Consider the following 55,999-nt stretch of genomic DNA (forward strand, 5'->3'; position numbering starts at 1 on the left):
TGGTTTTGGGGCTGTGCCGTAGCGCTATACTTAGTCCTATGAACATTTATTGCTAATGAAATTAAAAACAACCCAGCCAGCCCGCTAGCTGCCGCGTCAGCCGATGTGAAGATTGCACAAAGAACACAGGCAATGTAAAGAATGGATTGCTGTGAGGAAGTTTTAATGCAGCAGACTTTTTATTAATAATGCATTTCAGTTTGTGCAATAAGTGGTATGCTCAATCAAACGTAAATGCGTAATTGTTTTGTTTTCCTTCTGTTTTTGTGTTTATTGACGTAACCGGAACTTCTGCTGCTGCAGGTTCGGGTCTTTGGGAACACGCCGCCGCGCCGCCGGCAGCTGCTCCGCACCACGTGACCAACCAGGTGACAGCGTGGCGGCGCCGCCACGCTGAAGGCTTGAAATGCTGCAGTAATGTAGCTATCGCTACAAAAGCCTTGACAGAACTTGAGACCAGCCTCCAATCTACGCCTATCGTTGGTCAGTTCGAAGAGGAAGCCGGCACGCAACTTCACCCAGATGCCAGCAATGTTGGCCCCGCGGCGGTGATTCTGCAGTGGCAAGATGGTGTAAACACGTGATCTGATCGCATACGCAAGTCGCACTTTGGCCCGTTCCAAGTGAATTATTCCACCATGCAAAAGGAGTGTCTCGCTATTGTGTGGGCAGTCACGAAATTTCGTTCGTACCTGTACGGCCACCCGTTTCGAGTTGTCAGCGACTCAGCGATCGTCACTCCTTGAGCTGGCTTGAGAACCTGAAAGATCTATCGGGGCGGCTTGCACGGTGAAGCCTTCAGTTGCAAGAGTTCGACGTCACCATCGTGTATAAGTCAGGTCAGATACATAGCGATGCTGACATTTCACTAGACAAAATTGAATGAAATAATCAGTTATAAGTGCAATCGTCCTTTTCTGTGTCTCGTGTGTACTACATGCATCTGCCTTCCAAGATTAACACCTCTGATAACCATGTGCTATTTCGACACAGTTTTTGTTCCAACATATGTTATCATAAATGACAGATCTGAGTTGTATTACTGTTTTTGCAACCCTTGATCACTATCGATTACATGTTTTTTTCTTTTGTTATATTTTTGTGTTCATGTGCGTTTTTTACACGTACTATAGGCTGTCGCTACTCGAGGGGTGGACGGGGCTTTTCTCAAGCTGTGAAACTTGCAGCTTTTTCTCCGCCCCCCTTTTTCACCACCTGTACACTCTGTTCGTGAAATAAATGCTCATTGATTGATTGATTGATTGATTGATTGATTGATTGATTGATTGATTGATTGATTGATTGATTGATTGATTGATTGATTGATTGATTGATTGGTGTCTCTCCCGAGCTCCTCTTACGTGCGCACGAGATGAGTCCGACGACGATTCTGCTTTCCTCGGCGCTGTCACCACGCCCGACCTTGCCCACCACCAGAGGGCCGACTGTGAACTGCTGCCTCTCATCGAGTAGCTCCAAGGAACCGCTCCGTCTCCTCCCCGACTCTTCTCGCTCCTTTCGTCATTTTGCTTAAGAGATGCAGTCCTCTATAATAAAAACTATTGCCCGACCGAAACTGCTTATCTCCTCGTTGTCCCAACCGCGCTTCTTCAGGAAGTTCCCGCAGCATGATACGACAACCATCCTTCTGGCCACCCCGGTTTTTCCAGAACATTGGGACGCCTCCGCCACAAGTACTACTGGCTTCGGCTTGCTCAGGTTGTCCAACGATACGTTAGAACCTGTCGTGAGTGTCAACGACGGAAGATACCACCGACAAAACCGGCCGGCCTTCTGAAGCCAATTGATCCACCACAAATCCCCTTTCAGAAAATCGGATGGAATGTGCGAAGGAACGGTGGAAACCAGGTGGTCGCAGACGAGCGCGCGGAGTCTCAAATATTCAGTGGAGCACTTAAGTCACTGTATGTGCGCATAGGCGAAAGCCTTTCTGACACCTTTCTGACTCCGTCTTGTGTCGGGAGAAGGTAGTCGTTTGCTTCCACTAGATGCACATGGTTTTTGGTGCTTCACTTTTGCATCACGAGCGCGCTTGCTAGCAGGAGACACAGGAACTAGCTTCCATTAAGCGTCCGTTCAGTCCGGGGACCAAGCGTCGACTGAGGGGAGACGCGCGCGCCGCTCGGGAGCAGTAGCGCCACCTGCGACGTCATCAGTCGCAACGCCGGCGACGTCATTAGTCACCCCACCTGTGACGTCATTTCTCATGTCACACACACACACACACACACATGTACTCATCACGTGATAATCTTGCATTACGACATATTCGCCTTCGCTATATCCAAAATTTCATTATAAACAAACCCTAATTCAGTGTAAACTAATTACTAAATAAGACATAACGAAATGCGTGTTAACTAATTGCTCATTAGGGTATCACTAATGCCATTAATAATTACATCACGTCCAAAATTAACAGCAATTAGCCCTTAAATACGTAATAAATAATTCCTAATTGAGTAGTAACTATTTACATCTTACCTAATTGCTAATTAGGCCACAGCTAATTAAGTCATAGCTAAGTTGCACAGTTGACGCGGACACTTTCTGTGGATGGCCAAATGCTGCGGACACTTAGCTGATCCATGAACTCTAAGGTTTGGCGAAATCTCGCCTAGTTGGGGGAATACTTGTGAAAAATAAAGAAGCGCGGACCACAAAAGGTGTAGTCAAGATGACAGAGACGTTTCGACTTCCACAAGGAAGCCTTGTTCACTTAAGGAAAAATATCAGGCATAAAGCTCAAATACGTTGTACTAATCGTCGCACGCATCGAGCGTACGTGGCCGGTAGATTGCCGATGTTACGGTTTAGCGCGTGATCTGTTCTCTGAATAATCAAGGGCTCCAGATATCGGCGTGACCCCAAGCGATATTGTGCTTCTCGCTTTCCACTGTTCAGCAAGTGCGTTGGAAGCGACCTTCTTTCTTCTGACATCATTCTTGTGGCCTTTCAGCCGTCTTTCAAATGTTTCCGCTTTCCCCTACGTAGAAGTGATCGCAGTCTGAGTAGTGGATTTTATGAACTACGCCGGAAAACTTTTCCCTTTTTTCGCTTGTCTTTTACGGCCACCACCTCGTGACGAAGGTTGCACGCAGGAACACGAGCTATGTGCACATCGTAGGTGCGGAAAACTCGGGCCAATGTCTCACTCACGCCTGGCACATAAGGTATTGCAGCTCAGGAACAGAAAGGAAGGCCAACGGGCTGAGCTGCTCTCGCTGTCTGTCGTATAACAGCGTCCGTGAAGTGCTTTGGATCGCCGCATTTGTTTACCTTGTGGCGCACTTGGCGTAGGTCAGAGGCTTTATCTTCATATGTAGAGCATATCCTTTCCGCACTTCGGACGAGAGTAGAAACGACAGAGCGCTTGTGACACGTAGGATGGACCGAATTAAAATAAGGATACCGGCCGGTGTGCGTGTTCTTTCTGTACGCCTTCAATGATAGGCGGTCATCGCGTCGCTCAACCATGACGTCCAGAAAAGGAAGACGGCCAGACATCTCCTCCTCGATGGTGAATGGTGCGAATAATGATGTGAATAAAAGGTTCCTTCTCTTCTTGCAGCTCTCTGCACCTACAGGAGGAGAACAGGGATGACTAACGTCCCACTGTAATGCGTCTAATCGTTATGCATGTATGCTTTACACGTATGTGCCCTATAGAAAACGAAAGACGGTTTTGTGATTCTGTTCTGGCTTTTGTTCCATTCTCATTTATGGTGCTGCCATTCATTGTACTTGTTTCGTGCAGCACAGTGAGATATGGGACTATCTGCAGAGGCCAACAATTATTTCGATACTGGGCGCTCGCCTTCTTCTCATCTCTGTCTCGTCTATCTTGTCTGTATACAGAATGAACCAAGCAGCCCAGTAGAAGGGGTGCGAGAAACTAGCCGCACCTGCTTTTTTATGACCATTTGAAGTATAAGTTGCAGCAGCGTCATCAGTAGAAGTGCTCATCAAATAATATTTCACTAAACTCTTGGCCATAGGCAAGGCCAAGATACTACATTGGCCAGAAAAGTACTATTACAACAATTTGAACAGATGTATCAATGCCGTGATCCCGGCGCACATGAAAATCTCGGATGTTTTAGGGGTCTACCAGTTTTTACACAAAAATACTTTAGGCATTCTCAAAACGAGTCCCACTAACGACAGAAAATGCAGAAGGCTAAAAATATAACTGAAACAAAAAGCATAAAGGGCGAATTGCATAACTTTAACAAAAAAATTTTTTGCTTACATTGCGATTATGCTCACAGAGACGGTCGCAATGTAAGCAATAAAAACGAAGAAGACGGAGAAGTTGTGAAAATTGCAACACATGTGCTAACTGCAGGCCGTTACTAGACAAATGTTTTTAGTTGGTAAAAGTAAGGACGAGCGCACTCGTGAGATTTTTGAAGCAGAAAAGATGCCCGGATTAGGAAATGCTTGTGTAAGCACTCCTTCTGTCAGACTCTGAAAAAAAAGAAATTGCCTGCCTATAAAATTGCAGTGAGTTTTGCGCATGCATTGTGATGACACGGCAATAATTGCATGTATAAATAGATGTGCTTTTTTCCAATAAAGTTGTTGAAAGCTAGCGCTGTGTGTGTCTACTCATTCTTGGTTCCTTGTCCTGTTGGCGCTATTGCTCCGAAGAAATCTTAAACTCGGGATCTTATTTTAATAAAATCATACCCAACAATTCTGAACAGAAGCATTTTTGAACGGGAAACATTTTATAAATGAAATTTTTTCATATAAGCTAAGATTTCATTACAACAATCAATATACCCTCTAATGCACTCGGTGGCAAACTTACATTTTTTTTCTGTTCACGTTTTTGCTAACGTGAAAAACGTTCCCCGTTTATCTTCTATGGCAATCTTAACTTTGCTGATTCGATCGAAGGAAACACTTTGAAAGATTTTGCAACATATCAGAAGAATGGACAATTAACTTCAATATTTCCATAACAGAATCTTACAACTTTCTCATTTTCAAAACTTTTGTCCGAGAATGTTGGGCATGTGGCTGTACCGAATGAGCAAACTGCATTCTTTTTCCGCGTCCCTTTTCTTGCTCGTTTTCCACCACTGTGCATGCGTGAAGAGCTTGCAGATGAAAGCTTCGAAAAGAAGAGGAAGTGTGCGGAGATCAGAATGATGCCTCTTCGGCTGAACAACCTTATTTTCATGAGCTTAGCTTTCAGACTCTCAGCGTGCTCATCGGATCTCTTCACATCTACGGATGAAATGCAAGAATCGCTGAGCACCGAACGCATCGCCCTCGAAGACGCACGGTTTTTTCTGCTTCTCGAGCAACGCCGTCTAGACGCGGCGATCTTTCAGCATGGCAGACTGCAGGGCACCATACCGCGATGGGCGGGTCACGATGTTATAGGAGCATTCCTCTCGATCAGCCGTCTCGTAACCTTTGGCTGGTTCGTGCCACGGCGTCGTGCGGCCTTCAGCAGCCTTCGCGCTGCCTTCAACTCGCATTCTTCAATGAAGTGGTGGCCGATGGACAGCGACGTCACCGGAGCCGCTGCCGGTGTCTGCAAGCTGCAACGGGTGTACCACATCTCTGCCACCAGCATGGCTGCCATGAAGTCCCCCTTCATACCCGCCGCCTCGGCTGAAGACTTAAAGGACGTGGCCAGGGGATGCTTCTCGACCGGGCCATTCGGCAGCACCGCGGCCTGGTCCCGTGCGGCAATCGAACGGACATCCGTCATCGGCGGCTCTTCGCTCAACCTGCAGCACGGCCTTCGCAGGCTGAAGGACAACGACGAGAGAAGGTCGAAGATGTCCAGGCCCTCGATCCGTTACCCTCCACCGCCTCAGTCGGACGTCCACAGCTACAAGTCCGTGTGCACCGCAGAGGGAGACTTGCGGCCGCCTGGTGGCCACTTATTCTGTACTATGTCGACGAATTTCGGAGACCCGCGCCTCATACTGGCTCCGCACAAGATTGAACTGCTGTCGATGGAACCTCGAATCGTATTCTTCCCCGGTTTTCTAAGCCCGTCGGAAGTCAGTTACATCCGAGCAGCGGCGCGGGGGAAATTTGAACGGGTCGAAATCTACGATGCAAAGACACGTGGAGACACCAAGACCTGGAAACGAATTGGCAAGGTAAGAACGAGTTTCGAGCGTGAAACGCAAACAACAGTGTTACCCATTTCTGTACCGCAGTCGATTTTCTCCGGCTAGTTTTTTTTTTTTTGTAGGCGTGATTTACGACTAAAGGCACCTCACAACGGAGAAGAAGCCTCGCACATCGGGTTCGCTTTTTGGCTTTCCAATTCTCATATATTTATTTATTTATTTATTTATTTATTTATTTATTTATTTATTTATTTATTTATTTATTTATTTATTTATTTATTTATTTCAACACACTGCAGGCCCTTTTCGGGCCCTTGCAGGTGTGTTAAGAAGGCATTAATGTGATCAAACACAAAAATACAGAGATCTTCTGTGATCTAAACACAAAAATAATAGCGAAAATTAAACAGAAAAGTCAATTTTTTCAATATAATAAATAATTTCACGGACGTACACTTCACCGCATTTTCAGGCAGTTTATTCCAATAGGATATAGCATCTGAAAACGGAGTACTTGTGGATATTTACACGACTGACTGGTTGACGGACTGTTTTACTATGGTTAGTTCTAGACGAGTGTTTGAAAGGAGGGTGTAAGTATTGTGAATTTGTTATTTTGAAGTGGCCGTGAAGAAGCTGGAACAGAAACTTTTAATCTTGAAATGTTTCTTCGCTGTGACAGGCTTTGCAAACTTGATTGAATTATTAGACTGGTAGCTGTAGTCTGGCGAGAATACTTTGAGTATACAAACCTTACTGCTAGTTTTTGGATGCGCTCTAATTTGTTGATTAAAATTTTTTGATGGGGGCTCCAGGCTATATCCGCATATTCTAGGGTATGTCTGATGAGAGTTTTATAGGCACTGAGTTTAATATGGGCCGGCGTGTTACGCAGCTTTCTCCTTAAATAATTTAATTTACCTTCAGCAAATTGATTTGATGTAGGGTTCCCAACGCAGGTTGGATGTTAGGATGAGTCCTAGATATTTCACCTGATCATATTTTTTTACCTGTGTGTCGCCAAGTGTGTATGTAAAACTTAGAGGCTACTTCCTATTAGTGAATGTGATGCGTTTGGTCTTATTCGCGTTAAATTTCATTCCCCAGGTCTTACACCAAATGTGGATTGATTCTAAGGAATTGTTAAGGAGAATTTGATCTTCTAATTTTTTTACAGCTATGTATAAGACACAGTCGTCTGCAAAAAGGCGAAACTGGATCGATGAACTAACACAGGGATTAATATCATTTATGTAAATGAGAAACAAAAGAGGCGCAAGAACTGATCCCTGGGGTACACCCGAATACACATCCAGGTTCTGCGAGACGTATTCACCTATTTTAACACATTGTTTTCTGTTCTGTAAATAGCAAGAAATCCATGACACAATGTTACAATCAATTCCAAAAGATAGTAATTTTGTTATAAGGTCATCGTGAGGAACAACATCAAACGCTTTAGAGAAATCTAAGAAAATTGCATCTATCTGGTTGCCTTCATTAACTGTGTTAGCGATGTCATGAGTAATTTCAGCAAGCTGCGTTACTGTTGAAAGCCCTGTTCTGAAACCATGTTGTTTTTCGAAAATTAGATTGGTCAGTTCTTTTTTATATGTGTTGACGATCGCTACGCTTCACTAAACCAACCGTAATGTGTATTAGACAGTTACCACGACCTCGCCGTTGTTACCTTGGCGGCGATGGTCAGAAAATATTTCGAGGCTTCCCAATTGGGCCAGCTAAGAACTGTTTTGCCCGCGACAGCTGAGTCAGCACCTGTTCCGAAGCTTTTTGCTAGCTGAGTCGCGTATCAGTTAAGAGTGCTCGTAGGCAGAACAACCACTCAAAAATGCTACCAAACGGAAGTAACAATGACTGATATTTACCAGGAAATATAAGCACAGTCGCTGTACTGTATGCGGGGTTATTCTTGTCATAACGCTCAAGCTGATTGAAGCTAAGGTCGGCTTCTATGGTGCCAGTCAGACCTGTGCCCCAACTCGCGGTGCAATAAGTCTCAACTACGGTATGTTCGGGCCAAAATAAACAAGTGCGAGTCACCTACTCGAACGAGCGTTTATTGCTCTTGAACAAATTACAAGTAGGAACAAACAAACAACCACCGTAGCGAGGGAGCGTTCGGTTCTCGTACGGGGATGCAAAAACTAGAGAATGTCTGCTACGTTCTAATCATTGCGAAAGCACGGATTTTGGCTAACCATCAGATGACGATGAGCGGGCAGTGCCGCCTGACTGAGCGCTCGCGTTAGGCAAATTGACTATGCGATCAGACAACAGACGATTTCGCTCGGAATTAGTACCCATCGAATTAATACTTACGCAGTAAAACGCAAAAAGGAGAACGTACGTGCCCGTCGTGGTGGCTCAGGGGTTCGGGCGCTCGGCTACTTAGCCGGAGCTCCCGGATTCGAACGCGGCAGCGGCGGCCGCGTTTCGATGGAGGCGAAACGCAGAAGCCACCCGTGTGGTATACTGTGCGATGTCAGTGCTCATTAAGGATTCCCAGCTGTTCGGAATTACACCGCAGACCTCCAGTGCGGCATCTATTTCTTCCTTTCTTCTTTCACTGCCTTCTTTGTCCCTTCCCATAAGGTGCGGTTCTGGTGTCCGCCGATATGTAAGAAATACTGAGCCATTTCATCTCCTCAAAAAGTACAATAATAATAATAATTGGTTTTGGGGGAAAGGAAATGGCGCAGTATCTGTCTCATATATCGTTGGACACCTGAACCGCGCCGTAAGGGAAGGGATAAAGGAGGGAGTGAAAGAAGAAAGGAAGAGAGAGGTGCCGTAGTGGAGTGCTCCGGAATAATTTCGACCACCTGGGGATCTTTAACGTGCACTGACATCGCACAGCACACGCAAAAGTAGTTTTCAATTTTCAATCTACGCGAAACGAGAGAGTAACGTTGGGTTACCTCTCAATGCTCAGTGCTCACAACCGACGGGGATCAGCACGAACGTTGGCCGGTCGGAACGGTGACCGCAGCGGTCTGCTAGTCAGACGTATTCCGTTCGTGAGCACGGCTTCCACCCCCCCCCCCCCCCCAAAATGGCTACTGCTTATGTAGGCTAAGCTCGGTTATGCAAGCCAAAGCTTCGTTGTGTCGTGGCGGAGGCAGAAGCATCAGCGGCTGCCACCAAAGCTCTTCGCTGCCGCCTTTCGGCACCCTTCAACCGCCGTTGAGCCAGTCCATCGACGCCGCTACCTTGGCACGTTCAACTTCCCTACCTCTAGCTAAATGCTTAGTATGGTTGGCAACGCCAGCCGGATGGTCGGACTCAGCCCGTCGTACACGAGACTGTCCTGATGGCGTAGACGGTACCGGCCGACTCGCCTCTTATATAGCGAGAAACTGCGAGGCGGCAGTGTGTATGCAGGTGGTTGCGGCGCCGTCTCCCTTTCAAGTGAACGGCTAGTCACGTGTTTAGTCACGTGGACACAGCTGGCAAGGCGGCGCGCGGCTGCAACTGCGGCGAGTCACATGGTACGTCACGTGGCTGACACTTCTCTCCACTTGAAGGTCAAACGTACCGTGCCGGTGACATTGGTAGTAAAGCTTCCGCTTTAAATAGGCGACAGCCTCGGGAGAAAAGGGCTCCTTCTGGGCTGAGGAGAAGTGGTCTCTCTGTTTTAAGAGTGGAAAGAAGGAAAGCCTCTGCAGCGACACCAGCGTGGGGGCGCCAAAAAAAGCGGGGCTGGCCAGCGTGCCCCTCCCTCACAAGCCTGGCGAATAGGGTCACATAACAACGCGTGGTAATTATCTGTGACGGTTACTATGGGAGAGGATTCATTTCATGGGACAGTGATTAAGACAGCTCGGCATACGCGTGGTGGGTAGCAGGTGCGTTAGAATTTTGTGCAGTGCCACATGCGATACACTCTAGGTTGGCATTCCACCCCTCCATAAGACTGTGACAGTAACTGGACACTGGCTCCCTCGCCAAGTGGTTGAGTGCGGCCCTCCTCTATCTAAAGCAACCATTCATTCTTCAGCGGTTTTTCTTCTAACCTTTTAAGCTCCCGAGTTAAGACTTCCGGCACGTGCCACGGCTCCAAGTTTACAGGTCCGGTTGTGATCACGTGAAAAGGACACGTGAACTAGGGGCCGATGCAACGGACGGGCGGTCACCGCGAGTAATATGTAACGGACGGACACGGTCACGTGACATAGGATGGAATGGACGACACGGTCACGTGACCTAGGATGTAACGGACACGAACACAATCACGGGACCTAGGATGTAACGGACGGACACGGTCACGTGACCTAGGATGTAACGGACGGACGCGAGTATGAGCCATTACAGGCTTTCGCCTTAATATATATGACACCCCCCGCCATCGTGTAGGACAAAGGGAACGGTCCCGTCACAGATTTAATATGAAAATTGGGTTTTGAGGAAAGAAAATGGCACAGCAACTGTCTCGCATCTCAGTGGACACCACTGTAGTGCCTGAAGGGAAAAGTAAAGAGTCTGGGAAGGCATGCAATTGAAGGCGCATGTGTCGTCGGTTGGGATCCCGGTCGTAAACTAGCCTCCAACCTGACTGGCACATATAAGCTATATGCAACGAGAAATCGCATGACACTTCTGAGAACGCTGGATGACAAACGGTTGCTTACAATCTTGGTAGGGATGTAGTCGGGAAAACTGGCCCGATATTGATGTCCGCCAGGGCTGGTGACCAGCTGCTAGGTCACATCTCTGCACCAATTTGCACGCAAAGGCTCATCAAGGAAAGCTCTCCAGTAATAATTGGTTTTTGGGGAAAGGAAATGGCGTAGTATCTGTCTCATATATCGTTGGACAACTGAACCACGCCGTAAGGGAAGGGATAAAGGAGGGAGTGAAAGAAGAAAGGAAGAAGAGGCGCCGTAGTGGAGGGTCCCGGAATAATTTCGACCACCTGGGGATCTTTAACGTGCATTGACATCGCACAGCACACGGGCGTCTTAACATTTTTCCTCCATAAAAACGCAGCCGCCGCGGCCGGGTTCGAACGCGGGAACTCCGGATCAGTAGTCGAGCGCCCTAACCTCTGAGCCACCGCGGCGGGGGAAGCTCTCCAGTAAAAATAGATTTTGATCTCTAAGACGCGACTTTGGACGTTCAAATGGCACTGTTGTCCCGTGGACGCTTTTTTTATTGTGCGAGTTAGGGTTTAAGACCGGTAAAAAAACTACATTAAGTTAACGGTATCTTGGTGAAAACGTTACAGTCAACTGCTTTTCAGTGATCTACAGTTTTTCTGTTGACCCTTTGTTCTTAAAAGGAAAAGTCACAAGAGAAAACTTTCGGAATCCATGCTCTGTTAGATAGAAGAAACTGTTATCCTCCAGAAAATTAACAAGATGTTAAATATAGGTATCGTTATTTTGCATGCTGTTAATCTCAAAGATATATGTCAATGAATTGATGAATTCTGTTTATCTGCGGCTTTATGTACTGGTATGACCACAGCAGTCTTTAGTAGTACACCCTGATGATACGATTGTCATATGTATTTCATGAGAATATAGAACTGTACTCTTTAGTATTCCCTATAAATTTGCTAATTATGGCATCCATTCCACTCGAAAATGTTAGTTCCAAATCGATAATCGGTATGATGCTTTGCAGGTCGAACAGAGTGGGATCCATCGCGAAATGATCGCACAGTTGGAAATCGGGACGTTGGATAACATTGGATGAAGAAGGAAACTACTTAACGAAAGTATCATTTAGTACAGTAGCACAGAGGTGGTCGGGAGCAGTTTCGGCGGTTGGTACAATAACGACACTTTATTAGTGTTTCCAGGTTTTATTATGTTCGAGAAGCGTTTTGGATTAGATTTCACAATGTTCAGGAGGGTTACTTGAAAAAAAGTGGATTTAGTAGGCTTCAGTGCTCGTTAATATGCTGAAACAGCTGCTTTGTATGCTGTCCAATGGGAAAGTTTTAATGAATACTTATCAGTTATTTTCTTTTTGTTAGAAAATCGTTTTAAAGATCTGTTATACCATGGAGCATGGCTATTGGAGCAGACATGCCGAAGACTGATAAGACGAGGAATTAGTTATGATACTTTATTTCGGTACATGCACCAGTTTGTTTCTACTGCGCGCTAAAGAGAACGTAGTAAGAAAATATCCAAAAAGGAGCCCAGTTATTAAGGGCTACAAAATGAGCTTTGTAATAGCCGCTAATGGTCTTGGAGCTTTTTTACTATGGTGCATGCGACAAATCTAACGTGAAATTTAAGATATCATGATTGCCCAGGCCGGGCATATGTATTACTTGTGACATGGTATCTTCAGATGATGTTAGTACAAGATGTAGATAAGCGGATGGGCTATATACTAAATGCCCCGCCTTCTGAAGAACGGGCTTGCGAGCCATGGTACAGCCCGACGAGTGACAAATCCAGTCTTCTAAAAACACCGGTTTGTTCCGGATACACAAAAAGCACTTTGCACGGACACAACAAGGGACTACAAGATTACAGTTTAAATATAAAGATATTTTAAACTCTCCGTCTCTAAGAAACAATGGCGCATACAAACGATCTTACCACAAGCTAACAAATTTGTATTTAAAGAAGGAATATGAATTCTTCCATCTTTAAAAAAAATTTAGGAGGACACTTTGGAAATTCTAAGGTGTGTTCGGCGAAAGCCTGTGGCCACTCCACTGCCTATTTCCATGACATCGTTTGTGCATGGCGACCATAGTAGAATGGTCTCAAGCTTTCGCCGAACACACTATAGAATTTCCCGGGCTTGCCCGAACCGCTTGGTGCGGAATCACTGGGCCGCTTGGGAGCCATCCGACTCACTCACTCGACTGCAACGCAGGGTTTCCAGCTTCAAAAATAGAGAACTCACCAGAGAAACGGGAAAAGTAGCCAGAAAGTAGACAACCAGAGACAGAGAAATGAAAAGTAGCCGAAAAGGAGTCATGGGGCAGTTCAAGAGCGTTTGGTTAAATAGAGCGCTCACACAAAAAGACAACCAAAAACATTTTTCGTTTATTGCTCGTTTTATTCCAACGCTCGTGAACAAAAACGCCAGATACGTCTTGTAACAGCTAAATCATGTAGAAAACGTTTCTGAAAAAAATGCCTGTTTAGCACTGCGATAAATGACTAGATAAACGCACATTTTTATCAGAGACTTCTGTGCGCGGACAACAAAGAGTAAAAAATGCATAAAAATATCTATTAAGAAATGTAAGCATTAAATATTAATAGAGTTGAACGTTGCAGAAAACACCACGGATCTGAAACCACTCAGGCAACTCATGTGCGATGTTCAGGCCTGCCGTAAATAGTTGAGTTGGCCTTGTCAATCATTTCTTGTGGATTAGGGAACCCCGAACTTATCACATTCCTCAACTGTAGGCCAAACTTTATCCTCAAAATGAATACAAGAACGTCATCAGACATTCTGTTTCTCAGTTCGGTCTTGGTCAATTGCTCACTCCGTGTCGGCGTTCGATATAGGCAAAATAAGCACCTTCAAGGCTCCATTTTCAAGATATTCCATGGGGTTGGCGCAGATGGATCTCTGTACTTGTAAACTTTGGTCCAGAAATCAAGGGTGGTTGCTTCAGGGCTAATGCTTTCCACTTGCTTCAAGTGCCTCAACTCTCGTTCAAGCTGGCTTTCGGAACAACCAAATGTTTTAAGTGATAATCTTTTCAGCGCTTTTATGCCATACGGCCCTAGAACGGACTGCGGTTTGCAATTATGGTAGCAGAGAGGTAGCTTTTGCCAGGCGATTTTTGGGGTCACATATGCACAATCAGAGAAAAGAAGAGCACCGGTGCTTCACAGCATCTTTCTCCTCGGCATTCAAGTTTGATTCTTGAAGCAATTCGGCAAATGTTATAGTCCTAGGTCAGCGTCAATGTTTAAAAAGATGGACTCAAAGTTTCCAACGTCGAGGTTGAGCAGGCTGTTGCTATCGTGTTGCCGCAGCACGTATGGCTCGACGATTCTGATCAATAGGCTCCTAAAAAGCTTTTCCAGTTCATCAAACAAGACGAGGGGGTCAACGCTTTCTCCTTGAAAAAGTTTGTTTACTCGCCGAATGTCGGCTAGAATGAGATGCAGGAACACTAGGAGCCGTACGTTGTAGGCTCTGTCCACCAAAGTGGTGAAATGGTTCTTTAGTGTGTGGAACTGAGAAAGTATACGCTCAGTGCAGTCAGCGATGGCAAGCCAGCGAGTCCCCGACGGAGAAAGAATCTTCAAGGGCTCATCGCCCGTCGCTGTAGCCTTGCGGTAGAGATTTCTGTAGGCTGCCTGCCGTGTGCTACCCTGTGCAAAAAAATTGTGGATCTCTTTGACCATGAAGACCACATTAGAAGGCATTGCTTCCACAGCTTTGGCGGCTACAAGGACAAGGGAGTGACGAAGGCACTTGACAAGTGTTAGCGATGGATTGTCGCTCTCCATGTTTTTTTCCACAGTGAATTGTGTCGACCGCGCATGGCACTCGCGCCATCGGTCGCCGACCCAAAACAATCACTTATGTACAAGGAATGGTCATCGAGAACGTTTTTTTTTTTTTACAGTTTCGTAGAGCGACTCTTCCCGTCCATCCTCTGTTTCTTTCAGGTCAAGAAATGTAGTTGTCACTGCAGAAGAATGGTGAGTTGGGCGAGTTGGATGTAGTTCATTTTGGCGGTAAAATTCAGCGCGAACGGACGAACAACCCTTCCTGTGTCCTTCGTCCGTTCGCGCTGAATATTACCGCCAAAATGAAGTTGTCACTGCATTGGCTATTTCGCTGTAATAGCGGACCGATATGCACACAAGCTTTTTTACTGACGCATCACTTGTCTCATCAACCAGTATTTAAAATGGCTTACTGAGAAGGTCGCGATTTAAGGTTTCTTCAAAATGCGGTCCGATGGCATTGATAATTAGTGCTGTACACTTTGTCCTGTGCAGTTGAACGTTGTGTCGCCACTCGCCTTGTGGGATATCGGAGAGCTCATTGACGCCGTTTATAGGCATTTGACACGCTGTGAACAGAGCTATCTTGAGCCTGCATCGCTTCTGCTCCTCATCAGCAATTACAGAAGGTGCCAGGACATCGCGTAGGGGCTGTTGGTTCGGCGGATTGGCGAAACTCCGATGCTTCTTTGTTTCGGCGTGCTTGACGAGGTTTGCATAGTGCGCTCGCACTTCACAGCAGCTGCATTTGCATCTGACCAATCACTGATTGCGGTCAGCAGGAGTGATAGAGTCTGAAAAAAAAATACATTGAAAACGTAAGCTTCCTTTTCATACAAATAAGTTATTTCCCTAAAATACATGTTCTCACTCGACCGTAAACTGAACTGAAAGTATATATACTGGCGTTGCTTCATTGCTGGCTGATACTAGCGTACCCTGCAAAATCATGGAACATGTTATCTACTCTCAAATTATAAATTTCTTAGATTCAAATGATTTCTTCCATTCTCCTCAATATGGGTTTCGTAAGGGCCTCTCTAGTGAAACCCAATTAGCGTTGTTCCTTCACGACTTGCACACTAATCTTGACCGTAACAAACAGACTGATGCCGTATTTCTAGATTTTGCGAAAGCTTTTGATAAAATTCCCCACCGTCGTTTACTAGTAAAGCTTGCACAGCTGAACTTACATCCTAACATACTACAGTGGATTGAGCAGTTTCTCACTAATCGTTCTCAATCAGTGTTTGCTAACGGCCACCTGTCTAACAGCCTCCCGGTTACTTCGGGCGTTCCGCAAGGATCTGTACTCGGTCCATTACTCTTTTTAATATATATTAATGATTTACCTGACCACGTTTCCTGTAGTATTCGAATGTTTGCTGACGACTGTGTTATTTACCGCACTATTAATAACTCTCGTGATCAACTTAGTCTTCAAACCGATCTTAACAGCGTACTTAATTGGTGTAACAACTGGCTCATGTCCCTAAATCCTAATAAATGCAAACTCTTATCCTTCTCTCGTCGCCATAGCCCGCATCGCTTCCAATATTCCATTTCTAACACCTCGATTGATTCAGTATCATCTTATAAGTATCTAGGAGTCACCTTGTCTTATGATTTATCTTGGCGCACCCATATTGGCAACATCATTTCAGCATCGAATAAAACACTTGGTTTTCTCAAGCGCCATCTCCGCCTTGCCCCTCAACACGTAAAATTACTCGCATATAAATCGCTCATCAGACCAAAATTAGAATATGTCTCTGCCATATGGAGCCCGCACCAAACTTATTTAATTAATGCATTAGAAGCTGTCCAAAACCGTGCCACTCGATTCATCCACTCTTCATACTCATATGACGTCAGCATTTCTTCCTTGAAAGCATTATCAGGACTACCGCCCCTTTCGTTCCGTCGTCGCATTTCAAGTCTCACCCTTTATCACAAATTATTTCATTCTTCCCTCAATCGGTCACCACCTATCACAACTGCCGCACGCATATCTCACCACACCAGTCATCCCCTACAAGTTGCCCGGCCGCCATCGCATACTGCCACCTTTTCTGCTTCATTTTTCTTTCGAGCAGCAACGGACTGGAACGGCCTACCCCGTGACATCGTCAACATCGCTTCATCCTCTACTTTTCAAGAACATGTAACCGATCACCTTCAGTGCTAAATATTATTCGCTGTTTTGTTCGCTCATTTCATTAAAATCCCACCCCTTATGTAATACCCCCGATACAAGGGGGCCTTTAAGGTAAATAAACTGAACTGAACTGAACCGTGCAAGCCGCCGCGGAGGAGGCTCAGTGGTTATGGCACTCGGCTTCTGGCCCGAAAGTCGCGGGTTCGATCCGGGCCGTGTCGGCCGAATTTCTGTGGAGGCGAAATTCTAGAGGCCCGTGTACTGTGCGAAGTCAGTGCGCGTCAAAGAACCCCAGGTGATCGAAATTCCCGGAGCCCTTCACTACGGCCTCTCTCATACCCTGAGTTGCTTTGGGTCGTTAAACACCCATAAACTAAACTAAAGTCGTGCTTTTTTAAGCGTTTGGCAGGAAAATCATGAAACGCAACCACAAATTTTAAAACACCTAAAGGGCTTTGAAAATTTTCCACATAAACAAAAATCCCCTTCTTTTGTTGCAAAAGTACCACTCTTACCTTTCAGCTTTGGGTGATCCAGCCATTGCTTGCGGAATATCCGCTTTGAGCAAGCGTCCTTCCCCATTGTATTGCTTCCTGTAAAGTGTGACTCACACGACGATTCGACAAACAGAATCGCTTAAACTGCCCACGGAATCTGACCATGCCAAATTGGCCGCATTACAGCTCAACCGTTGATAGAACATTTACCTTCCGTCTTTCTATAACAACGAGCGTGCAAACGGGTTCGTTGGAATAGGCTAAAGTTTGCGATTCTAGGCAGAAAGTAGCCAAGTAGCCAACGTAAAATTTTTGTCCCCGGGAGGCTCAGAATGTAGCCAATTTTTCGTAATAGAGCCAAATTTGGCAACCCTGCTGCAACGACACGTCTGGCGAAGGAGCGCGGCAGTGCTCAAACATTTCGACACTTCTTTCTCTGGCCTCTGCTCTTTCTGTGTGGAGGTGGGTGACACGTTCCACATGGTCTGGGCATGTCAACACAATCCTTCTCTTCCGCCCCTAAACCCTTCCCCTACCCGAGAGGACTGGGAGGCGGCCCTGCTCAGCTGCCTGGACTTACCGGCCCAACAAGCCCTAGTTCAGCGAGCTCGAGTGGCGGCCCAGACCAATGGGGTCCCTGAATAAGGGACTCCACCTAGTACTGTAAGGGGAGCGGCCCACAAGGGAGTGCTCCCCACGCTACCTCTCTGCAATATTCAAATAAATGCTTTCACCACCACCACCACCATCGCAGCGCGTATTCGCTCCGCCTGCCGCTGCAGGTGATGTCACTGTTGCTATGTGCAGCCGCGCATGCGCTTCGGCGCCGCCACCTGTCGCCGAGGGGCGAGAAGGGTGTGCACCTGTGCGGAGGAGGGTCACAGCTGGCACTGTTCCAGGCTTTGGATGTAATGGACGGACGGTCACCGCGAGTATGAGCCATTAAAGCCATTAAGAGACAAACCGGAGCCAAAGAGCAGGTGTACTTATGGCGAAGCGGCAACACAAGGAATTCAGGGCCGATTTTATGGGAGGGACTAATTTGAGCTCAAGGACAATGGCATCTTGAAGAAAGCTGGCGTATTTTATTATGATGGACTTCACTGTCCTTCACATTATACAAAGGATACCGCACAATACAAAATGTGTTTCTTAGCGCAGTAGACCTATGAATAAAGTCGTCCGCGATGTGACTGATTTATTTTGCGGGCGAGCTCTTTCTGCACATGGAGAAGTGCTATGTGTTTTAATCGAGATTGGTCATGGTTAACCTGGGATACGTTTTAGCGCGATGGAGGCACGAAAACGATATCTCGGATGTGCATGGCTCACTAGAGTAGTTGAAGCAGTTTTGACAAACTTAGCCACATCGGGCCAACGATCTCGCAGCTGCTCATCGTTATCGCCAGAAAGCATCTCAACAACATCGTGAAATGTCTCCAATGGTGTATTGCGCTGACTTAATATATCTATGAGCCTACTCACGTCAAGGTTGAGCCGTCCAGGCTCTATATCTTGCCCGTAGTATTTTAACAGTTACGTGCATGCTATAACCATTTCCTGTCAAAAACTGCTCAATCTCTGCCATGTACTGCCACAAATCTGGTAGATACCTGTCGTTTAGTGCGGAATGTACCGTGTCCATCACCTCGTAGAACCGCTGACGGTACATGTCCTCGAACGAAAGAAATGCATCAGGTCGAGATTCGTCGTCATATCGCCGTGGAGCATTCCTTTGCTTTAATTAGAGCATCAGCTTCATTTTCTTTAGCACGCAGTTCCAATTCACTCGCCTCTGCTTGAGTCTCGTTCCAGAATATGCAAAATCTTTGATTCCTAAGTTCACTGAGACTCTCTCTGAGAGCCTTGACCATTTTTTTCCGCTTGATGAAATCTCAATCTGCCTTCTGCAACGCCGTGCTTATTTTTTGTAATCGCGAAAATACACGAGTGTCAGAAGTTTGAGCTGAAGTATATGTCGAACTTTGACAGCGCTTTTAAAAATCAACTGGCCTTGGCTCCGGCGTCGTTCCGTTCTTGTGATGCTAGGTCATGAATACACAAGGTTACGTGGATACAGTTCTGAACAACCGACGTCAGTGCAGTGGCCCTGGGCGTCCACCTCGTGGGAAAAAAGTTTCCCAAGTTTACGCTTTCATAGTTTTCTGAGATGCCTCGTACAAATTTAGACGTTTTGGGGAGCACGTAACAAAGTTTATAATTTCTGATATCATGCCCAGGAAATCGGGACATATTTCAATTTTCTGAGACATGTCCTGCAGCCCACGGTTCAGTATCTGTGCACTGCAGTGTACATACAGTGCTCGCGGCTTCTTCTGCTGTATTAGAGCTTGCAGCCCACCGTGCTGCCCTCTCATGTGTTTATAGATATCATAGCTTTGGCGACGACGACTGCCAATGCTCAGCTTGAAACGATGGAGGACATCCTTAAGGAGAGCAAAAAGACTGGTCGCTCTGGTGTCAGCAGTGTTATAAAATCCACAGAACAGCTCATGTCTTTCGAAGTTTTTTTTTTGAGCATTACGAAAAAGTATCGACACTTCTTCCTTGACAGATATGTCTGCTGTTACGTCTATGATCATGGCATAGCGCCCTGCTTCACGAACCTCATTTGTGTGTGACAAGAGGACATCACAAGCCATTAATTCTAACATTTCGTTTAAAATGTCATGGGAAAACACCTGTAGATTGTTCGAGAAAGCCATGATCCCAGTTCTGGAATGTCATTGGCGCGAAGTTCCAGAAGCTGTCTGAGATTCCTTTCTCCATCATCATGACCACGCACTGCCAGTCCTTGGCACGCTAAGTACTGCAATGAAGATAATGTCGCTATCAGTGCTTTCCTTGCGTCTTTCATTTCCTTTTGCTTCCGATTACACAATCATATGCTACGTTCACATCGCTTTCATAGCTGCGGTTCCGCTCATAGCCACACGATGCATATTCTAGGCCTCATGACTCTTAAATCTTATAAGAGCTTTCTTCCAGTTGGGAAAAACAGTCGTCGCAGACGTCAATTGAGAGTCCTTATCCCGGGAAGTGTTTCCCAGAATGATGTTCATGGCACAAGCAGCGCGACAAGTCTCTCAGAATACCTTGACCACGGACGCGTCATAAGCAAGCCACTCGTACGAAATTTCCGGAGCCCTTAACTGCGGCGTTTCTCATAGCCTGAGTCGCTCGGGGAAGTTAAACCCCCATAAACCGAACCAAGCTTTTTTCCACGTTGGTTGGTAACGTCGCCCCTGTTGTGCTTCAGCAGTAGGGGCTCCATTCTCACAAACAATTTGCATGCGTGCGGAGGCAGTGGATACAGTGTCAGATGTCGAGCCTGGGCCGCCAAGGCAAACCTTGGTATGTTGAGAGGAGCTCGTTGAAGGTCCTGCGCCGCGTGAACTGGGTGTCCTTTCGTCACACTCTTTCGCAGGTTTGTCCTCCTTGATGAGATATTTGTCCATTGTTCACTGTTTTTCACGGCTCCCTGAAAATGCAATACCATGAAGGTAAGGCGACCAAGGAATTGTGCGCCGAAAGCGAGAGAAAAAAAACCAATCGCTTATTTGTGTTAAGTGCCGCTGTGTGTACGGATATCGAACTTATAGTTCGCTCCCAGCGACAGCGGTGCCATACCTTTCAGTGAGCAGAGCCGAAGCGACGTCGTCCGTCCACGGAATATGCAGCAGTCGCTTGTCGATTCTCAGCGATTCCGACAGGCCCAGCTTTCCAGGACATGTGCTACTTGCGCACCTACTGGCTTGTGGCGGTGACAGGGTGCATAACTGAATGGGAAGGGGTGCAAAAAAAAATAAAACGTGAACGAAAGCACGCAGAGAATATGCTTTGGGGATATGTATAAACATTCGTGTGGTTATACATGCTAGAACCAAGGGATACAAACGAAAGCTGTGTGAAGCATGGTTATGCATGGTTTGTCGCTTTGAATTAGGAGGAACGCTCAAGCTTTGCCTTTAAAGTAGCCGCGATAGCCCAGTAACATCACCTTTTCAATTGCCATTTTTTGTATTTTTTTCTTTAAGTTAAGTTTTGAGGAAAGAAAGGTGCTATAGTTTTGTGTGGACACCAGGGAATGATGGACACCTACATTTAATCAGGTCACGGTCACTTTTTCATATCTTTTCTTTAACTTCGGTTTTGGGGAAAGGAAGGCGCAGTATACTTTTGGGTGGACACTATGGAATGGTGGATACTACACTTAATCAGGTCAAGGTCCCAGCACATTTTTGAAAGTCAAGGGGCCGGATAGGTCGACGTTAGCTGACACATGGAGTAGTGAATCTTTCGCTTCAATATACAGTTCATCGAAGAATGTGCCGAAGTTTCAGTTCGGTGCTATTATTACACAACGTCACCAGATAATTATATTCATCAACGATGCGATACTCGCTCGGGCGCACACTCCCGGGCACCCTTAGATGCAGTGCAGCTTTTTCGCTTTTTGCGTAAGTTCATCCAGAGCCCGGCTACCTGTAGTGACAGAAGGGCGTGGCCGCTTGATGCCCTGCATTCGCCGTTTCAACCAGAGAAAGGGTCGGAGTCAGAATTAACAAGCAAAACTAACTTTATTCAGCAAGAGATGATAGAGGAATTCATACTAATACAGAAGGTTCTCAAAAGCAATGCAAAGCATGCAAACAAAGAGAATCTGTTACAAACTGAGGTTTAACAACAGTTAACTATGCACGAGAGAGTCAGAACAAATACACACCAAATTGTTCACCGGGCAGTGTCGCCGACCGACGTCTGGAGAGTCACGCTGTGGCCGTCCCGTAGACGTGCGCTGCTCGCTCGCAGATTTGTGGGCTTGCAGAACAGCGGGTTAAGCCCGGGATCCGAGCGGTAGCGTTTGATGACTCACTGCAACATTAGCTAGCTTCCAGAAGCGACGTGACCTCAATTTATAAGTCGCGCCTCGTCTGTCTGTTAGAATGCGCCAAAGCAGACGTGCACATTCACATAGCTTTTACAGCACAAGTGTCCTTTCTCCCTACCGCCGAGAGGGGCTTCGTCGTTGGTCAGGTGCGGCGGAAACGTCTGGAACCTTCTAGGGGCTTCTCCGCCGGTGAGTCACTGCCACGTCCAAGTAATGAGCAGAGGTTGAAGCCAAGTGCGCGCAAGGCTACACACTGTCAACACTTTAGGAGGGGAGATTTCTTCAAGGTTCTCGAACAGTCTATGCTGCGGCGTGCTGGCTTAACAAAAATGTGCGGAGGTCTTCCTGACATGCGAGCCTCCCAGCACGTTATAGTATTATGAACTGCTGCCTACGGAAGGGCATAAATTTTTCAGGTTTTAAAACTGTATAGCGTCGCAACACGGATTGACATCGAAAATGAGTCCCGGTTTTAGGTACCCTAAATATGGTGTTTAAAATAGCGTGTGACGACCTGGCATAGCTGATATTGCCACCTGACAATATGAAATATGGCGCCTCGTAGCTAGTTACGCTGGAGAGATGGATAGGGTGATTTCACGTAAGATCGAAGAAAGCGTGGCTGCTCAATCGCTTAATTTCATTTCATTTTTTATATATTGCTGCCTGATGACTGGAAAAAAGAGATGTGCAATTTGTTTTACCCCAATTTTTTTTTCTAAGCACCCGAGATTAGCAATGGCGGAGTGGTGTAGTGCCGCGTTCACGTGCTTTGCTGTTTTGGCCAACTTTGGATTTCTATTCGCCGAAGCATAATGGAGGGGATTGGGTTTACATAAATCTTAAAAGACAAACAGCGGGAATTTTAGCGAACAAGCGCAATACGATATAAAATTTACGAGCAGTGAACTAGCATACAATGCAAACATTAGCAAACCTGATCATAGCGTAATGGAAGTAGTACGAAATTTTCGACCAGTGAACATGGAAACATGAGCAAAACTTATCATGGCGAAAAATGAGAATAAAATGGGCTTCTTGCAAAAGAAAACTAAATCAAGTCACGAAGCAAAAATGCAGACAGTGAAGTGACTGGTGAAAAAGAAAAAACAAAAGGCATATTTACACAGTGTCTACCGGAATGTGGTTATACTCGTTTAATATATGTGGCATGATCGAATAAAAAAAAGCGTTCGTGTGGCAGTGAATCACGTGAACTTTGTGTTGGTGATAAAAAACTGACGAACAGTACGTTGGCGCTGATATAGGGTGGCTGACGTGACGAGTTTGTTTATTTTACTTTGCTGCGCGCTTTTTTTTTTTTTTTATTTCGCTCCAGTGTACTTCGCCTTTCCTGCCTATAAGCGTGCCGCTGGAAACAGCGACACCGCTTTCGGCAACTCCCCGTCAACCGTGTGAATGTGCCAGTGCCAGCCCGCAGCAGAAGATATGCTGCCCCCTGCCCATAGGAGGGGGGGGGGGGGGGGAATGGAGCGCTGTAGCTAGACAAAATTTGGATTTCTAGACTAGTTACATGCTCTGGGGGGGGGGGAGGGGGGGGGGGGTTGCTCTGCCTGCATGCTTTCGTAAGCGCGTGCATTTTCACCCGATGCAGCCAAAGCGGCGAGGGTAATCGCGTTTTCGGAGTTCTAAAACCTGATATGGCTATTACTAGCTACCGGCTACAGATCTCCAATTGCTACTAGGCGCTCCTTACTGTAGTAGTTAGTTAATTATTAAAAATTAGTTAACCGGCTTTCTACTTGAGGCCCGTTACCGGCTTTCTAGTGTCCACCAACACTGGGAATACTGTGATGCAAAAGTCATATTTTTACCTCGAAAACCCTATTTTTGAAATTTTTTTTAAAGTTTTCGCTAAAACACCTGATATGAGACAAGCAGCAGTCGACGACTTGTAAAAAGCAATATAATGCGTATGGGCTCGTTCCACTTAAGTATACCGAGCACTGTTGCATGGCAACAAATTTCAAGGCAAGTTCAACAATTACAAAAGCATAACGTGGACTAACTAGAGCTCGTCGCCCGCATTAATACAGGTTTATGATTTATGGTTTGTTGTTTATAGAGTTTAGCGTCCTAAAGCGACTAAGGTTATGAGAGATGTAGTGGAGGGCTCCAGAAATTTCAACCACTTGGGGTTCTTTACCGTGCACTCACGTCGCACAGTACATGGGCCTCTAGAATTTTGCCTTCAACGAAAAACGACCGCCGCGACCGAGATCGAACCCGCGTCTTTCGGGTCAGCAGCCCATAATACAGGTGTAATCGGAAGATTAGGGGCGAGTAATACAGGTGTAATGGCCCCTAATCGTTCCGTCTGTTGCTTGGAAGTCCATTTTTCCTGGAGTACACCAAACCAAGGACTTTATTGTAGCTTAAACCAATGTCCCTCGTGCTATCTGTGTCTACTGCCGAAAATATCTGAAGAACATGTCGCTCGCTACCAGACCTCGAGAATATTGAGCATTGAGGCCTAAGGCTGGCAACAGCGGAGGGCTCCGGAAAAATTTTGACCATATGTTTGTTTCTTTTTTCGACCATCACAATTTGAGCACGCAAGCGTTTATTTTTTTCTTTTTTTAATTTGCCCAACCGCCGCGGTGGCTCAGTAGTTAGAGCGCTCGGCTACAGTGCCGGAGCACCCGGTCTCGAACTCGGCCACGGCAGGCGCATTTCGATGGAGGCGAAGCGCAAAAGGCGCCCGCGTGCTGTGCGATCCCTCCACTACGGAAGCTCTCTCGTTTCTTCTTTCACTCCCATCATCCTTCCTTCCCTCACGGCGCAGTTGAGGTTTCCACCGAGGAATCACAGTTCCTGACAACCTGACGACCAATCATTGTGCTGCCTCGTAGAAGAGCAGACAGTGTTGCCGCAACTGAACACGATTGCTTAGCCTTAACCCAAACGACGTACCCACTGATTTACCGCGGAAAGTAACCGCGCAGATGTGAGGTACCCGCTTGATGAAGCTAACAATATGGTAACTGCTTTTGGGTACAATAAATAAAGGAGAAAAAAAACTAAAAATAAAACTAAATATTATTCCACTCAAACGACAAAAGTGGTATGTAGCAGTAAGGTTTATGACTTGTCCTTTAAGAACGGTTAACTCCCGCAATGACTGGTACACCGGGCTTTACACCTGAGACATTCAGCAATTTTTAAAAATAAGGTTTTGAGTTAGAAGGCCACTTCTTTCTGCATAGCATTATCAGCGGTGTAGCGCTTCAGAATATAGCCAGCCCATACTAAATACAGTATACAGAGAATACAGACAACATTAAAACCTGAATTTTCACCTGATGCGCAATATACTTCATTATATTTTTTAAGACCGTTTGTCATACCCTAAGAAGCCTAGCGTTGCTGTCGCAGTAAAAAAAAAACGGAACCCGACTAGGGCTGTGACGTTATTCCGTGCTAAATCACTCATGTGAAATGCAGAGCGCGTACATTTCACGGACATATGCCCGCCGTATAGCCTGTTCTACGGAAGCACTCCATCTTTCAGTTATTACTGAACGGGCAACTGAACACGGATGTGTTTACAGAAGATTGAAACAATTGGAAACTACAAGTCACACTCATGTCACTCAATAGATTGCTTGCAGCCATAAGGTGATTATACTGCTAGTCTCCCAATGGTGATTTCTGCAAAATAGAGAAAACGTGTTCCCCTATGCTTTCCTTGCTTCCGATTACTCTAGGCTTCCTTAATATACCACGTGTTTCAGAGAAGGCGATCATTATTTTTAAAAATAAGGTTCTTGATGTAAAAAATTGGCGGTGGTTTAGCTCTGGTTAAACCTGGAGTGACGCGATAGCTACAGCTGGCCGAGTGGAGCTTGGTCACTTGACCAACCACGTGACAAACCACGTGATCAGCCATGGCGCCACGCCGCCGGCAGATGCTCCGCATTACGTGACCAACCACATTACAGCGTGGCGGCGCTGCCACCGCCACGCTGAAGGCTCGAAATGCTACCGTAATGTAGATATTGCTACAAAAGAAACTTTTTGCGTCATAGGAATACTCCTGTTGGCAGACGTCAGAAAACAGGCGAAACTGGTTAACTGGAGGAGGAGGAGGAGGAGGAGGAGGAGGAGGAGGAGGAGGAGGAGGAGGAGGAGGAGGAGGAGGAGGAGGAGGAGGGTCTTCAATGGAACAGGAGAGGTCTGCCTGGTTGTCAGCCTGGCACATGTTAATTGGTAGAGTGATTAACTAAATTCTAATGGGCAACTTTTTAACTATTACCGTTGGGCACTTCATTGCAATTAGGGATTTGTAGCCAGCTGTTAGTTATAACCATATCAGTTTTTTTTTCGTATTTCAAAAACGCGACTAGCCTCGCGGCTGTGACTCGACAAAATTCTAGCACTCTACTAAAATTCTGCCACAGATTAACTGCACCGATTATTCTAATTACTGATCGAACTGAAAGGGACACACGTCCGCACGTGAGGCAATGGGTGGCTGGGCAACTGCTTATGGCATCCTTTTGCGAGTTCACTTTTTTGCACAACCAGTCATTCATGCCGTAGCCAGCTTCACCTATGTTGCATTGGACAACGGCTTATCTTCTGCGGTCGTACACCAGCGGTAATTCAGTAATAATATCAATAATTGGTTTTGGGGGGGAAAGGAAATGGCGCAGTATCTGTCTCATATATCGTTGAACACCTGAACCGCGCCGTAAGGGAAGGGATAAAGGAGGGAGTGAAAGAAGAAAGGAAGAGATAGGTGCCGTAATGGAGAGCTCCGGAATAACTTCGACCACCTGGGGATCTTTAACGTGCACTGACGTCGCACAGCACACGGGCGCCTTAGCGTTTTTCCTCCATAAAAACGCAGCCGCCGCGGTCGGGTTCAAACCCGGGAACTCCGGATCAGTAGTCGAGTGCCCTAACCACTGAGCCACCGCGTCGGGGCAGCGGTAATTCAGTGACCACATTTTTGGCACAATTCACTGGCGTTGTCGCGTGCTTCTTTCCGCGCGAATTATTTCTTCCCTTTCGAGGAGTTCACAACACCACACTTCCTGCTGTTTGCTTTCTATTTCTTTCTTTTTCTCTGCCCACACTAATATATATGTTTGCTTTTGATATATTGGCTGTTTAAACCCAACCTATGCCTCCCTCTTCTCTGAACCACGCCATCTTTAGGAGTGAGTGTGCTCACGCTCTTGCACGAGCGTATTCGAGCAGGGGTAGTAGTGATGGACCAGCACTAGGCCCCGAAGTAGTGCTGTCACGCAACAATTGTTATAGTTCACTTATGGCTTCGATGACGCTTTCAGTGCACTCAGAAGTGCTTAGTGATGCATAATTTGCGCAGCTTCATACTCATCTTCATAAGGATGATAGAATTTGGTCACTCACACATTTTAGAGAGCTAGCTCTACTGCTCACGTTTCGAGCCTCCTAGTTATGCTCATTCTATGGATAGAATTCAAGATGGCTGCCTCCATAACAACGACATTGTATTAGAGCATTGAGCTATGCTTCTCGCCTTTGGGGTCTCAGCATGATATCTAATAACGCAAATTGTAACCCAATTGTTATCATGAAAACAAAGGTACGTGGCTACATAATAGCATGAAAAAATAACAGACGGCAGTGTGATGTCCGAGCACACGCTAACCTTTTTCCATTTATTTAATCTCTACTACATTATTGATGCCCTGGGGCAATAAATTTTGCTTTAAAATAAACTCGAAACTAAACTGTCTATCCGATATAAATATATCCCCGTCTGACAGGCGTCAATGTCGGGCCACTTAGTCCCGGTATTCGTGCAAAATTTGCGGGCGAACCGTTTGCCGCAGAACGTTTCGGATGGGATCACACGATTCAGGGTTACGTGCAGAATCAACTTACTAGTTAAGTTAGAGCCTAGCTCGCTGCAGAGATGAACCGCCGCCTTATGTTAGGTGTGTTAATGCTCGATATTCGACCGCTGCCTCAGCGTCGGCTCATTTTTTTGTTCATTCCGCAGGTGTCTTGGCTTAACGACTGTGAGCATCCCAAACTTCAACGACTCACTCGCCGCATAGCAGCGGTGACGAACCTTTCACTGGAATCCGCCGAGTCCTACCAAGTGGTCAACTACGGTCTAGGAGGGCACTACACTCCCCACATGGACGCGCATCGTTTCGACAAAGTTTCTTCCGACTTTGACGAAAAGAACGGCAACCGCTTGGCGACAATGCTCATGTACCTGGCGGACGTGGCCGCAGGTGGCGCCACTGCCTTCGTCCAGCTGGGTATTGGCTTGAAGCCACGCGTCGGTGACGCCCTCTTCTGGTATGACGTGGAACCATATGACGGAAGCAAGGCTCCTGAGACCTTCTCCTTCTGGCACCAGAAAAGGAAAGTGGACGAGCGAACTCAGCACGTGGGGTGCCCCGTCTTGTGGGGCTCCAAGTGGATCGTGACCAAGTGGATTCGAGAGAGGAACAACGTTGTCACCCGCTACAACACGCCCGGATGAAGATGTGGCCCGGGCGCAGCAACCGGGAAGCCTGGAGAGATGCTCAGCGGTTAAAGGAACACGCACATCTTTGCTGCCGTTCCTTTTCTTGTTGATAAAATTGAGTTAGACCGAAGTGCGGAAATCCGCACAATTCTCTCTTCCCCTCACTCTCGCAGTGGCTATAGTACACATCCATTTGCCATGGTCCGCTCTTTCACAACCTTGCCAAATATGGCCCTTTTTTGTACGCTTTCGTTAAGGGCCTTTCGTCCAAGAATTTGAGGTTCAGTATTTAATGCAGTACATTAGAAAGGCAAGAGTTAACCATACTGTGTTCATTGCAAGCTTAAATAAAAGGGTTTCTTTTGCTGTCAGATTTTATTTTTAAAAGCAACGTTCTTAGAGAAATTTTGAACCAAATGTAAAAAGATATGCTTTAATCAAAAAAGATAAAATCTTAAAGTAACTTAAGAACATAAAAATGTGTGGCAGTTAAAAAAAAATTAGAGGGGACACTTAAGCTTAAAGTACTTCACTCAATTTTATCATGAATACATTCCTTTTCACCCAACATTGCTCTTAGCTGATAATGCTATTGTTAACACACCCTCCGTTTTTAGCTTTTTAAAAGCAGCTGGCGTCCTCGAAAAATATTTTTGAAACACTGGTTCCCTTTATTACATGATACACCTCAGCCACTTTCTCATTCCTGAGAAGTAGGCTGAGGCTTTTTATTTGATTGGTTGGGAGCCTCAGGATCCTTGCCTAGCCAAGGATAGCCGCTAAGGCTGCCTGACCTTCTTTAAGGCTTTTACCATTAGCGATTTCCAAATTTCTTCTCTTCTTTTACTAGGCAGCACAATGTTTTTAGGTCATCTACGCCATCGGCATTTTTTGATATTCGTAAACATTCTACAGAAAGCCAATTCTACACCTTGAGTTTGGCGCATGATGGCCTTAGCTGCCTATGTGCCATAAAACCCAACACACAACACACAACAACTTAAGCTCGGCCTTAAGAATATGACGCGACAGCGTAATGTGCCAATTCCCATATATGCAGAGGTTCATTCTCGATCCCTGAGAGTCCTCATTCCCCTCCTGGCGCAGTGGTGCAGCGGTTAAGCGGTGCATCCCTACCCTGCTATGGAAGGTGCTCCCAGCGATGGCCATTGTGCGGTTCAGGTTGGTCTTCCCGAGGGACCAGTCATTAACTGCCACGGTTGGCAGGTTGCTCTCTATCCGCTAGGCAGGTTGTGGTGACACCGCAAGGTCATGTGATCTAGGTGCCAGCCATCCTGCCTCCTACGTTGCTCTCTGGACATCCTTCCAGAGACATGGTAGTGATTTTGTAGCGATAGGTACATTTTAGGTGTTTGGGGAAAGAAAATGGCACAGTATCTGTCTCACTGATCGGCGAACACCTGAACCGCGCCTTAAGTGAAGCGGTAAAGGAGGGAGTGAAATAAGAAAGAAATAAAGAAAGAAGGAAAGAAAGAAGGAAAGAAAGGAAGGAAGAAAGAAAGAATGAAAGAAAGAGGTGCCTATAGAAAGAAAGAAAGAGGTGCCCATAGTGAAGGGTTCCGGAATAATTTCGCCCGCCTGGCGATCTTTAACGTGCACAGGCATGGCACAGCACTGGGGCGCCTATGCGTTTCGCCTCCATCGAAACGCTGCCGCCGCGGTCGGGTTTGAACCCGGAAAATCCGGATCAGTAGCCGAGCGCCCTAACTGCACACATTTTTGTACAACTTGTACCAGGCGGTACGCTAAACATTATTTCACGCAAGATTCCTCAAAATCTGTAATGCGGCGTTGAATAGAGTGCAAAAACATTCAGCAAAAAATTCAAATGCTACAGACCGGTTTAGGCTACCAGAATAAACAGTTGATCCGGTATGACTGAGCTTCTGGTTCTGACTGATCTAATTCGTTCATGTCTTACTAGGAACGACTTTGAGCGCTTGCGTTCGTTAATTTTCTGGTTGCGCTGCCGTCGTTTCTTGAAGGCCAAGTTTCACGTTTGGTCGAGAGCAGTGACTGGCGGCAGCCGTTTTCCCGCCAAACGAACACGCAGAATTTTGTCCCGTCATTCCTCTCTGCGCTGAAAGGTCTCTACACAGAATCATGTCTAACATTTTTCGAGAAAAATTTTCAATACCGCAAAACTGTAAGCTACTGGCACAGAAATGTTTAAGGTAACGGTTCATTTTCCAGGTATGTAGCAAAATCTTTCTTTTAGTGTGTTTCCATCGCTCGCATCGAGCAGTTAAGGCGGCCATAGAAAACCATTGGGGGACTCTGCCGACGGAGTTCTGCTAATATATTGATTGTTATAGTGAAATGTTGCATCTTTGTTAATGGGGATTTAACGTCCCAAAGCGACTCAGGCTATGAGGGACGGGCACTGACATCACACTGATACTTTAACGTGCACTGACACCGCACAGTACACGGGACTCTAGAATTTCACCTCCATCGAAATTCGACCGCCGTGGCCGGGATCGAAGTCGCGTCTTTTGGGTCAGCAGCCGAGCGCCATAACTACTGAGCCACCGCGGCGGCGGCGGCGGCGCAATAGTAAAATCTTACAATGTACGAAAAAAATTGCGCTCACCAACTCTTTCCGGTTTAAACATGCTTTTGTCCAGAACTGTTCGACATGATTTCGGCCAACTTAGCAGTTGTTACCAACATACGCGATGTTCGAACAGGCTTTATATCCTACTAAACAGCCTTTTACCTCAGGCCTAGCTGTAGCACGTCTATTCTGTTCGATGTGCTGAATGCGATGTCCAAAAGCCATTCCTACAACTGCGCGGCACAAAGCCGGTAAGGTGCGCCGTATACAAATATAGCCGTGCATGTTTTTTTCCCGCGAGAGGTGGGGACACCGGTAAAGTCTAAGTGGCGTGAATTCCCAACCTGCATGGATGTGGACACTCTGCAAGCAAACAAACTGCCAGCAAAAATAAAACTGGAGATTGAAATTTCCAAACCAACGTTCCAGGTTTGGAGAAGCACCGAACACGAACTCATGCGCTCTAGACCGTGCAGTGCAAATATGGATCATCATTTTACTGTAGGAAGCATGTGAACCCGTTCAATGGCTGCCGGCGTGAGATAAAAGTCGAATAGGAAAAGAATTTTTAAGGAAGTGATCGCTCCAACAAACAGGATAGCAGTGGAATTAGCACTGCCATGCTCGCTTTCACTTCAAGCATCAGCTTTTACGACCTTGCAGGAATCAGGAACTGCGCGTCACAAATTGCGCACAAAGTGCATTTCCAAAGCGAAGCACGCCAATCCGCAGGCACTTAACTTCCTGTGACAATTCATTGCGCTTTTTATATTGCGAGCCTCCTACCAAATAGTTTTATTATTGCTCACTGTCACTCTCATGCTCGTAGCACGTGGTCAATCAAGTTGTGTGGTGCAGAAGGCACTTTTTGCGCATTCAATCGAGCACCTTTCAGTGTTCAAGCTATCGACTCAAGCCGCCTACCTACGCCCGACGATCATGAGGCGCCGCGATCGATACACATCCAACCACGTACAACCCTTAAAAATAGTCTATAGACTTCTTGAAGACTATCGACTTCCTGTAGATATTCCCTTTCGTCTATTCATAGTTTATGGGGGTTTAACGTCCCAAAGCGACTCAGGCTATGAGGGACGCCGTCTATTCATAATGTATGGACCTCCTTCACCCCGCGACGTCACGAAGATGCGGTGGCGCTGATGTCAGCAGCGACTTTCGCATGGTAGGCAAAACAGCTACGGCCAGCCGGTGCCTACCGCAGCTGCTGCAGCTACCGGCGGCTACATATCATGCCTGCGCACTGCAGAAGCCGCATGTATTGATCAGCTGCGTCACTGTTCGATGTACGTAGTGGCATAAAAGGAAATTTAAATTAGCCCCGATAGGCTCCTCGCGATAAATACCGCATTAGTAAACTGGCTAACGGGGAATGGGCCGCGGTACTAAAGCGCGAAGTCTGGGAGTCGATCGGCACTGCCACTCAGTGTACTTAATAGCATGTAAGTTACCGCTTTCATTCACCTGAACATCAGCATAGTACGCTTATAACTGCGCAAAGAAAAAAAAAGCACGTATCTGGCTGCGCATGCATTTATCACCTTGAGCCGGTGTGCACGAGGCCCCCGCCGGCAGTTTCACTCGCCCCCAAGGAATGCGTTCTTTTGTTAATAGCACAGCATGTTTTAATGGCTCGTTTTATGGCATTTGATATTTACTAGAAAGTGTTTATTAATATGACAGACGTAATTATTTGATTCGAGTAGAAAGAAGTCTGGTAAGTTCATGCGCGGTCACGTTGGCTTGCTTAGAATGCATGATGCTTTTTCATTGCATCATGCATGTGTCATGTTTCATGATGCAGTCCATGACCGCGAAGCTTGTTTGGAATGAAGCAGCCGCAGGCGTGCTACTAACAGACGTGTCGAGATTGAGAGGGGGCGCGGCAATGAAAAGTATTTTCGTTATTTATGCACGCAATATGAAACTAAATTTGGTACAAATATGAAATTGCTACGCTAGTTTCGGTAATGCCTTTTATTTTTAGCTATACCAGGTGCAGTTCTTGGGTAATTATAATTAACACCCTCGTCAAGTCACGTCAAGGTCTTAACTAATTGAGTAGAAAGTGCGCAAATTTTTTACGCCAGCATGTTTACAAAGCCTTGTTCTGTATATGACGCTATTACTTCTTTTTTAGATGTTCATGTACTTATGCATGCATAGTTACGTGAAAACGTTTCTTACAAAAATAACGGACATAATACTGCACCTGTAGGAAAAAAAATCGAGAGAAATTACATTCCTCAACGTCTCAGGAATCGTTTGCGACAAATAGAATCATTCTATTTTCATGCGTTACGAAATTACGAAGGTGTGAGTGATGCCAATCGCAGAAAATGCGAAAGGTCAGAAAACAAACCTTATAATTAACGTTTATTTCCTCGTTTTTGGCCTCGTCGCTTGCGCTTTGGTCAAAGAAATGCGGCCCTGAACACAAAGAAAGCCTCAAAAGAATTACCTCACAATTTTCGACGACCCCGCATCTCGAAAGCGTACTTTAATATTTTGCTATAATTTTTCGTAACGAAACCGAACACCCCAGGGCTAAGAAAGAAAATAATTCTATAAATCAAAAATTTACACCAAATCGACCAGTTTAACAAGGGGAGAAGTCGGCCTGGCTGGTGCGTGATCCTGCGGATAAAATCAGCGCTTAAGCGGGACAGCTAGAGGAGAATAAGTACACGACGCTGTCCCCACTTTTCGCACAGCATGACACCTACGTATGTCAGCAGACGGTGAGCACACGTCTGCTCCGCCGAAAGATCGCCAGCACATCCTCTCACTACTGTCCCGAAGCAAAATAATTTTGGCTAGAGCAGAGTGCCAAAAACTTCCTATTTTATTCAATGCCTAGCGTAGAAATCAACGGCAGAAACGCTTTCTGTTTACTACTAACCATATATACAATACACAGTGGCGAACTATTTCTCTGAATACGCCGCACGTGGCCAACGCGAGCTCGTATACTTCAAGAAATTACTAAGCTGTAAACATCAACCATTGACGTGTTTCGCAGAAACTGAAAACGCGCCTACAAGCCTTGAAAACCCGCGCTCAACACCTCTCCGCGACGACACTCCCTGGCCTTTTGCCTACCACGAGCTCGCTAGCGACTGCAGCGCCACCTTGTTTGTTTACCAACATGCCGGAGGTCTATAGACTTTCTATAGGTAAAAGTCTACTAAAAGTTCATAGACAACACTGTAAAGAAATTTTTGTAATGGAACTTGTATAGCAACCCGCACTGTATCCTACCTGTGCAAAAATACGATCATGCCCTGATAAACAATGAATTGAGTTCCGGAGTGCCGCTCTCAACACATTTACCCTGTAGCAGCCTGTGCGTCGACCACGCGAACAGGGCTAGCTCAGGAAAAGAAAGCCGACCCTCTCCAGAGCGGCCACCTCGACATCCTCGATGCCGCCGCCATCCCTCGCCTTACATTACGCTACATTAGCTACATTGCTCTAGCATTTCGAGCCTTCAGCGTGGCCACCCCGTGGCCACCATGGCGACGCCGTGGCTGATCACGTGTAGAGGGGATAGAGTGAATCCACGTCCAGGAACGAAGATGAAGAAGGATTTCGGCCCCCGGTCACTATCACGTCACCTTAGGTTTAACAAGAGCTAAACCACAGCCAATTTTTTCCTTCGCAGAGCCGGCAACGCAGACACCGAATTTTCTGTACAACGGGGCCTTTAACGCTTTGCGTTAAAATACTTCTGAAAAAATTCTCTGTTAGCTTGTACAAATTTATGGCTACAAGACACTGAATATAGGTCATATAGTACACGGCAGGCAATCGAGCGAGCCTTTCGCAGCGTACGCAGTGTCAAATCCTCCCGAAATGATATGGAAACCCTAGAGGTCAGAGAAATACCCTCGTTAACGTGAATATGATTTCCAAAACAGCCGCAGACTCGAGCAAAGGTGGTCCAAATAAACTAAATGAGGCGCTGCTGCCGATGTTCTGGGCTATGTCCTCGGGTCCTCGCCGTCTGAACTAAAGTAGGGTGATGACGCAACATCCTCATTGTCATTGCTACGTTTATCGACGACAATAGAAACCGGGGGCACAGCTCAAGCACATGATTTCTCGCGTTTCAAGGCGTGTGTTACTCTGGCAGAGGCGGCCAGTCCCAGCTTCTTTATGCCCTAATATGATTGATTTCCAGTAGGGTGGCAAGCTGGGCTAATTGGTGGACTTCTTGCAAGTGGGGACTACGCCAAAAAATATCGACAATAGAATAAAAAGCGTTCAGGACGTGCGCTGGCTCAAGTGATATTTTTTGGTTGGATAATGACAAATAAAGTGAACAGGAAAACCATATGCCAAGAGACTATCGAAAATCGCTGCCGTGACAACCACACCAGCAGGAACCGCACCCCTTAATCAATCAGAAAGTACTAGCGACGGATTGATAACACATATACGCGGTTTTTTACTTATAATAACATACGCCTCGAACAACTGCCTTGTACCACGGTCCCTATGATTGTATAAAATCTTTATCTAGAAGCGGAAGGAACACGTTCTTTGCCTTTTTTCATGTGCCCTGCAATGTTTTGCAACCTTCTAGAAGCACCTTAGCAATTGGTCTTCTAATCAGTATTCTCACGTCGCAATCCACTGCAATGTACACGCTGCGCTGCAACATGCTCTTCAGAAAAGCATTGCCCCGAATCGGATGTAGGGCACAGCTTTCTTTTACCGGTGGACTCAATTCCTTGCAGTTGACTGTGTTCCGGCCGCCGGCTTGCGTCGGTGGCCGGTGTTCAGCCTCTGGTCGTGATCTTTGGTTCGGGTGTCCTTCGGCTGGCGGGTGCATCAATATGGTGAGCCAGCCACCTGCAAAGGATGTTGCCTTGGTTGTCGTTGTCCCTGAGGGGGCTAGTCCGGAGGATTTCGTCGATGCGACAGCCTCCGTAGTTGGATTGGAAGAAGTTTACTGGTGTCCAGCACTTCGGTGGACGCAATTACCAAGTAGCCGTGAAGAGTGAAGCCGCCATGGCAGCAATCGTTGATGCGTCTTGCCTCATCATCGGCAAGGAAGGCGTCGCCATCGTTCCCCTAAGCCCGCAGGTGAATCAGGTGACTGTTTTTTTTTCGGCCCGCCCGAGCGCCAAGTGACGCCCTTGCCAAGGCTCTTTCCCCTCATGGCAAGGTGCTGCACATAAGTCGCGGCACCATCGGGTTGCGTCCCACTGTCACCACCGGGCCGCGGTACGTCTGAATAGAAATGAAGCCCGAGTCGTCCATGCCTAACTACATCAAGGTCACTGGCCACCGCGTGACATGCGATTACAAAGGCATGCAGCCTGTTTGTCGGCGTTGTGGGTCGACTGCACACTTCAGAGCACAGTGCGCGGCTCCGTTCTGCGCTCGCTGCGGGTATCTTTGGGCACCAAGGTCAAGGTTGTGTGCTGGCGTGTCGACGTTGTGGTGATCCACACGCTACCCTGGCATGCGCAATCAAGCCTTCGTACTCTTGGGCTGCGGCCCGACCTACACCTCCGCCGGCCACAAAGACAGCCGATGAAGCCATGAAGGAGCCCGGCGTTTCCAACACTGACGCTGTTACGTGTGGTTCCTCTGCGTCTCAGAGCGTCTGTGTGTAAGAACCTGTGCCTGCGGCTGAGGCTTCCAGTGATGCACCTAGTAAGCCGACAGTAAATCTGCCTGCTCTGCCAGCCTCAGTCTCTCCAAGTGTACCTGCCGCTACGGAGCCCATTGCGCCCCTGCAAGTCTCTGATGCTGGGGACAAGCCGCTCTCGGAGCCCGCGCGGCAACCCGCAGCCAGCGTTGCGGCTTTGAGCAACAACGCCAACATATCTGAGACCGATTGTGACGAGAGCAGCTTGTCGTCCTCGTCTCCTTCAGTCACCCTCGTCATTGACGAGACTGTCATCGTGCCTGGGCAGCAGCCGAGGCCGCCGTCAGCATCTCCTTCGTCATCGAGGTTTAGTGTCGGTTCAATTATTTCGCCTGGGCAGGAGCCAAGGCCATCTCCTGACGCGGAACCTGTGCAGTCGCCGTCCTCTTCTACATCGAAGATTAGCGCCAGCACTTCTAGTACCCTGTATTCGGATGTTGAGATGGTCGCTTTGAGTTCGAGCTTAAGGCGTCCGCATGCGTCGACTACGGACTAGGACATTTCTCCTGGTCGGCCAAGGAGGCCTCGTGCCTCCTCTGGTCCAACCCTACGAAAAAAGTGAGGTAGTTTGGCGCCTTTCGAGGCGCGCATTGTATTGCCTAGACATCACAGCTCCTAGTTTTATATTTCATTTCCAAAATGACTACTCTTAGCATCATTACTCTTCACGTGCAGGGGTTCCGCAATGTTATGAAGCAGGCCGAGATGGTCGCTTTCGCTTGTTCATCGGGCTGTGATATTCTCTTCCTGCAAGAAACCAATTTTTTTGCCTCAGTGACGTGTTGGAATTTAAGCGTAGGTTTGGCATCGATGCTTTCTTTTCGTACGCCAGCACGCGTTCTAGCGGCGTTCGCGTTCTTGTTTCCAACCGCATCCTCCTGCGAGACCATCATGTTACCTACGATGCGCTGGGACGCGTGCTGGTGTTCGACTGCATGTTTAACGCACATCGCCTGGGAATTCTTTGCATATATGCACCTGCGCATTCAAATTTGGTAAACTCATTTTTTAAAGATCTAGATGTGTATTTCCATGGAGGACGTAACGTTGCGATCTTGGGCGATTTCAGCTGCGTGCTCGATACAGTCGCTGATGTGCAGGGCCGTGGTAGGGGCACGCCAGGCTAGAATTCGCGCGAGTTGCGCCGCCCAGTTAACCAGTTTGTGCTCACTGACGCTTATGAGCTTCTGTATGGAGGTGTCTTTGTGTGGACTTGGCGTCGCGGATTATCATCGAGCAGGTTAGACAGGGCGTATGTGCCGACGGGCCGTTCGAGGACAGTGTGTGCTGCTAACGTAATGACGCTGGCATCCTCACCGGTATACTTATCAGACCATCGCCCCTTTCTTCTGTCACTCGAGGTTACCGGCGGCTGCAGTGTCTCCTCACAGATTATGGCGTTTGGATGTGCGTATCCTTCACGGCGCCAGCACGAGAGAAGGACTAACGCGGGCCTTGTGCTTTTCGGTTATTGGGGCCGTGCCTGGTGACTGGGACCGTCTGAAGGAGCAGTGGCGTCACCATTGCGCCGCTTCTGGTCGAGCCCTTAGGACTCACGTCTCAGCTGAGGTGCGTGTAGTGACGGCGAAGCTGCGTATAGCTCAGCGCACCCCGTCGCCATCGTCGCTTATGTGCGCATGGAAAGAGGACCTGTCGGAGCGTCTCCGGCGTCTTTTACGATCATCCTCTTTGACAGCGGCGGCATGGTGTTGTCAACGCAGTCCAACTGCTCATCCTGAGCTTAATCGCTTTGCACGCCAGGAGCTGTTGTGCCCTCAAGGTCCCCTGCTTTTACATCTTCCACCGGGCTGTGACCCAGCCAGTTGGCAGGAATTTCACTGCGTTTTTCATCCATTTCCTGCATATTGCTCAGTCGCTCTTTCTTGTTGATCGCGATGACGTTTCCGCACACCCACTTTTTGCAGGCTTGCCCCAGATTGCCGCTGAACTTCATGATGGCCTTAGGGCTCCGCCAACACCAGTTGAAATCAAGGACGTGTTAATTTCATGAAACGAGGCTTATCGCCTGGGCCAGATGGTCTTCCTGTGGAGTTCTATTTACAATTCTTGCATATTGTACACCCTATTTTCAGGCAAGTGTAAAAACTCTGTTTCAGCCGGCAGGTCTTTCCCGATTCATTTTAAAGAGGCTGCATTGTCCTGATTCCTAAAAATCTTCTTTCTCGACATGTCCTGCAGATTGGCGCCCTATCATCTTACTAAATTCAGATTATAAAGTATTAGCAAAATTACTCGTTTGCCGTCCACGGTCTCTTCTCCCGTCCATCATTTCCTGCCACAAGGTTTGCTCCATCCCGGGTCGTGAAATACATAGTTCATCTTCCGTAACGCGAGACATCCTAGAGTTTACTATACGGCGGCGCGCACAGGGTCTTCTTGCTACTCTCGATCAAGAGAAGGCGTTCGACTTTTTAGAGCATGGGTATATTTACGGTACACTGGATGCTTTCGGTTTCCCACCTTCTTTCGTGCTTCTCATTAAGGAGATGTACAGAGACATTACAAGCGCTCTGTTCCTCGATGGCTGGGAAAAAGTACCGCATTTGATGTTGGCCGCGGCGTCCGTCAAAGAAGTCCGCTCTCCACCCTTTTGTTTGTCTTAGCATTAGACCCTTTTCTCCTGGCAGTCAATCACCGCTCGGTTATTAGAGGTCTGGCGTTGCCAGGCAGTGAGGCAGTGCGCGTCACTGCTTATGCAGATGGCATCACACTCTACTTAGCTGATCGTAGAGGGCATTACAGCTCGTGTGCAGAGGACGCAGACATTTGACCTGCCTCTGCTTGAGAGGCGCTACCTGGTTCAGCCGGTCGTGCTGGGTGCCTTCTTGTACCTTTGCCGCATTGTTAAACCACCCCTGCGCGTCATAAGGCGGGTGCCGACTACAGTTTTTTTTCTTTTTTTTTTCGTCAGGCGGAACCGAGCTTGTGGCTCGTGCTGTTCTTAGACAACCACGGGAGAGAGGTGGTTTTGCCTTTCCAACTTTGTCCATCACGTCCTCGTTGTTAGCTTTGAAGTGCATTTTGCGTATCCTGATGGGGGACGCGCCTCAGGCGCGAACCCGAGCGCGGTACTTCTTGGGTCCTTCTTAGCGCTTTTTGAATCCATCGGCCCCTTTTATTCATGGACCTCAATCAGAGCAGCCTACCGCTTTCTGTGCTAAGTCAGTGGCCTTTTTCAGACATGTAAGCGCAGTAGCACCTAATGGCAACATCGTTGCGGACCGTGCGGTGTACATTATGGGCGCGCTGTTGTTGCCTGTTGTGCCGGCGGCTCGTCGCTCACCATAGGGTTGCGTTCAATGGACGCGCATAGCGTCGACGCCTCTCCAAGACCATCTACGCGACTTTGGAAACTTGGTTGGGCAGTGCTGCCTACTTGTGATCGGCTAGAGCGGTGGGGTGTTTTACGCTCCAGTACCTGTCCGAATCATCCGCTTCCGGAATCTAATCGCCACGCTACAATCATCTGCGTGGTAGCGCGCGTCTTTTGGCGCACGGTTCATGCGGAATTCCGTGGGCAGGGGATTTCGAGCTTTGTCTCCCGCGGCCGCTTCCTCAACGGCCGTTTTGCTCGCATGCTTATTGTTGCGGTTTTTTTTTTCAGTTTATGGCGCAATCGATGCACCGCGGTCACTGGTGGCTTTCGACGCCGCGCTGTGTGGCCAATACTTGGCGGTCTTCGAAGGGAACTGATCAGTTTCTTGTCAGAAGTACTCTGTTTCTTGGGAGAGGAAGAGCTCCTCCGGAAGTGGCCGTGCACATTCATTTCTGTTAACAACGATCGTCTTGTGCTCCTCTTTAGACCAAACTGGCGCCAAGGTCCCCCTTTTTTTTCTCCGTGTCAGATTATTACTGTTTCACTCTTCTGTGAATAGATATGCTATCCACTCTTAAATCGCTCACAAGCAATTCCTGTTAGTTGCTCAAAGATGCTTATGGTACCTCTTTATATGGCTCGACTTACATGCTTAGCGCCATGTCTACTAGTGAATGTCAATGTATCCGGTAACCTTGGCATGTGTACATATGTAAATAAATTTTTTTCCAATCAGGGCGCATGTAAACCGGCACCACCATTGTAATGAGCGACCATCCGCACTATCTGCCGTATTTAGTGGCACTCTGACTACAGTGACTTTATGCAGGCAGCACCGCCCCGTCATTTTAGATGTGCACTGAGAATTCCCTCCATCCTTTTAAGGGCGCGCTTGAGCTTGGCTGCCGCCACGAAAGGATGGAGCTCTTGGCTATCCACCGGCATCCCTCCAAGAAGGACGCGCGCCGTTTTTTCAGGCGAGGAAGCCATGGCTATTTCGCAGAGGTAGACCACGATGCTGTCCATGCACTAGGCTTCTGTAGTTCACTGCTATTCGCCGGTCTCGATCGAAGCCATGAATTCATCGGCATACGGGTGGTACCCGTCGCAGTTTAACAGCACGGCAACGCATGTCCAGGTTCGAAAAAGACGACGAAATGATTCACTTTAGAGCACTCCCGCACAGTTGCCATAAGTCCAGAGCTTATCAGCACGGCCCGGGTTTCAGAGGTGCGGGAATAGGAAAAAAACCTTTCTGTCGTTTATCACTTTAGGCACTAGGCTTGCATCTACTAGGGTTTCAATGACGGCTGCGTGAGTCGTCGTATCAAAGGCCTCCTTTAAATTCACGACCTAAGATTATAGGGGATTCGGCGAACGCCACGACGAGTGAACTCGATGCAGTGCAGTAGGTGCACGGTGTAGACTATCCAAACTCCGGGTCAGAAAGTGGTACCACAGTACTCTCTTCCAGATGGAAGCTAGCAAGTGTAAGGATGAGCCGCTAGACAAGCTTCTGCAATGTGATCGCGGGAGGAATTCATCTCAGTTTTGACATCTGGGTTACAGTCGGACTGGTACAGCACTCGATAACTGCTTCGTGCTGGACGATCTCTCACTTCCCAGACGCCATCGAGCTTGCCGAGCATACACACGAAACACGAACATACCGAAAAGATGCCCAGATGGGCATAAAATTACTTCCCCTCTACAGCATTTCCTGATGGGAATTGTCTTAGTTCCGTGAAATACTAATATGCCCGCCCAGAGAGGTTTTTCTTTCGGCCACGATAATAATTCTTATTATTTCCTTTAAGGAATTGATACGGGGTGCTGAGGGAATGTTTTCCATGCCTTCAGGGAGATTTTAAAGGTAGTCTGGGCCAATTAGTTTCGGTTTTTATTGTTTAATGCCCCTGAGCAACTCAGGTTATGAGGGACTCCGTAGTGGAGGGCTCCGGATATATACCTTGGGACAGATATCCTCGGATATATATCTGGGGTGTGCTGTGCGATGTGAGCTTGCGCTGACATCGCACAGCACACGGGCGCCTTTTGCGTTTCGCTTCCATCAAAATGCTACCGCCGAAATGAATTCGCGCCCTTTCGGTAAGCAGCCGAACACCATAACCCATGAATCATGCCAGCTCTGGAATTAGTTCTAGAACCATTTAAGTCTTAATGAGAAAGTTATGGGAAGTATGTACACTTTGGAAGGCATATTTTTCGTCCTCTGCTACCGTTTAAGCTTTTCTTGAACCTGCTGGTGTCTGGGTACCTTTGAAGAAAAGCGGAAGTGATACTGTGCAAAACATTTTGAACGTTGCAAATGATGCATTGTACACTAAGGACAGAACACATATTCAGTAGCATATTTCCGATCTTCAGCGAGTTGGAGATTGCAAAAGAATAAAACCAGGGTGGAGATGTGGCGTGAGTCATCAGGCGACATAATCCAGGTACGTAGGTCCCGCACAGGACGGGTACACTGCACACACTCCTGTGGCCGAAACCTACGACAGTCATTTCCCACCCTGGAGCTAAATATCATCGCTGTGGCTATACCAGAATGCACCGCAACCACCCACCGCCGAAACCGCGCAGCATGGCACCAGCGCGCGGAACCACCCTCCGAACGGTCGGTGGAGCTGTTTGAATCTATTAATCTATTAGACGAGCACCCTGAAGTGGGCGTGAAACGGACGGGAGCGTGGACACCTAACGGCCCTTCCTTCCGATTTCCAAATTAACGACCCCCGGCTAAGCTTTCTTGTGCTCTCGGCATACCCCTCTCCTTCCACAGTAACTATCATCTGGCAGGGGATTCCTGCACCTTCGCCACACCGTCCACCTTCCACGGTAACTATCATCTAGCAAGGGATTCCTGCACTCTCGACATACCATCCTCCATCCACGTAACTATCACATGGCTGGGGATTCCTGCACTCTCGCCATACAGTCCTCCTTCCACGGTAACTATCATTGGGGAATGGATATTTCTTCTCGCTATACCGTCCTCATTCCACGGTAACTATCATCTGGCTGGGGATTCCTGCGCTCTCGCCATGCCGTCTTCCTTCCACGGTAACTATTATCTGGCAGGGGATTCCTGCACTCTCGCCATACCATTCTCCTTCCACGATAACTATCATCTGTGGGGGGATCCTGCGCTCTCGCCATGCCGCCCTCCTTCCACGGTAACTATCATCTGGCAGGGAATTCCAGCGCTCTCGCCATACCGGCCTCCTTCCAGGGTAACTATATTTTGGGGTTGACGATTCATTCACACCAAACCGTCCTCCATCAACCGTAACTGTAATTGGGGGTTGAGGATTCCTTCTCGCCACGCCGTCCTCCTTCCACGATAACTAACATCAGGGTTGGGGATTCCTGCCCTCTCGCCATAACGTCCTCCTTACAGGGTAACTATCATCGGGCGGGGGATTCCTGCGCTCTCGCCATACCGTCTTTCTTCCGCGGCAACTATCATCCGGCAGAAGATTCCTGCACTCTCGTCATACAATCTTCCTTCCACGGTAAATATCATCTGTTTGGAGATTCCTGCACTGTCGCCATATGCTATCCTTCCACGGTAACTATCATCTGGCAGGAAAGTACTGCGCTCTCGCGATCCCATACACTATCCACAGAAAGTATCATCTTGCTCGGGATCGCTGCATTCTTCGTCATACGTCCTCCTTCCATAGAAACTATCATGGGGCTTTGGGTCGCTGCGTGTCACATATAATATGGAATCTAAAATAAAATTATTTAGGAAAGAGGTGTGAAGAAGACGCCGTGGATTAACCGAAGAATAAAGAAGAAGCATTCGGTGAGGTGGAGGGAGATGATTGGTGGAAAAGAGAAGACGACGACGGCAAGGCTTACGTGGACTGACGCCGAGGCTATAAAAAGGCGAAGGAGAACGAGGCAGGGGGGGGGGGTAAGAACAGAGAAGCGGACTCTCCGGCGGGTCAGGGGCACTTCGGCTGGAAGAGAGCGACGCCGGCTACTGCTCCGGTGAGCTCGCGTTCTACGGCTTCGCATCGTGGACCTCCTGCTGTGCCTGAGCCCGTTCCGAGGAGTCAACGCAGGACGCGACCACCTGCTACGGCCAGGGGTGTCTCCAGCGCTGTTGCCATTCATCCGGGGAGTGTCCCCAACGCCAACAACACCGCGATCACATCCACGGGCGCTTGGACCAGGAGCTTATACGACGCAGCCAGCGACGCCGCCAGCGACGCCAGCCCAAGCACGTCGAACGCCGCCTCGACGCCGGCTACTGGATCCATACAACGCCACAGCCACACCGAACCAACGGTGAGCACGAACGCCGACCACTAACAGTAGAACGCTAGTAGTAGACGCTCGTAGCAGTCTTCCCGGGTCGTGTGTATTTAGTCCTTGTGTTTGGTGTTAGTTTTGTTAGTTTTGTGTTCGAGTGTGTGTGTCACGTAGGGGGTATTAAATGTGCGTTTGTGTGGGTACACCTGTCTCCAAGTCCATTCTTTCGGTCCGAGTGTTCTCTGGGGAGATCCATGACGAAGATAAGTGGCGAGCCTGCCATGATTCATTTCCTTTTTTATTCTTTCTTTGTCTCGGATCTTTCCGATCTCTCGACGGCAGAAAGTATGGATTTGGCAAGAACGTTAGAACTGGCGCTCAAGCTAGGGTTAAGCAAAGAAGAGGCGATGCGTCTCTATAAGGAGGATGGAAAGAGGCAGAGAGAAAAAAGGACGCAAGGGCACGCAGACTCTCGCGAGGCAGAAGAGCGAGAGGAGAAATGAGCTCGTGATGCAAAAGAGCGCGAGGCGAAAAGTGCTCGCGAGGCAGAAGAGCGAGAAGAGAAAAGAGCTGGCGAGGCAGAGAGAAGAGCTCGCGAGGCAGAAGAACAGGGGAAAAGAAAGATAGAACGGGAGAATGAGTTTATTTTGTGGAAACAGGCGCATGTCGCGGGAGGATATGAGGACATCACGGACAATGATCAGCGTTTCTTAGCGGGAACAGAATCTCCTAGACCGGCCAGAGTTTGCCCAAAAAACTTTTGGCTCTCTCTTTTCAATGACAAAAGAGGTGATCTGGACGCATATCAGCAACGATTCGAGCGGACAGCTTTGGGCCAAGGCTGGGAGCGCAGTGAATGGGCCACGGCATTGAGCACATGTTTAGTCGGAGAGGCGCTGAATGTGTTTGGAAGGATGCCCGCTGCTGATTCCATGGACTACGAGCAAGTCAAAAAGGCACTCCCCAAAATATTCAGGCTTACGGCAGAGGGTTTTCGTGAGAGATTTCGCACCGCGAAACCTGAAGATTCAGAAACTGCTAAGCAATTTTCCTGCAGGCTGACCAACTATTTTGATCGGTGGCTTGATATGTCAAACACAGAAAAGAGTTTTGAAGGGGTGCGTGACAAGCTGCTCACAGAGCAATTTTTAGCGTGCTGCATCTCAAAGCTAGCGCTATTCTTGAAAGAACGAAAGTGGTTTTCATTGGCAGAGTTCGCCGACACTGCAGACCAATTCCTCGAGCCTCAAGGGCTAATAAATTTGAGGAAGGCAAAGGAGGAAGCCCAAAAGATCCTAGAGACAGATGCGGCAAAACCAAGAGCATATAGCGGTGCATCTTAGGCGCCAGTAAGGTGTTTTCTCTGCGGCAAGGTGCGGCACCGTGCAGTTGACTGTCGGACTAGTAGCGCAGCCCAAAAACACAGGTTGTGTGTCAAGGTTGTAAGCGGAGGGGTCATACTCTAGATGAGTGCCGATACAGAACGCCGGACCGAGCTGGATGCGTTGTCGACGCTAGGGTAGAACTTGCCACGCCACCTGAAGTTCCACAGCTGAAAGGAGAGCAAACGCCGCTGTAAAATGAGGCGGTGAGTGGAACACCCAATTCGAAAGCAGCAATGCCGGTGGTGGTTGGACAAATATAGGACCGTCCTATATTGGTGCTCAGAGACAGCGGAGCCAACACAGTTTTGGTCCGGAGAAGCCTGGTGAAGGACGAGGAACTTACAGGGGAATTGTCGGCCGTCACTCTTGTAGATAGCACAGTTAGGTACCTTCCTGAAGCCAGGATACTAGTGTCCACGCCATATTATACTGGGCAGGTAGTGGCTAAATGCGTAGACCAACCCATCTACGATATCATCTTGGGAAACATTACGGTTGCAAGAAGTGTCGAAGACCCCGATCCCGAGGGGAGGATGCTCGACATTCAAGAGCATCCAAAGGAGGAAAGGCCCGCTACAGCTCAGGCGGGTGCAGTTAGTTTCTCGCCGGCAGTGGAGACAAGAACTAAAGCGAGAGCCCGAGCAACGCAGCGTCCGCTCTCTACTCCTGTTACGATGTGCCTGAGGGTAACACCGGGCGAAGTTGCAATTAGGCAAAACGAAGACCCGAGCTTGAAAGCCTGCTTTGAAAGAGTCGGGGAAAAAGTGAACAGAACGAAGAGTCGTACGTCTTTCGAATATCAATTGGTAAACGGTTTTCTGCACAGGGAATGCATATTTAGTTGAGGATGCCGGGTCCAACAGCTGGTGTTGCCGAAAGATATGCGAGAGATCGTGCTACGCTTAGGACATGACGCCTTTATGGTCGGACAACAGGGTGTTCAAAAAACGGTGTCTAGGATCGCCGAGTTCTTTTGGCCGGGTGTTCAGAGTGACGTTATGCGCTTTGTTCTGTCATGTGACGTGTGCTAGCGCACAGTTCCAAAGGGGAGAGTTTGTCCCGTACCTCATGGCAAGATGCCAGCCATCTACCTACCGTTTCAGCGAGTGGCTATTGGCATTGTGGGGCCAATCTCTCCCGTATCTGCCAAGGGCAATAGATATGTGCTTACTCTGGTTGACGTGGCCACTCGTTATTCTGACGCCATTCCACTGAGAACTATTGACAGTATCCAAGTGGCGGAGGATCTTGTGGAAATGTTTTCGCGTTATGTGTTCCAGAGGGAAGTTTTGAGTGACCGGGAGGTTAACCGCCTTTTGTCAGTAAGGCAGTTACTGACGACGCCTTACCATCCCATGTATAATGGGCTTGTAGAGCGGTTCAACCGCAACCTCAAAAATATGATCAAGAAAATGTGGCAGTAGAGAACTACTGATTGGGATAGATATCTCCCAGCTCTTTTGCTCGCTTACCGCGAAGTACCGCAAACGAGTCTTGGTTTCTCGCCTTTCGAGATGCTATATGGGAGAACCGTTAGAATTCCACTTGCAATACTCAAGGAGCTGTGGGCTAATAAACAGACTGCAACAGATCTCAAGACAACAAACACGTACGTTCTTGAGTTGCGGAACAAATTGAAGGAAACATGCAGGCTTGCACATCAAGGCCTGGAAAAGGCGCGTGAACGCCATAAGGGATATTATGAAAAGAAAGCCATTCACAAGAATGTGAATCCGGGCGACAGGGTTCTTGTACTGCTACCCACGGATCATAATCAGTTAGTGATGCAATGGAAGGGTCCGTACCTTGTGACGCGGAAGAAAAAGGACATGGATAATGAGTTATTGCTAGATGACACTAAGAACGTTTTCCAAGTAAATGTGTTAAAGAAGTACGAAGAAAGGGGTCCCGTGTGGTACGCCCCCAAGGTAGCATGTGCGGTATTGGCCGACGAGACAGGAGATGCTTCCGAGGTGCCCACGTGCAGTGGGAAGAAAAATGCAGGAGGGGATGAGGTACTAATGAAGCCGAATGTGAATGAAGACCTACGATCACAGCTCTACTCCAAATCAAGGGGAAGACGTTTTCGGATGGGCCAGGCAAAACGGAGGCCATATGTTACAAATTAGACTTGTATACAGATAGAGCTAATTGAACAGCTCTAGGTATCTCTGGGTTTGTATCTTGTTGTTGGTGCTGTGTTAATATATCTCTGGGATTTATCTTGTTGTTGCTGTTGCTATTGTTCGTGTTATGCGATTATACAATGGAGTGTGTTGTGGACACCAACATGATTATTAAGGACTCTGTACGGACTACGGCAGTGGTGTGTTATTGTTCTGAAAACACAGTTTGGTGTGCTAAGTTAGTGGTGTGCTTTTGGGGTACGCTGGACATCTGCAGTGTGTTGTGTGCTGTGTCCAGAATCGCCACAGAAGATAGTCAGTTGGCTGGATGGCTGGAAGATGAGTATGACGTGAACAGTTTTTCATAGAAAAACTTTTGAGAGAGGGGACCCTTGTCACATATAATAAGGAATCTAAAATAAATTATGAAGAGGTGTGAAGAAGACGACGTGGATTAACCGAAGAACAAAGAATAAGAAGAAGCATTCGGTGAGGTGGAGAGAGATGATTGGTGGAGAAATATTCGGTGAGGTGGAGAGAGATGACTGGTGGAGAAGTGAAGAAGGAGAAGACGACGAAAAGACTTACGTGGACTAACGCCGAGGCTATAAAAGAGCAAGGGAGAGCGAGGCATGGGTGGGGGGAAGAGCAGAGAAGCGGAGGCTCCGGCGGGTCAGGGACACTTCGGCTGGAAGAGAGCGACGCCGGTTACTGCTCCCGTGAGCTCGCGTTCTACGGCTTCCCATCGTGGACTCCTGCCTTGCCTGAACCCGTCCCGGGGAGTCAACGGAGGACGCGACCACCTGCTACTACCAGGGGTGTCTCCAGCGCTGTTGCCACCCATCCGGGTGGTGCCCTCAACGCCAACAACACCGGCATTACATCCACGGGCGCTTGCACCTGGAGCTTATACGACGCAGCCAGCGACGCCGCCAGCGACGCCAGCCTAAGCACGTCGAACGCCGCCTCGACGCAGGATACTGGATCCATACAACGCCGCAGCCGCACCGAACCAACCATGAGCACGAACGCCGACCACTAACAGTAGAACGCTAGTAGTAGACGCTGGTAGCAGGGTTCCCAGGTCGTGTGTATTTATAGTCTTGGTGTTTTGTGTTAATTTTGTTAGTTTTGTATTCTAGTGTGCATGTCACGTAAGGTGTATTAAATGTGCGTTTTTGTGGGTATACCTGTCGCCTAGTCCATTCTTTCGGTCCGAGTGTTCGCCGTGGAGATCCATGACACTGCGCTCTCGAGATCCCGTACTCCTTCCAAGGTAACTATCATGGGGCTGGGGATCGTTGTGCTCTCGCCATACCGTCCTCTTTCCACGGTAACTATCATCGGAGCTGTGGACCGCTGTGCTTTCACCATACCGTCCTCCTTCCACGGTAACTATCAACTGACTGGGGATTGCTACGCTCTTGCCATACCGTCCTCTTTCCATGCTAAATATCAAATGGCAAGGGATTGCTGCGCCCCCCCATACTGTCCTCCTTCCACAGTAGCTATCATCTTTCTGGAGATTCTTGCGCTTTCGCCATACCGTCCTCCTTCCATGGTAACTATAATTTGGCTGGAGAATTCTGCGGGCTCACCATACCCTCCTCCTTCCACGCTAACTATCATCTGGCTGGGGATTCCTGCGCTCTCGCCATACCGTCCTCCTTCCACTGTAACCATTCTTTACATATACTGCTTTCTCTGGTGAGACACTTTGCAGGAGTGGTTACAAATACTATGAAGAGCAGGGTATTATGTACTAATATGAAAAGCCAATGCACTATCATCTGGCAGGGGATTCCTGCACTGTGGCCATACCATCTTCCTTTCACAGATCTGTCATCTCGCAGGGGATTCTTGCGCTCTCACCATGCTGTCTTCTTTCCACGGTAACTCTCATCTTGTTGATGATTCCTGTTCTTTCGTCATATCGTCCTCCTTCTGCAGTAACTCTCATTTGGTTGGGGATTCCTGCCCGGTCGCTATACCGTCCTCCTTCCAGGGTAACTGTCATCTAGCTGGGGATTCCTGCACTCTCACCATACCATCTTCCTAGCACGGTAACTATCATCTGGCTGGGGATTCCTGCGCTCTCGCTATACCGTCTTCCGTCCACGGTAACTATCAACTGGCTTGGTATTCCTGCGCACTCGCGATACTGTCCTCCTTCCAAGGTAACCGCCGCCGGGGTGGCTCAGTGGTTATGGTGCTCGGCTGCTGATCCGAAAGATGAAGGTTCGATCCCGGCCGCGAGGGTCGCATTTAGATAGAGGCGAAATTCTATCGACTCGTGTTCTACGCGATATCAGTGCACGTAAGGACCCCCCCCCCCTGGTTGAAATTTCCAGAGCTCTTCACTACGGCATCCCTCATAGCCTAAGTTTCTTTGGGACGTTAAACTCTCACAAAACAACCTTACATTGTAAGTACCCTCCGAGTGGTTCCCGCGGCAACGTACCCACGTAAACACCGACAACTGCTGTTGATACTACTACTACAATGACGACGGCGACGCGAAACCCAGGAAAAGACGCTTAACAGCTGTCGCTGTAAAAACTGGCCACTCTGTACACCTCATTACCTCAACTGTACCAGAATCTTGGAAGAATGGGAAAATTATCGCAGTTTACAAGAAAGATGAGATCAAAGTATTCAAAAATTTCCGACCAAACAGCTTACTGTTCGTTACATACAAGGTGTTTACTAAGGTAACTGCTCATAAAATCAGGGGTAGAATTTTGGATGAGTTGGTTGTTCATTATAAGGGTAGTCAAGGGGCGGAAATGGCAGCACGAACGCAAGAACCAGACACACACAGCACAGACTGTCAACTCAAGCTTATTCAAAAGGTCGTCAATATATACAACAGTTACTAAATGACAAAAAAAAACCGGGATGGCAAAAACACACAAGACCGTCACCAGGTTACATGAATGCGAGATTTGCTATACATTTGATACGTACTGATTATTTTTGTTAAAGAAACTGACGGGTCACTGACACATGGATCAAGGTGCTTTGCGATATTGTAAGTCTCTATTATCTCCCTCGCTTATGCAGCAAGAAAAACGCCAGCCAAATTACAGACTGTAAGACGGTGGCCAAGAATTCTTGGGCAGATAAGTCTTTCGACCATAGCCACCTATGAGGCTTGTGAGGCCCAGGTTGGTCTCGCTAAGCAACCTATGAGGATTTTAGAGCGATAGATATTCTAGATGTAAAAGCCGATATCCCTGTTGGTGCGATCCTTGATCTTGACTGACCTTGATAAGTCGCTTAGCAAGAGCCTTTAGTTACACGTCTTGTGTCCGACGATAATTGACCGTGCCCGACACGATCGCGACCTCCAAATTTGGCCCGGGTCATTTCCAAAACTTTAGCCCTGGCAAGCCCCGAAATTTTACCTTCGCTGATTCAGACTAAAACCAATGTCCAACCATAATTCATTGCATAAGACATGATGGTGACCTCCAACTTTCTCACGAGTCATCACCAAAATTTGGTCTTGGCTATTTGTAAATGCGTTTGCACTATGTTAGGTTTAACCAAGTTAAAACCCCATGATGCACCAAGGCGCCCCATGCCCACCATGGCTTGCCCTTTAACCTTTGACCTTTCACCCATGACATTTCGCCTTAATTGAGCTTCTTCGAGGGGGCGCATCTCTCAGGTCGCACGACGTGACGTCAAGGTACGGCGTGTACATACACGCCGCGTAGCCACCCTTGCCGCATTAGACACTGAAGAAAAGGAGTCGGGACCGCCTGTCTAGCCATGCCAGAGCTATCGCTTGACCTGTTGGGTATAACCGTTATTAAACCCTGCCTAACTTTTTCTCAGAATTTTTTGCTTCCGCCGATGCCGAGGACGACCACCGGGTTTTCCGCTGAACGGGGCCCTTAACGCTGTCAGGTTAAAATCCCATTAAAGAAGGGTATCAGGAATGGAGACACGATCTGTCTTGTACAATTCACCGCCTATTTCCAGGAGGGATTGAGATATCTCGATTGGGAAGAATTTGGGATAAAAGGTAATAGAGAATACCTTACCAATCTGCGATTCGGTGATGCCATTGCCTTGCTAAGTAACTCACGAACTGAAGTCCAAAGTATGATCGAAGACCTCTACAGGAAAGCCAAACAGTTTTTCTAAAACTTAATGCGCTGAAAACTAAAGGAATGTTCATCAGTCTCGGAAGTGAACAGAAGTTGATGACATTCTGCGAAGTGTTTGGAATGGTACGGGAATACATCTACAAGGGCATGTGGTGACAGCAGGTCAAGAACACAAGAGTGAAATAACTAGGAAAATAAAAATGGGGTGGAGTGGCCGCAGGTGGCTGCAGCTGGCATAGGGAATTGTTAATTGGAGGAACATGGGAGATTTTTTTGCCCTGCAGTAGACGTAGTCAGGGTGATAGTACGATTTTATCCATTCAGATACGTCCCAGAATGCCTTTTCCACTGCGCTTCCCTAGGCCACAACCCCACCCCGCCTGTTGTTGGCTGCGCGTGACCGACCCCTCACTAGACTCTCAGCGCAGCCTGGCCGACTGAGTGTGCACGGGCACCAAAGCCCAGGGGGACCTAGACTGAGAGCTGAACTCACCGGTGGCCCTTATAAGATATTGTCAGGAAAGTTTCTTCATTTACTCAGCGACTTTTCCCAAACTTCCTTGCGACTGATTTGACATAATGTGCGACTTTCAGTCTGCACGTTATGTCAAATCCCGCCGACCCCCCCCCCCCCCTCCATACCGCCCCGTGCTGCCACCTTTCCAGTTTAAAGCAAAACAGCCAGTCACAGAGGCTGTCTCGAAGCACTAGGAACTGAATCTTAAATTATTTTGTAGGCATTAAAAATAGGCTCTGAAGATCGCTTCACGCTCAACGAACAGCTGAAACTGACAAACGCAATTGTACAAAGTGCTAATGCGACATTCTATCTACAAGAATTAATACCAGTCATGCTAATATTGCCGCGAGCCTTTGCAGTGATTCTTCATTCTTCAAACCTGCTGGCACGTCGCTTTATCGCTTTTTTTGCGATGGAAGACTCGTCTAAATCTATCTCGATTGATCGCAGCCAGGCAGAGCTGGTTATACGTTGTTCCAGAATGTAAATTTGCATGCTTTATCTCCAAAGTTGGTTATCAAAATTAAATTGAGCACAGCCGACAGCAGCGGGCATTCTTTTCGATGACCGCCTAGCACACATGTTGCTACGCTACCACCTACTGATTCAGTCCATTGTGGACGCAAGGCAGCCCAAATAGTTTGTTTAGACACCATCTTCGCTGTCGCTCTGCTCCTCGTATTGCATTCACCACTTCGTGACATCTGGTGGAGGTTTTGGGAAACCTTTCATGTTCCGGACGCCCCGCCCCTTCAAGTCGCGACGCCAGCCCTAGTTGCTTCGCACCTGAGGACGAGCCAGCAGATCACCGAGCCAGCCGGCGTATCCAGGGAAAGGAGCCTCTGTTCAGGACCCTTCCGGACCACAACGCAACCTCGCCAAAGAAGTGCACACCAATCATACTGCAGCAGCCACGGGTGCTGCGAACTTTCAATAGACCCCTAGGCGAAGACCACGGAGAATGGTTGGACCAATTTGAGCTCGTGGCATCATTCAGCAAGTGGGATGATGCGGCAAAAATTGGTACGTATTTTTCTCATTGGAGGGTTCAGCACGTACGTGGTACGAAAACCACGAATCGTCCCTAACGACATGGGGGCTATTCAAGAGGCAACTTTTGAAGGTATCACTGGTGTCGTGAGGACAAAAAGACCAGAACGACTCCTCGAGTACAGAATCGAGCTTCCGAATGAGCCCGTCTTTGGTTACGTCGAATAGATGAAGCGCCTATTTCGCCGCGCCGACCCCGAGATGACCCAGGAAAATAAAGTACAGTATTTATAGCGCGGCGTAAAAAAACAACTCTCTGGCAGCCTTGTCCGCCAGCTGCCAAAAACAGTCGAGGAATTCATGGAAGAAACCTGCACGATCGAGAAGACTCTCGACGTCCGGGCTCGGAGGTACAACCGCCCTTCTGTCTGTGCAATCCGTCCAGACACAACCACCACCAGCGACAACTTGCGGAAAGTTATCCGCGAAATCGTCCGCGAGGAGCTACGCCGATTACTGTCATCCTCCCGGCAGCCGCAAGCAGCGACTCTCTTGGATGTGGTACGGGAAGAAATGTAACAGGCACTTGGCACTCCGACGGCCACAGAACCCCAGCCCATGACCTACACCGCTGCAGTACGGACTCATCAGCCCCTAGGTCCTCTCCGAGATGAGCCACTTGTTCCAGAACGCCGCCTCCCAGCCCCCGCCCGCCCAGTCTACGAACGATGCTCAAGCCCCCCTGAAATGCGTCACCTGGAGAACTTCCAACTGACCGTTATGCTTCCGTTGCGGTGAAGCCGGCCATATTCTTCGTCACGGCCCGTACCGACGTAAGGGTCTTCGCGGATTTGCCGTTGACGCACCACGACCACGCTTCGGACAACGTCCGCGGGAAGTCGACGAGTACCTGCGCGAGAGAAGTACTCGCTAAACCGCCTTTCCCACTCACCATCGCCGTCAGCCTCGCTCTTTGCGTCGCCACGCCTCAGCTACGCAGCCGTGGTACGAGGAAGGTCTCCCAGCCCACGTAGGAAAAACTAAAGACAGCAACCTCTGGAAGTGAGGATGCTCCCGAGCGAAACACCGACGATCCTCCAACGACCAGCCTCCGCGGTGGCTGAGTCGTTATGGCGCTCGGCTGCTGGCCCGAAAGGCGCGGGTTCAATACCGGCCGCGGCGATCGAATTTCGATGGAGGCGAAATTCTAGAGGCCCGTGTGCTGTGCGATGTCAGTGCCCGTTAAAGAACCCCAGGTGGTCGAAATTTCCGGAGCCCTTCACTACAGCATCTCTCATAGCCTGAGTCGCTTTGGGACGTTAAACCCCCATAAACCATAAACTATAAACCCTAACCTCCAACGACCATGCCGCACGAAGACACCGCCCCCAACCCGCCGACGCCACATACAAATACAACCTCGACCACGACACAAACCACCTCCAAAACGACACCGCTACAGAGAAAAGCTTCGACCAAACGTTTTACCCACGATTCCTATACCCGACTAAGCCGTGACCCGAAGCCCAGGACAACGTGCAACCCAAGAGCCAGGACTTCCGACTTGGAAGAAGTTATAGACGGCCGGAAATTTAGCGTTCTAGTCGACACAGGAGCCGATTACTCGGTGTTGAACGGAACATTTGCTGACAAGCCATCCGGGACCAAGTGGAAGAAATGATTCGCGACAAGGTCATCCAGCCTTCAAACAGCCAATGGGCGGCATTGTTTGTTCTACTGAGAAAAAAAGACGGCGCCTTTCGATTCTGCGTTGATTACCGCCCCTTGAAACACATAACAAAGAAGGACGTCTACCCCCTCCCCCGCATCGGCGACACACTGGACCGGCTCTGCAACACCAAGTATTTCTCAATGATGCACCTCAAGGACAGCTACTGCCAAATTGAGGTCGTTGAAAGAGATCGCGAGAAGACCGCATTCATCACTCCGGATGGGCTCTACGTGTCCAAGGTGATGCCATTTGGCTTGTGCTCCGCACCAGCGACGTTTCAGCGAGTAATGGATACAGTGCTGGCAGGCCTGAGGTGAAAAATTTGTCTGGTATACTAGGTGACGTCGTCTTCACCTCGAACTTAGAAGAATAACTCAAAGGAATTCGAACAGTACTAGACGCCATCTAGTCGTCTGACCTAACCTCGAAAGCAGAGAAGTGCCACTTTGCCTATGAACAGCTGCTGTTTCTAGGCCACATCGTTAACAAGGAAGGAGTACGCCCAGACCCGCAGAAAACAGCTGCTATTGAACAGTTTCCACCGCCGGCCGATAAGAAATCAGTGCGCAGATTCCTCAGACTATGCGCATATT

General features: G+C 48.0%; 1 protein-coding gene across 1 annotated transcript; it reads left to right on the forward strand.

The window, feature by feature from the left end:
* Nucleotides 1–5,537: 5,537 nt before the first annotated feature.
* On the forward strand, nucleotides 5,538–28,695 carry LOC144102672 (prolyl 4-hydroxylase subunit alpha-1-like). Its single transcript, XM_077635878.1, has 2 exons — nucleotides 5,538–6,152; nucleotides 28,177–28,695. The coding sequence occupies exons 1-2, from the start codon at nucleotides 5,538–5,540 to the stop codon at nucleotides 28,669–28,671; spliced, it is 1,110 nt and encodes a 369-aa protein (XP_077492004.1). The 3' UTR covers nucleotides 28,672–28,695.
* Nucleotides 28,696–55,999: the final 27,304 nt, after the last annotated feature.

Source organism: Amblyomma americanum, chromosome 8, assembly GCF_052857255.1.
Source record: "Amblyomma americanum isolate KBUSLIRL-KWMA chromosome 8, ASM5285725v1, whole genome shotgun sequence".
NCBI lineage: Eukaryota > Metazoa > Arthropoda > Arachnida > Ixodida > Ixodidae > Amblyomma > Amblyomma americanum.

Coding starts and splice junctions, on each gene's coding strand:
- LOC144102672 (XM_077635878.1), top strand. CDS start 5,538: ATGGACAGCGACGTCACCGGAGCCGCTGCCGGTGTCTGCAAGCTGCAA. Junction 6,153..28,176: donor CCTGGAAACGAATTGGCAAG/GTAAGAACGAGT, acceptor TTCATTCCGCAG/GTGTCTTGGCTTAACGACTG.